Genomic DNA, 67,898 nt, shown 5'->3' with positions numbered 1-67,898 from the left:
TCTCATCAACTAAAGTACCGTAATTTAATTTAGTTCTTAGTTTCAAATTAAAATTATTACTTAGTCAATTTCCAAAATCCTTGCTAAATTAAATATTTTATAACGCAATAATAGTGTTTTGTTTATTTTCTAAAGTGTTTCTTACACCACTTAAACCAGACTTGTTATTTGTTCTTTTTCGGTGCTTGTTGGTCACCGTCCTATTTCGTCACACATAAGTGAATTCTTTGATTATCCTGACTACAAGTTATAAATGCAGGTGTTGGTGATTTTGCTTTTAATCTGTTTTGTTGCAAAGTCATTTTGTAATCTTTCGTGTCCTGCGTTATTGGTTTTGTATTCATCTGTTGGTCATACTTTGTTTGTGGCAATGTCTGCGGATTGTAAAAATTTTTATTCAAAAAACTCCTTCTCTTTAACTAACAATATTAATAGGAACCAGCTATCGATTTTACATGTAAACATGAGAAGCCTAGTTGGCAACTTTGAAAAATTAGAATCACTGCTTGTCGAAATGCAAGAAGCACCGGACCTTATTGCTGTGTCAGAAACCTGGCTGAATGAAAATCGATTGCATTTTGTTAGCTTGCAAGGCTATAATTTTGTCCACTTTAATAACAAACAAACTGATGCTAAAATACAAGCAGGTGGTGTCGGGCTATACGTAAGCAGTTCAATAAAGTATAATCAAATTAATAATTTAAGTCTAAACTTACAGGAATGTGAAGATCTCTGGGTGGATATTACTTTATCAAACAATAGACAGTGCACAGTTGGTGTAGTATACAGGCATCCCAAAAATAAGTTAATTGAGTTTCAAACCAAATTCTGTGAGCGCATTGATTCGTTAAATAATTTCAAAAAACAATATTACATTTGTGGTGATTTTAATATTGATATGTTAGCAAAGACAAAAAATTCTGCTGTAAAAAATTACTGTGATGCGTTTCTCTCTTTAGGCTGCAATCAATTAGTACAATCCCCAACCCGTGTAACTTCCACAACTTCAACTTTAATCGATCATGTATACAGCAACGACCAATCAAATAAAATTCAATGCCATGTTCTTATAATAAAAGTAATTTGCGTTCTTCTGGTGACTATTTACTAGGTTACCTCCTGATGTTAAAGATGATAACTAGCTTTTGTATTTCCGACGTTTCGTCAGTCAGCACGACTGACTTTATCAAGGTGGCTAAAACAGGTTAACACAACCTGTTCAGCAACGATGGCACAACACAAAAACGTACTGATAAAATGAATAAAGTAAGCAGCAAGAATCAGAATTAAAACACGCAACAAGACACCTAGAGGTTAAACTGAATGCAGTGAATGCCTAAAACCAGTAGGCTGCTTTCCAACAGCGTAAATTTATCTATCTATTGGGCCACCGTCAAGAAACATTGAAAAGTCATCAGACAAGACAGAAACCAAGGGAATTGGCAATAACAATGATAGAGAAGACGCACTGAGAATGGAAAAGGTGAAGTTAAAGTTAAAGTAATTTTTTGTACACAGAGGGAAAATTCTGACCATCTTTCTGGTTGAGAGCATGTTGTGCTTTCTGGTTTATGTACCACTTTTCTGTAAATAATCTTTTTGTGTAATCCTTTTCAGTTTTAAGAATGGTAGCGTTGGTCCAAGTAATTTTATGGTCTGAATTTATAGAATGTTTGCAAAGAGCGGAATGCTCCGGACGTTGAAATTTAATAGCTCTTTGGTGCTCGTTGATTCTAGATTTAAGGTCACGTTTTGTCTGTCCAATATATGGAAAATATGGAAAATATGGATATGGAAAATATGGAAAATATGAAAAATATGGAAAACCATAAATGACATCATCAAGTACAAACATAAGCACACAGCTCACATACCAGAAGAAATAATTAGCACTGACAATGAAAAAATATCTGACCCTGCACAAATAAGTAACTGTTTTAATGATTATTTCACAGAAATTGGTCCTTCTATGGCATCTAAAATCCCTCTACCGTCTCCTGGCTCATTATTGAAATTGCAAAGTGTCCCATTCTCCTTTTTCCTAAAACCTGTCAATCAAGAAGAAGTATTAAAACATCTTAATAATCTTTCTGTCTCTAAAAGTACGGGACATGATGGAATACCTATAAGATTTGTCAAACTATCCTCACCAATAATCGCCCCTTTCCTCACCAACTTATTCAATGAGTGTATCGATAAAGGTGTATATCCTGATGTACTAAAGGTCGCTCAAGTTACCCCAATCTTCAAAAGTGGCTCCAGGAAAAATTGTTCCAACTATAGGCCCATATCACTATTGTCCCCCTTCACCAAAATATTCGAAAAATGCCTGTATGAACAAATGTACAATTATCTAACAAAAAAAGACCTGATCACACCACATCAGTATGGATTTAGACCACAATATTCCACTTCGTTAGCTGTGTCAAACGTTTGTGATAACATCTTAACTAACCTAGATAATAAAGATACAACTTGCTCTGTATTTCTTGATTTAGCTAAAGCCTTCGACACAGTTGATCACACTATTCTCATACAGAAACTGCAAACATACGGTTTTCGGGGCCTTCCATTACAATTGTTAAAAAGCTATATCAGCAATCGTCTACAGCACACGGTCGTCAATGGAATCTCTTCAAACTCAAGACAGGTTACCTGCGGTGTGCCCCAAGGATCGACATTGGGACCCCTTCTTTTCTTACTCTATATAAATGACTTACCAAATTCAACAAACATGAATGTTAAACTATTTGCTGACGACACCAATCTTACGATGAGCGACAAATGTGAAATAAATTTGCAGAACAATGTGAATGCCGAAATGCAAAAAGTTTACAACTGGTTGAAGCTTAATAGATTATCATTAAATTTCTCAAAAACTGAATACATGCTAATAACAAATAAAAAACACATAAAAAATTTTAACATTAACATTGGTAACACAAGCATTCAACAAAAAGATCAAATAAAATACCTTGGCGTTTACATAGATAACAAATTAACATGGAAATATCACATAGATAAAATTTGCGGAAAAGTAGCAAAAGGTTCATGGGCGTTGCTTAAACTCAGAAATTATGTCAACACAGACACTTTAAAAGATGTGTATCACGCTTTGATTTACTGTCATTTGCAATACTGTATTTCAAGCTGGGGAAAGGCCTGTGACAGTGCACTGGATCCATTAATAAAATTACAAAAAAAGGTTATAAGAATAATTACGAAACAAAATTACTATGCTCACACTAATTTTTTATTTTTCAAAATGAACATCTTGAAACTAAAAGACATACATAACATTGAAATAAAAAAACATATGTACAAAGTTCATATGAATGAGTATCCGTCTACGTATTGTGATTTATTTACAAATGCTTCCTCTATTCATCAGCATAACACAAGATATCAAACAGGCAACAATTATTTTATAAACAGATCAAACACAGAATTTGGCAAGAAATCCATGCAGGTATTGGGACCAATGCTCTGGTCAGAGGTTCCAAGTAGGCTAAAAAACTTATCATTTCATTGTTTCAAAAAAGAGATCAAAACGTTAATTTTACAAAGCTACAGTGCATCGTAAGTGATATGTTATGGAAACCAACTTGTCAGTTGCTTCGGAAACTTTATTATTCTCTGCTTGCTTCATGGAATTTTGTGTTTTGGCCTACGTTATCATCAATATGTTTTTTTTTTTGTGCGTATGCTGTTGTTGAAGCGCGGGAACGTTTCAATTATTATTTTTCTCTTGTAAGCTTATTTTAAATGGCAAAATCGTAATTTCCGTAGGGTGGCAATTGACTAGTAGACCGTATGGTCGTCTCGTTGTCTCCCTGTCGGTATGGGAACTTGTGTAACTTTTGTACTGTGTATATTGCATATTTCAAACATGTACCTATGTTCCTGTTACTGACAAATAAAACATTGATTGATTGATTGAAAGCGGGAAAGAGAACCAAAATGATCTCCCTAAATAGGCCTACTATTGCCAATAACCTCGACACGACAATATGCAAAGCCATGGCCCTTTTCCATGCATTCACTAGATCAGACATTAGGCCTACTTCTTCCTTCAAGTTCAAGGGTAAGCGATCCTGCTGCGCGTTCATGCACGAAGTTTCATCTCTTATGGAGCAATTTGCAACTATTGCCGACATTCCATTCCAAACATCCACAAGGTTGAACGAAGCGGAAGTGGAAAAAAAACTTTGTCTGTAGACTGTACTCAAAAGAGGACAATGATGTTGAGCTCGTCCGATTAAAGTTGTTCTCACAGACAACTAGGGACCTAGAGAGAATTCCCCCAACTAGTCATGCTTTGGATCAACATCTTAAAAGAAGTGTCTTCGAAGCAAGCATCTGGGCAACAGCCCACATGTCCATGATGCCTGTCATCAACCCAATTGACCATGAATGGAAGGAAGAGACTGAAAGTACCGTATTACTTATCACCATTGTCATGTAGCCTACAGCGTCCAGGAGCATAGTTTGACTGTGGATGTGGCGCTACATAAATATTGTTATTATTAGGCTACACTGGTCAACAAAAAAATTTTTTTGTTTCTTGCATGGCTTTTGAGAACTGATTTAGGGTAACTTTGGGGTGCTGAATCCGAATCTGACCTCAGATTTATCCTATCACGTCAAGTTTGTGAGATATGATAACAGCAAATTGCTACTTTTGTCAAAAATGTGAAAGATTTGGCATTGCGTTTACCACCAACATATGCAGTGCTATAACGAAAGGTTAGTGTTAGACAGGCCAAAACAGCTTAAATAAGGTTACTGAACAAGCATTGCCATAGGCCTATTTAAATCTTTGTGGTTTCATGCAAAACGTTGACGGGAGTGGGGGTCAGTTATACTTTTAGCCTCCCTTTTAGCTTGTTACTACTGCATGGTTAATAATGTTGCTTAGAAAACAAATTTGTATCAAAATTATAGTTGGTGGGTGTATTTCAGCTACTTACGTACTACATGGCCTGGATATAGCACAATGTGTATGTGCAATAAACGCAACATCAAATCTTCCACTTTTGACAAAAGTAACAATTTGCTGTTATCATATGTCACAAACCTGACGTGATAGGATAAATCTGAGGTCAGATTCGGATTCAGCACCCCAAAATTACCCTAAATCCATTGAAAACCTCCATGCAAGAAAAGTTGTGTTGACCAGTGTTATTATTAAGAGGACGGCAAGCTGTGCTTCCCATTTGGACCACGCTGCCCCTCGCCAAGGATAAGTTCTATCTAGATGTGAAGTGCACTTGCACAATTACTTGCTTTCGGTGCAAATGCGTAAAGACCAAGTTAAAATGCACACGTCAGTGCAAGTGCTCATGCAAGAAAGAGCTAAACTACTAAACAATTTTCAATATTAACATATAGCCTATATGAAATATACAATATTATTACAATGTTAATTTGTCAGCCATTTTTTTATTGAATGTATTGTTTCGAAGAGTTTTTTCGAGCAATTTTGCAAGCCTTTTGTTATGATTGAGTGCTTTATGACCCTAAACCAGGGGTCGGAAACCTTTTGAACGCAGCCGGCCAGTTTTCGAATTATGGGGCTATGTGCTAATATTAAGTTATGACTTATTCGTGTGCCAAACATCTTTTTGTTGCGGACAGTTTTGCCCTAACTGTCCTAAACTATTCGAGCTGAATCTGTATTGATGTACAAATTTTGCATTCTTGCGTGCCTTCGACTAACTGTCTGGTCTGCTCTGCATTGCTTTGCTATTTCGCAGTCATTCGTACTTCTAACGCAGAACTAACAACAAGATTGTTGCACATTTATGTGGAAGTTAACTCAATATAAGAAAACATGTTGCTCCAATCGTGTTTATTTTATTTTAACTGAATTGCTCATACATACAAACCTAGATTTCGAGACCAAAGTCACCATTCTAGGATCAATAGTATAAAAGTTACGAGGCGTAATGTGAAAAAATCTGGAAATCAGCCGCCATCTTGGATTTTGGCGGCCATTTTTTTTTCATCTGACAGCTGGGCACTCGAACCAGAATTGTTCCAAAGCCCTTACCTTCAAATTGGTACTAAGAACAAAACTTTTGCATCAAGTTGAAATGAAATTGAAAAAATGCACATGCATGGAACCCCACTAGGCTATCACGTTTCGTCACGTTTGCGTGATGCCGTTAGCCTACATCAGGTGTACCTAAACAGACAACCCTGACTTACCGCAGTTGTCTCTCAATCTCAGTGGCTAAATCTTTTTTATTCATTGAAGTAGAATGCCTGCTATACTGAGCGCGCTTTATGTTCGGTGTGAATCTCGCCTTATCGTCTGTTATTCACACGATACTTTTTGAGTTAAAACTAGTCAGTTGTAAGTTTTTTGCAGTAGCCTACTTTTGCAGGTGGTATGGCGAATTGTCAATGTCTGATGTAAATTAAGCTCAGTTTATGTTTTGGCCACAAGCGAATTGTTTTCTGTCAACCCGCTGACAAGTGACGATCACAGTTGCAACTTTCTCCTAAACGTAGGCCACATAGCCCATGTCTTGACAGAAAACGATCCAAGATTTTTTTTCACTAACTTAGGTATAGAAAACTTAGGTCTTTTGTTTATGCTCATTCAAAGCTTGTTGCAATGCCACAGTGGCAAAGTAGGCTACCGGTAGCCTAAGTAAATTTGGGGTAGGCTTAGTAGGCTATTTCAAAACAATAAGCTACACACTTATATACACAGGTGCTAAGCAAAAAACACTTTTTCATCCAAAAATTTAAAAGCTCGGATTGCAGAACGCCAACAAAATTTCTTTCCAGAGTGAAAACCATGGGTGAGATGGATGTTTTGCCTCCGGCCTATTGTGGAATTTTTTTTACCCACTTTTAATATGACTGTTTTTGTAGCGGTCTAGCCGACACCTTGAACCAGCCCCGACACGACAGACTATTCTAAGCTTGCCTTCTTATTGCAGTTCCCTGCCGAGTCTCCCCCTGAAGAACAAATTTTATCGCATAATAATACAATTCTATCAGTAGCCTCTAGGCTCTAGCCTATCATACATAACCCTGCTGTTTCTCAAACTGTTCAGATGAAGTCATGTAAGATCTAGGCAGGGCATTTAAATGACTCAACTTTAGAAAAATTAAGGTAATCAACGAACCCAGGTGCAAATAAAATTATGTTGAATTTTCGAAATTGTTAATAACGACAACAGTGGTGCTGGTTCAAAACAAACAGAAAATCGTAATGTTCTATTCAAGAAACAACCTTTTTACGCTATTTATTCTACAATTTTTGGTATGTTATGGTATGCAGTGACAAGTAGCCTAGGCTGGGCCACACCATGATGCAATTAAGGTGGAAGATTGCTAGTGTGGTCTGGTTAGAGGTTAGCCTACTGGTCATAGAGTACATAGGCTACCTTTGCTTTGAGAAGAAATGGAAGCATTTCAACAAAAATAGGCGTATCAAAACTTTATTGCTTCTAACGATAGGCTATGTCATCCACAAAATTTAAAGTAGGGCTGCATAGTAGATTTAAGCATTGTGGTGTCGCTGATCAAAATCAGTAATCACACAATCATAATCCGAGGCCTACTTACGGTAGCCAGATCTTATTAATAATTCAGCATTTCCCTTCACAGGTAGTTTTTAAACTATTCCCTGGCTATAGGAATTTTAATTACCAAGTTAAAACCGCATAGCCTAGTTTCACTTTGAACGTGTCACACCATTCAGTGAACAAGCTAGGCCTAAATTACATTATATAAAAAAATAAAAACGCTGTTTACTTTATATGTATGGTTGATCTTACATCTTGAAATGTTGAATCAAGGTAATTTAACACAATTAGAGAGCTTGCTTCGTTAATTGAATAATTCGCTGTTGCTTGCAAATTTATCGATGAGCTTGTATTTGGATGGGTACATCTCTGCAATGTTTTTGGGCTTAGGTTTTTGTGTGGTACGAAACTCAATTTTTGGCAATTTAAAGGCACCTTCCGACATTATTTCGTTGTTTTTCTTCACGTGTGCTGGCAGTGAAAAGTAAGAAAAGCGATAAGTTTGCGTGAAATTCAAACTGAACGACTCGGCTGGCGTGGACCACCTTCGATCATACATAAAGTTCTGGAGCATTTTCAGCCTAGGATCAACGTCGAAAGATTCTGTGGTCGTCGTTGTTGTTTCGCTAGATTCCGATTCGGTATCTGGTTGAGGAGGGGGCGGAGGCTCCTTGAAGAAAAACATAGCCAGCGTTGCATGTTATTTTAATACAATAGCAGCCATTTAGATTTAAAACAATCAATGTATTTCGTGCTGAAAGCAACATTGCCCAATAACATGGCGGTGTTCCATAAGAGCCATTGCTTACTTCTAATTTTTCTTCTTTTTTGACAGGCTTCCTGATCAACAGGGGTGATAACTTAAACACAGGCAATGGCTTACGCAGTTGTTCTACAGCCACAGATATTCTTCTCCTAAGAGGGCCAATTTTGTCCGCAATATTTCTGCGCCAATCCTCCTAAACAACAAAAGTATTGCCATCAACGAACACATCCCGTCTACCTAATAATTTGAAAAAGCCATTTTTGACCAAACATCAAGGTAAAGCTTTACAACGATTTTGCTAGGTTTACTTTGAAAATAATAATTAATTAGTAGTGTATCAATAGCTAACATAAAACAGGCCTAGCCTATTTAAAAAAATACATATTTGGGATTAAGAGCAGCAAAGCAACAATACGAAAAAAAAATATTACCTCCAGCAATTTATTATTCGTAAATTAGCGGGGAGACACTTAAGTGGTAGGCCTAAATACTCGGGCTGTAGATTTGTGAACTAGCTGGCTTTTATTCCAGACTTGGCTACTTATTTTCGCAAACACATTTGCAAGCAGCATAAACAGCAGGGCTGTGAAGTCGGATTCGAGCGGATTTTGGCGTGTCCGGAGTCGTTAAAAAAAAGCCGACTCCGGATGATACAAAACGATAAACAATAAAAAAAATTGTTTGCAATCTTTTTTCAAAATATGTTTCTTGTTCTTTCTGTTGCGCTCTAAAACTTTACCAGAAAATGGAATTGTTTGTTTTTGTTAGTTTTGTAAAAGTCTCCGCTTCAATTTGGATTATAACTTTAGTGAAATTTAATAGAAAAAAAAATCTGGCAACACTGAAGCCGGAGGCCACTAGTTATACATTGAAGAATCGGAGTGCAGTTTTTTGTCCGACTCCACAACCCTGATAAATAGGCCACGATAGATAGCTTAGTTGTATTGTTTATACTGTGTTCACATAGTTATTGAAGCAAAACCTGATTTCGAACTTGCATGTGCAACCTGCGCTATGAATAAACCCGGATCACTAAATAAGCCGAACTTGAGTTTGCATAAAAACTCCTCCATTCCAACACCCTGGGGTGCTCACGAAGGAATGACCCACACAGCAAAATCCATTATTTATTTTATTGTCTGGGGAGACTGCGGAAGCATCCGTGTACATTACAACGTGATCTCAACCATAGCCAATTGCTTAACGAATAGCGGCAATAGCCTATAAAAAGTATGTAGCCTACTTCAGTATCTTCCTTATCTCTCGCAAGGCAGGAATCCAACTCATCAAGAGATGTCTCCTTCTCAGTGGAGCTTTGATCTCCATCGGCACCTAAACACACAAGTTTAACAAAACAAAAAACAAGCTAATTGCATTGTATAGCCCCAGTTGTAGCCTAGCAGTTCAGTTCACATGCGATACATGTATTTTTGAAACTGGGTTCCGTTCACTCTTGAGTAACTATTCATCATCGGCTGTGTAGCCAGAGATGAAAGCCCTTGTAAGATGCTCGAAAGGGCATGGGTTCGACACCGCTCAAAAGCACGCGGTGGTGTTTGTGGCAAGACAACTAATGACGTACTTAAAATTAAGATTGGCTTCTTCGCCTTCTGTCCACCACACAATCCAAACCTTTATCCTTCGGGCGTAAGCCAAAGGATTGATAGGCTACATAAAGCGACTCATGGCTTAAATTACATCATTATAATGAAAAATGTGGTTAATATAATGATCCTTTGTCCATCGGGAGTAAGTCTGAAAATGACGAAATAATGTGATCAAGAGCCTACTATGATGGGATACTCGAAAGGGCATGAGTTCAAGCACAAATTGCTCTCTTGTCTTGCGTCACGATACTACTTGCTCAGTATCTCGTTTATGAAAGGATTGACGACCACATACATTAGACGACTCATAGCTTACTACATTATTTAAAAATGTAGTAAAATATTGTAGCCTATGTTTGCAGTTCAAAAAGAAAACTCCCTATTTCCTGATCAGGCTACGAATCGCCACAAAAAGACAAATACTAAGTGTTGCCATTGCTGGTAGTGGTAGGTAAGTGTTCGTCCTACCAATACCTAAACAATCACAATAAAGCTTTTCAAACTGTTACTGTTTGCTCCTGTAATGCTTTCCCAGCCAAGAAAATTTTCAATATTAGCTGTCTGGGTTATCGCTTTTAAGAGTTGCTTTCCACCTGTCACGTAAAATGTTGGCATTTGTAGCAGGCTATCTCATGTACTTATGACGTGACCTTATGTCCCAAAACCTGACCTTTATCTGAACTGCTAGTGGTACTTATGTCGCTCGCTATGGAAACAGAGTCCGTTTCAAAGATATCCATAGGCGATTGCGTCACGGTAGCTTGAGAGGCATTACTGACGTTATACACGCTATTCTGAAAACATTAGTTAACGTTAAGTTTACTATAATGTTTAAAGACAGCCATTTAATCTTAATCATTCTAAAAACAAAAAGTGCTTTCATAAAAAATCTATATTGAAACATTTGCCCGATTTGCCCGTTTTTTCTTTTAGCAACAAGAAATCGTGTTTCCAGAAGAAATGTGTGTGATGAACTACACTTACTACAGTATTGTTACGACAAACGCTAGTAAAAAGTCTTTTTTTAAGACAAGATTAATCATCAAGTTACTTAAATTGAAATATTTAAACGGTAAGCTTAAAGTCATAGCCGAGTTTCGTTCAAGTTAAGACTCTGGAAAATGTAGGCTATACTTACTAGGCGCATTCCCAGTGACTCAGACTGACTGTCTTCCAACTCCGATGTGATTTTTTTATGAAAAACATCATAGTCAAATCCAGCAGAAAAAGGAGCATCGGCAGTTGCTTTATTTTCCTTTTGTAATTCCAATTTTCCTGCTAGAAAATACATCTATAAGACGATATCACATTAAAACAGCAATTATACATGCGTAGGCTGCATGATTATTGCAGTTAATACCTTATCGTCATAGATAGTCGTGGAAAAGACTACTTTATTCTCGTAATGAAGGTTTCAACGTCATTTACGTACCAATCAATCTTTTAAAGAAGGTTTTTTTATGTGTCGGTGGTTTCCCTGTTCTATTTTTCACTGCTGGGTTCAGGACTGCCTGGCCAGTTGTTGCTACAGCAGGAGGGCTGCCTTCTCCACGTTGTGCAGAAGACAAAGTTTGGACAGTTGTGTCAAAGTTGGCTCTGTGACTGGTATTGGTCACAGTATTCATAGCAGTCATAGTAGTGGTGTATTCGGTGGCTTCTGGTGTTCTGCAAGGTGTCAATGTGGGGACTGGCTTTCCTATTTTTCGCAGCACTTGAGTTGGTATCTATACAGAAAATAGTTTCAGATATCTGAATCTCAAGACGTTAACTCAACACATTCGCTCTCCCTTCCTCACCGGGCAGAATAATTTGATTGTGGTAGCTTGAGTGATGTTGGATTGCTTTGGTGGGAAATGAGCTTTGAACGCGTGTGTAGGAGGTCTTACAGGTAACCTTTGATCACTCATGTCTTTGATGTAAGCAATCGTAGGCGAGCGAGACCGGTCTTCACTTTTTCTGCTCAAAGAGTTGAATTAACTCAAGCCAGGTTATTTAAAATTTGGCTAATTTCAAGGAAACAGGCTCACTTTGCAGATTACACTACAAGCAGTGTTTTTCAACCTGTGTTGAGCCATGGAACACTTTATGCATTAAAATAATCTTGTGGAACATCAAACTAAATTTTCTAACGATTCAATAAAATAAACAACACAACAGCACTTTTAGATTTTCTCAGTGCGACATCTGGGCCTATTTGGATGAGGAGAAAGTTGATAAGGTATTGCAGGTATTGCAAAAAGACAAACGCGAAGCTCTTTGTGATTATAATTTTCGACAGGTGTTCCATAAAGCACTCGTCAAACTAACAAATTTCTTGTGGAACACCTGACGATCTTTAACGAGTTGAAAAAAACTGCACTACAGAAACAGATAATATGTTTCTTTACTCAAAATGAGGCGGGAGTTTATTATTATTTATATCACCATAAGGAATGGTAATCGTTGGGACTCTATAAAAGATACTCACAGATTCCTGCCATTGAAAGCGAATAATACAGTATGCTAGCAGCTATAATCACACAAACAGTGGACTGCTTTATGGCATGTTTTAAAACACAAAGTTATTCGGTACACGACAACTGGGCGAGACAAACTGGGCGATACCCACTTGGGCGAGACCAGGTGGGCAACGAGTCAAGTGGGCGACGAGTTAAGTGGGCGACGAGTCAAGTGGGCGACGAGCCAAGTGGGCAACGAGCCAAGTAGGCGACGGACCAAGTGGGCGACGGTAGCGAAAGTTTAGCCGTTCGGAACGGTGGTGACATATATACTGTAATTTATCTAGTTGCTTTGCGGCGTCACGGTTTATCGTGAAGCTTAAGAGAAACCCCTCAGAAAAGAGACAAACGAATGGCCAAGGAGTGGTTGAAGTCATCGAAGCTTGTCAGTCGTCATAAAGTCATATTTTCTGTTTTAGATCATAAAATATTACTTTTAATTTTTACTTTAACTGTTTGAAGGTTGGGGGGGGGCTGTCAATTCAACTTTTTTGCATCAACAGTTGTATCTCTAAAACCACTGAGGCTGCGACTATGAGATTTCTTGACTTTTCCTAACTTTTATTCACCTCTATTGAGCTGAAATTTTGAGCGAATAAAGGTTATAAATTGAGAGATATAAGGCATTTCTCAGCACATCCTCTGAAATATTTCATATTCTATTGTTCAAAATTTTCCCACCAGCTGGATGAAAGTAATTAATTTGGCCCATGTCTCGTTAATCCTAACTGCTTCACAGCGTGAAGGAAATTGACAGTATGCGTGGACCTTTTGTTCTCACCACGGCTTATAAGCGACGTCGATACAAGAATAGCTTCAACTTTGATACGATGAGTTACCGTCGCTGGCGGTTGAAATTGCGTAAAATTAAACATAAGACTTGGTGCCAATGCATCTAGAGCGAGAATAGTTTTTCGCAGACAATTATGTCCTTTCAATCAAACAAAGCATAGGCTACAACGTTATTGCCTACTATAGAAGCTGCTCTGTAACATATTATGATTTTGGTTTCAAATCTTTCCTTTTGTCCGACACACTATCAAAAGCAGAAAAGGCGTCGATGTTCCCAAAGCTTCTCACATATACTTGTAAACATTTATTTCTAAGTCGACATGTAAAGATTTGAAATGCAATACGCTTCTCATTTGTGTAGGATAAACCAGAACATCACGCTTTTGTGAAAAGGACGATCGTTCCACCACGTTTATACGTGATGCAGCTTAGTTGAATCAATATATTCGAGGCTTCTTGTACCAGGTTCACTGTCACTGATAAACTAAACCGCGATGCAGTACCTCGCAAAGCAATTGTAGCGTAACATTTCCATGTGCTATAACTCGTCATAAATTGTGAAAACTTGTGTATTTACTTGTCAAGTTGTCTCATGTGAAATATAAGTTTGCATAGCAATGTCACAATGAAATCTTATCTCCGTTTACCAAACTAAAGATATGAACTTATGCGACGTCTTGCAACGTTGAATCGACGGAAAGGCGGGTAACTGCCAAACTGAACTGAGAATGCATGAAAGAAATCGTTTATTATCGAATGGACGTGACGTCAGAAAACGATGAATCGACATAGGCTAGCGGCGAGAGATATTTTAGTTAGATAATGACACGCGGCAGCGCGTTTACATTGAATAAAAATACCTTTATTTTATCCATTTCTATTTCCATTCTTCCTAGTTTCGTCTCACAATAACAAACAAATGAAGTTACGCATATTTACTAAATTATTCAATAAACAATAATGCATCATCCAGCATTATGTCAGCGCTGATTGACTAGACATATTCACGAGTTGTGTGAGAATTGTATTCGATTAATCGCATTATTTATTGTAGGTAACACCTGCAAAAATTCAAGTAATTGCAGACTCTGCCTTCATAAGTGTAGTTTAGAAGTAGCCATCTCATATTGAGCCAATCCAATCAATGTAAAATAGAACGCTTTTACTTGATTTGATAGCGCGGGTGATATATAGGTTTTATCTAACAACTACTTTCAGTTACATTGAAAGTGAATGAGTAAGCATTATGCAGTCTGTGACAAGGACTGGAAATGTATAATCAGAAAATATAATATCATAAAGTATATTGCGTTATGTACATCTAGTAATTTTTATGAACATGGTATCATTTTGCAGGCAGGCGTGTTTATAGAGATACAAACTTATTCCATAGTTTGATTTATGGCACTTATCCAACTGTTTCATAATGCGAATAGCTGTTTTAGTTGAATTTAGAAAAAAATATAACTTATAACCGCAGACAGATGCAACTTTTTTCATGCTTTAGGCAATCGGCAGTACGGTGAACTATAGTGGTACATAACATAACCCATATGCGGGGTAATCGCAAGGGTCAACCCAAGTAATGGAAAGGTTCTTTTTGAATTATGGTGATGGAATTCTTGTAATGCTATTGAACTTCATCTTTTTATGAAAAACTTATATTGTTTGCATTTGCAAGAAATATCAAACTTTTGGATTTTTTTTATCACTGAACTGTCCGTTAGTAGAATGTTTCTTTATTACCTTAGTTAGGCCTATTGGTAAGTTAGGAAAGTATTTGTTGATGTGACATATGAGGATATTGTAAGAGACCGAGTTATTTTGTAAATAGTATTTGATTTTTGGACACCATCAAAATTTTCTCACAATACACAAATGCGCATCGAGATATAGTGCTCACAGTTTGGAAAAGTTAGATTGTGATAATTACAACTTGCCTGAGTAGGCCTACAGCAAGGGACAATCAAAATAGATGAAACCGCATTCATGGTAATATAGACGTTTTGCAAACTGCTCTTTTCGTTTTCAATATAATAACAAGAATGACAGCTTATTTTCACTAAACATATAAACAAATATCAAAAATTATGAATGAACAGCGCATCTATATTTTTCGGTTTAGGTTCAACAATGCATTCTAGCCGTCAAAATGATGGAATATTTGGTAATTTTGTTGAGACATACCATTGCCCAATCGTTGAATTTACATCAGAGATAATTTTATTAGATAGATTATCAGTTTCATGCACATGATTTCATTCAGCGTTATAATGTTGTTTTTCAAGCCACGTGGCGTTCATGGTCATAACGCAACATTGCAGAAACAGCCAATATTGATACCAGGTAGGCCTACTAATTATTACGCCGCTTTCGTCAAATCTACGTCGCTAAACGACGATATTGTGCAAACGCCTGTTGGATTTCCCTTCTACGTGTAGTTTATCATAAACGTGAAGCATTGCTCAAAAAGCTAATCTGAATCACCATAGATAACCATAGCATTCATATAGTTTCATCATCAGTAAATATGTAAAGTGCACTTCACAATTTTTAACAACGGTCTGACAATTTATTATATTGCAAAGTTTTGATTTATTCTCGATTTTTATAATTCTGTGTAACAGTTTTTTTCTAACTAGTTTCTATGGGACTAACAATTTGTTTCATTATACATTTTCTTTAGTATTTCAACGCCATTATTAAAAAAATTACGTCCTTTTCACTTTTAAATAAAACATGGCAAGGCAAGGATTCAGTGCTGAAGAAATATTGCAACATGTTTTACTGGATTCTGACGACGAAAGCCAGGCGGATGATTTGGAGGATTTATGGCACTCCGATTCAGATGAAGAAGCGGATTCTTCTCCGTCAACTTCTGCAACAGCGATTCCGATCGAGATTGACGACCAGTTACCTTCCATGGGCGATGTTCAACCGGAGTTTGCGCCATCAGGACGGATTATAACATCGAAAAGACTGGTGAACAGCATAGATTCCTATCTCGACATGAACAACTACGATGCTGTTGAGTTTTCCTGACACACTGAAGTCTTATACAACTTTTGTAGAAAAGCCAAAGAACAGACAAGAGGGCGGCGTCAGCATTACTTGGTCTAATGCGAGACCGGTGCACAATGGGAGAAGGGGCCGGGCTAACATTATATCTGGCCCGATTGGTGTTAGAGGAGAAGCCAAAAAAGCCAAGACCCCTCGGCAAGCATGGGAACTATTTTTTTCTTTAAACATTTTGAACATTATTGTTCAAGAAACAAATAGAAAAATTGCCACACTCATTTCTCAATTGCCAGAGAGAATTTTAGATGACAGCAGGTACTGCTATTTTGGCCCAACCAACAACGAGGAGATGCTGGCCTTTGTTGAATTGGAGTATTTTCGGGGGCTTTTAGGACAGGCTGGTCATTCCACGGATGTATTGTTCAATCAACTGCAAGGACATCCCGTGTTTAGTGCAACAATGAGCAAGAACCGCTTTAAATTTTTATTTTCGAACATTTCGTTCGACGACCAAAATACTAGGCCGCAACGTTGGAAGAATGACCGGTTGGCCGCATTTCGAGTCGTTTTCGAAATGTTTAACGAAAACTGCGGCAAACATGTCATTCCAGGTGACTACTTGTCGTTGGACAAAACGCTATACCCCATGAGGACACAAATTGCCTTCAAGCAATATAATCCAAACAAGCCTGCGAAATATGGCCTTCTGTTCAAGTCGGTAAACGCCAGCAGATTCCCATACACATTTGCGGCATCGGTCTATTCAGGTAAACCGAAGGAAGAGCCATTTAATTTTTACGTTCGTGGAACAGAAGAACTGGTAAAAGGAATGGTGATGAGCCTGGAACAACACGGTGACCTTCAAGGTCGGAATATTTTGTATGACCGCTTTTACACCTCCATACCACTCGCGCAGTGGTTGCTTGACAGGGGTATAACGTCAGCTGGAACCCTCAACGCTATACGTAGAGGAATACCCCTGGAAGTGAAGCAAGTGAGTGGTAGGGAGAAATCTTCGTACGAAATTTATTGGCAGACGAGTGAGGCTGATCTCAGCCTACATTCTTATGTAGTAAAAACGAAGAATTCTGGCATGCGGAATGTGTTGATGTTGACGACCATGCAACCTCTATTGGGGATTACCAAGGATGACGGCAAAAAGAAGCCAGGCTTGTATAAGCTTTACGACTTCACAAAGGGTGGCACCGATATCATCGACCAAAGGATGGGTTGGTTCATTCACGTGCAAAGCGAAGTCCCCACGGTGGACAACTACTGCGTTTGCTTATTGAGAAGGTGCCAAAGCCACAAAAAATAAACTACTAAAAAACCGTGGCCAATGTCAATGCTGTGAAAAGCCTTTATGCCCTGCACATTCCATACGAGTATGTCAAGTTTGCTTTTGCGCAGAATAAACTATTTGAATGATTGCGGTTATATAAACTTTGGCTTCAACCACAGCCTAAATAAAACGCGGAGCTCAATGAGAGATTTTCCTTTTTTCAATTTATTAGACAGATAGCTATTTTTACGTTGATTCAACATATCAAGACGTTGAATACTTGTAAACATGTGCGGTTTTGCAATTAGATTGCTTATTAAAATCATCTATCCTTTTTTGTATAAAAAGTGGGTCATAAAACTAATCGTAATACTCGATGTAAAATTCAGCATTTTTATATGCTGAAACAGTATTGTATTCATATTTTATAAATCCATTTTCTATTTAGAAAATATCAATATAATGCGGTTTGAGCATAGCTGAATTTTAGCACGGATACAACGACTGATTTTATGACTTTTATACAAACAAGGACAGAAGAGAAGTAATCTAATTGCAAACCCGCGCATGTTTACATCGTCTTGCAATGTTGAATCCACGTCGAAATGATTGTATTAGCGTTGTATTCAATTTCTCGTATTATCGAACTGTAAATGTGCAGCCACTTGTAATTTCAATGTGCCTCATTGCATATTCTTAAATATTTCTGAATTTGTGTGTACATAACCTGACAGAACACAGGTTGCTTTACCATTGAATCAAGTTGAAAAACGTTGCTGCAAGAGCCTTGTGCCAATTGCTGCAGTCCGGTATTGCTGTAACCAAATCAAAATACTTATCAATATTTTGCTGCCAAACTGACATTTTTATCGCATAAACGCCCATTAGGCAAAAAAAAAAAGGCAGCTAATTCTTTGTAAAGTATTTCTCCAGGTTCACAATGATTTGACGCATAATAAATACTACTTTGAATAAATCTAAATATTGTTTGGATTTTAGTGTGTGGCATATGAATCTTAGAGAGCTTATTGAATCCACAAGAAAATGACCCGAGGCATTACAGATTTTCCTTTTGATGAAAAGCGTTGTGACGTTCTGTTAATTAATGAACCGTAACTGTTTTATTTTGAATTTCTTTCTGACTTCTGTTTATGTAAAGCATCATCGACTTTATCGGGTAATGTTACTCCTAGTACTAGCCTTGTATGTAGCCGAGTTCACATTGAACTTACATTGAGAGACGCTGTTGCAACTACAATACATTGCATTTAAACCCCTTTTTTTGTTGCATGATCTTCCATTCGTTTCGTGGATTACATAATAGTATTTGATAAACGCCACCCTGCTTCTTCAGCTGGTCTACATTTGTTAATAAAGCGTAGGAGTTGCTGTTCTTGGAACCGAGGTCACAAGATCATAATCCAAATTGGTGTGACACGCGTTCAGAAATCTCATTACTGCATGTAATTGATGAAGCATTGTTCTTTTAGTCAAGAAGCGAGCTTTATTTTGAGCGTGGGAAAAGTTATTATTTTGCATGAAAATATAGATTCAAATTGAGATTATGTAAAAAAAATTTAATCACAACATGGCAATGCATGTTCTTCATTACTCTACCAAAAAATAATGTGTAAACTCACGCTACAACTGCTTTAATCGCAAAATAATCCAAAAGTCATAAGTCACCTCAACATTTCAACGTCTATGAGCAGTTCTAAAATTCACATAGGTTTAATTTTCGGATATGCTCAGCGTGAATAATTTTACAAAATGAATCCCAAAGTTTGAAGCCGTACCTTAAAAAATAACAGAGATATCACTCCTAAAGCATAAGAAGAATCGACAGCCCCCCCCCAAACTGAGCAAGACTCCAGGGAGCCCAACCTCGTAAGGGTTAAAATACAATGATTGATTTGTGGAATGGAGGCAATGAGAGTTCTCACGCTGAGTTTCACGAAGCATTGGAAGCAACATTTTTTGTAGTCTAGCAATAGCGCTTGCCGTTTGATGTTAATTTGCATTGTAACATCATCTTGACACATTATTTTGCAACACACAATCCAGTCTGAATATTATAAACACTTGCGGTGGGTCACCATATTTCGTACCGAAGTATTTTTCTGACTTGTTTGTTAGAGTACCGGTAGCTGAGTATCGTTCGAAACTCAAAAGACTCTTTCGATTGTGATGCAGGGTTGCCAACCTGTCTTCACCAAAAAAAGTCAGACCTAGTCACAAAAAAAGCTTAAAAAAAGCCAGAAGAAAATAGCTGAAAAAAACAGTATAAAATAGCTGAAACAGCTAAGAAAAGACCAATTAGTATTCATTAAACATACACATATAAAAAGTGCACAACCAAATAGTGTCCCACCGAACTTTGACTTCAGCGACAACGCAGAAACATAGTTAATAAAAAGACAAGCAACTAGAAAATTTTCTAGTTTCGGCTTCAAAACGACATTCGGTCGGACACTACAACCAATTTATCTGAGAAAAATCACAACGCAGAAACATAGTTAATGAAAAGACAAGCAACTAGAAAATTTTCTAGTTTCGGCTTCAAAACGACATTCGGTCGGACACTACAACCAAATATAAGTTAGAAATTACTGCTCCGACTGACGCTGACTGAATTTTTTTTTTTTAAAAAAGGGAAAGGTAAAATTAAGCAAAAAAAAGCCAAAATTATGTTGGCTTTTTATTAAGTTGACAAAAAATCGATGAAACATGAAAAAAAGCCAGAAAAAGCCTAATTTTTCTGGCTTTTTTTATTTAAAAAAAATAAGCCAAGGGAGTTGAAAAACAGCCAGATTCTCAAAATCTGGCTTCAAAAAAGCCAAATTGGCCACCCTGTTGTGATGACAACTACGACTTGCCTTGCATGTTTTATACCAAGTATTCAGGTCATTTCAATTTGTGAGCACGCTTCTCCAGAATGTCGTGACCTACATATATATAGGTCACCAATCGAATGATTGTCCGCAATGGGGGAAATGAAGTAAAGGTGGGACAGACGCATGCGACCAAAACAAAGACAAGCGTCTGTAATCCCAGACCATAATCTTATGTGCTAAACGTTGTACGGTACTGCAAACAAAGACGTTGAATCTATGTAAAATATTGCAATAATAAATCTAATAAAACTTTTGAAAAATCATTTGGTGATCTGCTTTGTTAAGTCAACATGTCAAGCAAATCTGTAAAAACGAAAAAATCTGGCTTTAGCTGAAAGAGTAATTGTAATCAAAGAGTTAGAGAGGAAAACGCCGCAGAAAGTTGTTGCAGCAAAATTTGATGTGACACAGGCGCAAATTTCACGGATATGGAAGGCACGGGAAAAGCTCTTGAACAACCATCGTAACAACCACATCGACAAAACTCACCTAAAGCAAGTAAAAGTTGTGTTTTATTAATGCTGATGAAAACGCTACAGCCACCAACATAGCACGTGCCATCTGTTTTTTTTTTGCTGAGACTTTTCGGTCATTTGTCCGAAATGACTTGTAAAAATTCGGTTATTTTTTATTTATTTCGGTCATTTTTTTTTTTGATGAAAATATTTCCTTTCAAGTAGTTGATACAAACCAAAATTTGCACTTCCTGACTAGCCACAACATTAAGTTTCGCTGAGAAACGTTGTCGTGTTTTATCTGAGAAAAGTTAGAACAGACAAACGTTTCTTCAACGTTCATCAGCGAAACTCAACCTTGCAACACTCGGCCGAATTGACTATATATTTTTTCGGAAATTTTGACCGAATTGACTATAATTTTTTCGGACATTTTGCTAAAAAATCGGTCAATGACCGAAAAAAAAACAGCGCACAATTAGTGTTCTAGATGCTATCGTATGTGCGCGGAAAATCCAATGTCTCATAAAGACTTGACATTAATTTACATTTACAATGTTGTATGTGAACGTACCAATAAAACTTCAATGGACAGGATCCACCACAGACTATGTAGGACTTCTCAAAAGACATAAGTCATAATTTTAACTTGGGCACTTGAAGTCAACTGATATTTTTAAATCCGAATGCTCTAGTCTAGACGTTGCGTAGCCGCATCAGCAGTTTACAGAACGCATTGTGACTGACTGTCATGACTACGGCCATTTTGTTTATGACCTAAAAATTGAAAAATATGACTTTATTTTTAGAGCATTAAATTTATGCTAATCTCCGTAGTTAATGATTCGTATGTAAGTTTTTACATGTATTTTGAACATTAACACACTCGAACAACTAACAAAAAACTTCTGTTTCGCTTGAAAATCACTACAAAAATTCAAATGTCTAATGCATGTACCTACCAAACCAGCTACAGTACTTAGTAGTTAAGATCTCAGCACTGGCTGATCTAGTGACCCACCGCAAGTGTTTATAATATTCAGAAACTGGATTGTGTGTTGCAAAATAATGTTTCAAGATGATGTCACAATGCAAATTAACACCAAACAGCAAGCGCTATTACTAGACCACAAAAAATAATGAAAATGTTGCTTCCAATGCTTCGTGAAACTCAGCGTGAAAACTCTCATTGCCTCCATTCCACAAATCAATCATTGTATTTTAAAGTAAAAATTAAAAGTAATATTTTATGATCTAAAACAGAAAATATGACTTTATAACGACTGACAAGCTTCGATGACTTCAACCACTCTTTGGCCATTCGTTTGTCTCTTTTCTGAGGGGTTTCTCTGAAGCTTCACGATAAACCGTGACGCCGCAAAGCAACTAGATAAATTACAGTATATATGTCACCACCGTTCCGAACGGCTAAATTTTCGCTACCGTCACCCACTTGGTCCGTCGCCCACTTGGTCCGTCGCCCACCTGGTCTCGCCCAAGTGGGTATCGCCCAGTTTGTCTCGCCCACTTGTCGTGTACCGAAGTTATTTTACGGTGGAGAATTAAATATGAAACGTCAAAGAATAATCACGTGTTATATATGCGGTTGCATTCCATAGCCTTTGAATCCATCATACTGTGTCTTCGACAACGTTCGTTGATCAAAAGAATTTTATCCATGAGCAGTTTCTGTCTATCCAAGTCGCCACTGGATTGCGTTGTTTCTTCGATCCCTGCATACCTAAATGCCTATTGGCAGATAGCCTACGTTAAAAGTGGAATGATCTCAGATGAAAAACAAGATATCAAAAATCTAGAAAAACGTTTCTGACGTTGATGAAAGTAAGCAGAGATAGGCAGAGCCGTTGGGAGGATAATTTGGGCCTGATACCAATGAAATTTTCGGGCCTTAAATCAAGACTTTTCAAAGAAAAACTATATGCAAAGAATACGAGATGGTTTCTCTAAGTTCCCCGGCCCGAGTCCAAAAGTACCCCCTGTCAACACTACTGGAAATAGGGTCATGTAGAAGAAATATAGAATATGTACGGTATGGAAAGGGTTTTATTACAACGGTATCAAACTATTAAATTACAATAAATGAAAGAATATGACGTAATTTAACATTAGTAAGTTGATGTTGATTATCATACAGCAGTGAAATTACTCCTCTTCTGAAATTATACACTTATACACAAAATGTTCTACTTAAAACAGAGAAAAAAGAATAGGCCACATTAGCAGTGGCGTAACCGGATCAATTTTACAAGGAGGGCAAGGCTTTTTCCAAGAGGGGCAACATTTTCAGTGACGTCATAAACGAGGGCGATATAAATTGCTTTCAAATTGAGGTTAACATTAAGTTTTAATTTACGATGAAAGCTTAACTTTGGAAGGCGTTTCTTTGCCAATGCGCAGGGTAGCCAGCACAAAATCCCGGAGGAGCAAATAAGTACTCACAAGGGGTTCTGGAGGACTGCCTCCAAAATTGACAAAACTGCCTTAAAATTGCGCATTCTAGGTAATTTCAGGCTAAATCAATACAAAACCCCGTCAAATAATTCTGTAACCAATGGCGAAAAGTTTATCTTATTTGCATAAAACCAAAACAGCAGCAAGAATTAATAGACTGGACTAGTTCTATAAATGGTTAGTTTAATGGTAGGCTTCAGCATGTCAATATAAAGCCTACCTTTCGTACAAAATACAACACAGTAGCCTACTTATCTAATGTTTATATTAGATCTAATGTTTATATTAGATCTGAGGTAGGTGTCCTGCGTGGAAACAAACGCTCGACATTACATTTGGCTACTATTAAGTAAGTAAAACGTCAAACAACAAAATTTCATATCACTGACTCTGACTACTAATAGCAGCGAAAGTGTTACATGACTAAATGTCGCGTAAATTTCATCAAAGAAATAGGCTACAAGTTTTCTGACAACCTTTTCTACAGCTTTTCAATAGCTTACAAGTTTGTTGGTCGATTGCACATACAAAAATATTTCAGGGGGACAATACCAATTCCCCCCATGACTACGCCCTTGGTTATACGGATTGCACTTGCTGATTCTGGTTTGGTTATAACTGAAAGAAAAACGACAGAAATAAAAGTTTCTCAAAAACGAACATGCTGGATCAAAATAACACATCATCAATTGTGACATATCGGCTACTGTTTTCAGCTGGTTCAAGGAAAACGGATTTGTTGAACCGAATCTGAGTAAATTAGGCGAGCTAATGTACTGCACTGAGATACGGAATTCCAATCAAAAACCGTTTTTTTCTGATTAACGTTTTATTAGCTTTATTTTACAGGGGGCAAGAAATTTTGCAGGGGGAGCAATTGCCCTCTCTTGGTTACGCCACTGCACATTAAGCTATTAGTGTTGGCTAACCTCACTGTCTCCAATATCGTTGCGACGAAAAAAGTGTCGGTAAATATGAGTCAGATCCCTGCGCCCAGCTACTCCGTCACCGTAACTCGATTGAAAAGCAGCTTGGGCTCTTTGAAGCAGTTTTGAAACATCTTGACGCCGCTTTTTGTTATTCTCATCGACACGAACTCCAAAAGATTGGAAAAAGTCATTTTCAGCATTTGCTTGGTCGGTGAATTGGTCTTTGGTCGTCATCACATTTTTGTAAGATTGTATCGGTGGGCCACCTAAGAAAGGTGGACGTTATAACAAGTTTAAAAACAGACTAAACGTGATATATTTTAAGGCTCTGATACGCAAGAACCTGCATTAAATATCCCATCTTCATCGTGTTTTCCGTATGGGTAAAGAAGACCATTTGGACCAACTTCCCCTCCAGCAACGACAATAATTTGACGATTGGATAGTTTGCCTAAAAATAATATGACACATGTTTGAAATAGAGAAACAAGTAAACGAATGAACCATTAAATTCTGCTTTGTTTCAAAACCAATAGAAATGATAGATTATATTTAGTTTCTAGCCATGTGGCATTACAAAAAAAAGGAAAATCCTTCAAAAATGTAGAAGGCTAAGTTATGAAACTCCATTAAAAGATGACCGTGCGTCACAAGCAAGATGAAAATAACTGCCACAAGTTGGCAACAATATTGCACCTGAGTTTTGATACTTTGATTCGGCTTTGAAAATAGATTCAAGCACACGCATCTTCCTTTCCGAGTCCACGGCTTTTCTCAATAGAGGAAACATGTCTTCAAATGCTCGTGAAGTGTGCTTTTTACTACTGTGAAGAATGTCCACCAACATTGTGGCTTCTGTGACCGATAGATGCACGATCGATCCTTGAATATACTCAGGATTCTATCAAATATGGCAGACCTTAATTGCGTATTTTTTTTTAAATGATTTTTCAAGCGTTTCTAATTATTACTTAAAAGTAAGCTAATATCTCTAATACCCTTTGCCAATACGGTGTATAAACCAAATGTAGAAACTAAAGCAATAATTCAGTGGGGTTGTACCAATGGCTCGAGGACCCATAAGCACGATATTCGCTGGAGAGATAGTTTTGATTGAAGATATAAAAGAATAGGTTAATAATTCTGGTCTGCTAAGCAGAAGTGCTACAGTAAGTATAATTTGGACCATTAAGGTTAGCTGCGAGTGTTAGCCTACTTTAAATTACTGGATGAGTAAGCTTCTACGCGACTGCCGCAGATTGCACCCAAATTACGATTTTATTTCACAGTAGGATGCAGCAACATCGCACACCAGCTGTGATATTCAGCGCCATCTGGAAGATAACCTATAGTCCTAGATTATGGCATACGAGAGTAGGCCATGCCTAGACACATTGAAAACCAACGACCTTCTCAATATCCAGATTGCAGTCTGATGGATTACAGCGTGTGGGACGCGCTCAGAGAAAATTTACTCTGGAAAGAATACTGTATTTAAAGAATAACTAAAGAGGAAAAGCAAACAAAAGAGAGGAATATCTTGAGGAGGAAGTTTGAAAGACGACTTCGTCTTGGAAAAACGTGTGCGAGCTGTTAGCAAAGAATTCGGCTGCCACATCGATTACCTTTTCAAGTAAATGCTTCATTGAAGAAATAAGTTACTTTCAGCACTTCTTTTTGTCTGTTAATTAAAATATGATGGTGTTCGTTGTTTCTTGGCATAAAACATTGAAAAGTTGCAGGAAGCAAGCTTGGGTAATGAAATGCTTGTATATTCCTATTTAAATACCAAACACGAAGTAACCAATGTTGGGTTAATGTAATCGCAAAACAGACGCGAAGGTTGGATCAAAATTACTGATTGCATGATAATTGACAATAGTTGTTACTCCACCTAGGTTAGGCTGAAACAAGATAACAAAGTTAAAAGTTAATCACCATTGACAGTGACGCCGTGTTTAATTTTGATTTCTACCTGGGGACAAACTGAACGAACTCTTCCTGTTTCTTTCCATGTGTTCAAACAGACTGGACAGTGAAACAAACCATAAACTCGAGAACTTGATTTACTGTTGAATCCATGCTCGGTGCAAACAAAGGTTATCTGTCAATCAAAATCATCATTTGGATGTACTGTATTTTAGAGATTTAGACTTTACAGGGGTCTAAAACAGATAAAATTAGAAGAGCATGGGGTAAATTCGCTGTCGCATATGTAACTTTTCTGCTACTGTGTAAATATGTAGCTTAGTTTAAGCTGTCAATGACTATCTATATCACTCTCAACTGTTTGCTACTGTTTTTGCAAAAATGACTCAAATGGCTTTAAAAAGAATTTTTTCATACAATTAAAAGCAAGATTTTTGCATTTTGTTACCAAACTACAACCATGATTAAGCCTACTGCAAGTAGCTCAAGTCACAATTTCATAACCACAACTACACTTTTAGTATCGCAAATATCACAACCGTCGAAATTACTTCATTTGCTATAGCCTTGTTTCCGTCGCCGAAAACTTTTAGAAATCGCCCTTTTAGAAACGCGAGTGGATACCAACAAACGGGGTCTGCTACTATTCGGTGAGTCCGATTCGGTGAGTCTGATTCGGTGAGTCTGATTCGGTGAGTTCCTAACCTCTAACCCCTAACCCTAAAACGGCAATGATAATTAGGCTACGGTACCCGATAATTTTAAAAAAAATTGAAAAAATCCCCCGTTAAGGGATCGGACTCACCGAATCGGACTCACCGAAACGGGCCATTCCGAACAAACGAGTGTCCATTACAACGGTGGAAAGTGAATCAAACTTACTTTCCAATGGTGGCTAAATTGGCACAGATTCTGTTGGCTATACATACCACTACCACCACAGACGAGCGTTTGTGGTCTGCTGTGGTGCTAAATGGAGCAACCTTGAACACATCAAGGGTATGTGTCCTGCTCTTTCTCAAAGCAACGATCAGGAACTCCATTGGGCACGTGCCTTCTTCGCACACTTTTATAACCTCCGTTGACTGTGCCCATTATTTTTCTTGTTTGTAGGCTAGGCTACTGCATCGTTTTTGTATTGAGTAGAAGTTTTGTTTAATTTTGTTTAATTTAAAAAAAACTTCCCAAAATCTGACACCTGCTTCCCGGACATCATTAACACATTAACGAAGTCGTTTCAAACATTCCGGGCTTTTATCAAATTTGGTTATTTCCGCATCTGCAATCCAGTGCTTTGGTCTGCTTGGTGGAGAAATGATGTTGGCTATTGACCTCTTTTCTTAATGCTACACTTTTGTTTGCAAAAAAAGATGTTTCAAATTTTCTGTTGACTTTTAAAGCAATGGCTTGCTACCTGCAAAATATTTCGTTTTGTTTCGAAATACGTATTTCGTTTCGACCTAAAATTATTTATCTTGATTTCGTTTCGAAGTAAATATGTTTAAGAAGAATTTCGTTTCGACTTGAAGAAGTTCGTTTCGAACAGCCTTATTTTAAAGATGATTTTATGCAATCCACACCAAACACGTTTCGGTACCAGCATAGCCTACCACCAAAGGAATCCCAGATACATGATGGGCACGTAATAAAGATGCCAAATCACAATCTGCATTTAGATAGTCATCATCAGAAGTTGTTTCTAATGGTAGATCATCCAATCTCATCAAATCACGCTCTCTGCAACATGAGTGGGAAAGGCCGAAGTTATCCTTGCACATGTGTCAAAAGATTTTAATGTTATAGTCAACTCGTCTACATTATCATAGACTTAAATACGGTAAACGGTTGGCCTTATTGAGTTTGGGAAATCACACAGAAAAGTGGATTTGAAACCAGTAAGAAACATACAAGAAAGATTTAAAGAAAAGTCCTGGCACAAACAAATTCTTAAGTTTGCTTAGGCTATACCGCCACCGCCATCGTTGTTTATCATCACCTTTGTCTTTCGCACCGTCATCTTATTGTAGAATCTTGGAAGTTTCAAACATCATATGACGTCTTCGAAGGAATAAAACATGAAATCTGAATGGCATGAGCACAGCTTTGCAAAAGCAGCAGCAAACTTACCCATATAATTCTTTAACAGCCTTATCACGCTGGGAACAGTCTTTTGTAGTGTCTGGAATCAATCTCCGTCGCTTTGTATAAAAAGCAAATTCGTCATATGTACGCTACAGGGATATCTAGAACAACGGGATTGCTGACTCTGTTTTGAAGTGGACAATAGGAGGGTTACTGCATCATTACTGCACAAACTAAAATGTGGATTTCTCAACATACAACCCATTTCTTGTTTTTAAAATGATGCTTGAAGATGAAATAATTTAAAAAATGCAAAAAAAAAATTGAAAATGTGGCCGTTTTTCCCCAAACCGCCACCAAGTGGTGAAAAATACACAAATTTTAAACACAAATATTTTTAATACCACTTACTGGATTTGAATCAAATTTTAACAGAATGTTTATAAGTATCAAGACTGAAGCTCTATTGAAAGAAATGAAGATATTTTGAGAAAATAAAAAGTTATTCGAATTGTTGCATTTTTTCAAAAATTTTTGATCCTCGGACATGAAACAAATGGGTGCCGACAGCATCATGGACAAAATTTCCAAAATTCTTTGACCAGAGGCTTTGCATGTTTACTCTGTCTGATAGTGTTAAAAATTTGAAAGCGATTAGCAAATAAATGAAAGAGATGTTTGGGATTAAAATTTGGTACTTGGTCAAAAATCACATTTTACGAAAAACAACAATAAACATTTTCAACACCTTAAAGCCTCTTTTATCATAAGTAGACCCTTTTTTTGCCTCTGCTTGGGTTTGTAATTTTTTCTTAAGTGCTTTTAATGTTTTTCTCCTGGCCTTGGATGTGTCAAAGCTTCTTTTTCTTGATTTGTCAAGTCAACACTTGTCGAGTATTTGGCAGATTTCTGAATATGCAGAGATTTTGCCACTGTCTTGTTTTCCTAATTTTTTTTGCTGAAGTAGAAGGTTGGCAAAAAGGGCTTTGATCTTCTGTTGTTGGATGGCTTTCTGGTGTTACAGGAAAAGTTACACTTGTGTTACAGTAACAGTTCATCAAGTCTACCACCATTGTTAGACTTACAACCAACCTTATCCAACTTTCTTTGTTTAGCAATACCACGAAATCGAATTTTCTTACTTCTTTTCATGTTTTTTTTTATTTCCTATTATTGATGACTAAAACTTGCCCAAAAGTGATGTAATAATCAATTAAATATGAAAACTAAATCTGTGTTCAATACTCAATAGTCTTGGATGACTAACAGCAAAAGTTTGCTTTAAAATGATGATCTTAAGTTATAGACAAGGCCAGCCATTAGTTGTTGCTATGGGCGTTGCTAGGGAAGATGCCTAGGAGTGCCCACTTTCAAGACCTTATTTTAGCTTCACAGCAGGGAAATCTAGAAAAGGCGACTTCTCAACAGCGTAATTGACACGCGCTTTTGCCTTTTTCATTTTCAGGCGTTAACAGCGCTGACCCTTCTAGTGTCCATCGCTTTATCGAAATTTGCAAAGTCAGCAATCCGGTTGTTCTAGATATCCCTGGTACGCTATAGTATAATTAGTATACGAGGTGATATCCTGAAGCATCTACGTCAGGGGTTCCCAACCTTTTTACGATCGCGTACCACTTGGACGTTCTGTACTGCCAAGCGTACCACTTCTTGCGGAACAATTAATTTGATTGAATCATATTTTATTCAGAAGAATAATATTGGCCTACTAAAATAACACTAAAGCACCACAACTAAATTTAATGAGATTTTTGTTTACTGTCCACCAATTGGTCGATGCGCGGTATAAATTTGCTAACAGCGCATCGAAAGTCATTTCCGGGCGCACCGAGTCGGTTTCAGTTTTTGAATTAATGTTCATCATGACTAAAAATCCTTGCTCGCATTCCCACGTGGAAGGAAAATCAGTACTGTAGCTGCGGAACAGCATGGGAAGCTGGCGTTGAATATGAAGAGGCCATTCTGAGCCAGAAGTTTATTGGAGAACATTCCTTGTAACTGTTATTGAACATTTTATTCTGATCTATTTTTAGCCGACACCTAGCATTATTCAACGCTATTTGTGGCTTAAGCTATAAAACAGTAGATGGTATCTATCAAGAGCTGCAATCATTTGACATAATTAACACCCACTGTCCCACAGCGTTATACGGCTTTTCAAAGTAACTGTGCTCCTTGTTGACAATTGACATGACCTGCATTTTGAAGATCGTAATGATACGAAACAACAAGAATAGTTATGTAACAATAAGAATAAGCTTCGCCAATTTTTTATTGTAAAGAAAACCATATAAACAAAATATAAAGTTGTGAATTCAGGTTTTTGTGAAAAAAACAGAAGCTACATGCGTACCACCTGAAAAACCTTCGCGTACCACTAGTGGTATGCGTACCACAGGTTGGGAACCCCTGATCTACGTAATATGCAACTTTATTTAACATTGAATAAAGCAAAATGTCAAGAAATGCATGTAGGCCTAACTGACTAAACAATAGGTATTTATCAATTCAACACTCTATGTAATAAGCAACTTCATTTAACATACATAAACATAATTACTGTACACTACAGTGTACATCAACTAATCCAACTAACTACAGAACATAACTACACAAACTATTTCTAAACAATAAATACTACAAATACTACAAAAAGTGCTCAATGCCAAATAAAAAAAGCTAAGCAGAGCAAATTACATGAAATTCAGTTATTATTCTCCAAAAAACCTCTAAAGCCTGTTTCACCCTTACTTGGGATCATCAGAAGGTTCTGAAAAATATGCAAAATAACAAATTGGTAATCCTTGAAAATATATTAAACATTATAACTATACCGTAATGTCAATCAAACAACATTACCAGACAACATTAAGGTTATCATACAATGTTGAATACCTTTTCAAGTAATAACTACGGTATTTATTATTTTTGCATATTTTTCAGGACTTTCTGAATTTGATGTAAACTATTCGTAAGATTGGAGATAAAGGGTTTTTAAATTTCATACAGTTTAAATCAGGGGTTCCCAACCTGGGGGCCATGGCCCCTAGTGGGCCATGACCCTTTTTCAAGGGGGCCATGGAAAAATTTGAAAAACAATAATTTTTAAATTTGTCATCTCTAAGTCCACTCCAACACTATATAACAAAAGAAATAAATTAAAATTTAATAAAAATATTGGTACATTTTGCCCAAATCTTCATGAAATGGTCTTTAATTCCCGGTTGTTTCAAAAATAATACATTAATCAAAAATGGGGGGCAATTGATTTTTCAAAGGGGGCCACGATGTAAAAAAGGTTGGGAACCACTGGTTTAAATGCATCCAAATTTAAAAAGCAAATATAATACAGCATAACAAAGATTTAAATGGTAACCTGTTTGATTCCAACAACCATTGACATAAAATTCAGCAGTGAAGATATATTTCTTTAAATTTTAGCTGATTATGACACTTTTACACAAGCTTTGTAGAAATTTTGGTAGTTGGCATCAAAACTAATGGTTACTAAAAAGAATACATCAAACTGTGTGTTAAATTTTTTGGGAAGTCAAAAAATATTGAATAACATTGATCAAACATAATTTTGCAGTACCGTATTGATTAAATGCTCTCAAATAGGTCTAACAGGTTCTGGTTCACCCTTTAGTCAAAATAGGATTAAATGTGAACATGAAGATTGGCTTCTGTGCCTTTCCCCTACTTAATCTCAATCTTTAAATACCAGGCTGCATAAAAATGGGGATGTGACATAAAATTAACAAACTCAAGGCTAACTAGACTATAACTTGACAAGCTATATTGCATGCAACATCAGATAGCCTATTCAGCAACTGGTACCTTAGACACAGAATGTCGCCTTTGATGCTGAAAAGCTTCAAGGTACAAACTACCCATCTTGAACAATCAGAAAATTCGACTGATTTCTGTGTATCAATAAATGATAAAAAGTTACTAGCTAAATTGGCTATTTATTTAGCTCAACCACTTTTGTATTGATATATTATCACCTATTGCACTTCTCGCAATAACTGCAATGTTCATATGAAGAATAAGAAAATAGAACCAGAAATATATGAGTTGTTACATTGCCTTAATAACTTTTACACACAATGGTGAGGCTCATCAACATAGCAAATGACATACAAGAAAAACATACATACATACAATATATTCAATAACCTATACCAGGGGTCGGCAACCTTTCGTATGCAGTGTGCCAGTTTATGAATAATATCAAAATATCAACAACTCGCGTGCCAAACATTTTTGTATATTTGGTTTTGTACTGGCAACTATCTGATGTTAAAATTAAACAGTAAAGTTGACTGAGTTAACAGACAAGAAACAAATTTGTTTTATTAACTTTATTGGAAAACATCGAATGCAGTCATAAGAGTCACTTTTTAATGAGATCCTTGTCCTTGCTTTTTCTTGCTTAGCTCTATAGTAGCCTATTAGGATTATATTTGGACACTTTAAGTAGAACACATGCTTCCGAATGATCTTCCGTAAGTCGGCTGCGATGTGGACTGAGAATAAAATTCATGTGCGAAAATATTTGTTCACACAAATAAGTGGAGCCAAATGCAGATAGCAAAGCTATTGACATCTTCTTGAGAATTTCTCCGGCATCTTCTTGAGAATTTCTTTGCCGGAGAAAACAGCTAAATTTCTCCGGCAAAGATTCCCAGCACGTCAAAATGCTTGTTTGTTTGTTTTCAATCGTTTCCAGCGATTTCCGCAATTCGACGAATTTTGATGTCCACAATAAGGATGCTCTGAAATCGATCAGCTGCATCTGGAAGTCTTCGATGTCCAACCACTCAAATGCAGATAAGTTCAAGTCTTCGCTGCTCTCGGGCTTGATGAGAATTGAAAATACTGAACCAAAATGTTGAAAATCTTGAAATCTATTGCAAAATTGAGACGTTAGATCCCCCATGTACACATTAATTTCAACTATGTTGACTTGGTGATCCAATGAGAATTTGGCGTGCCATGAAAATTCATCTCGCGTGTCACAAGTGGCACGTGTGCCAGGGGTTGCCGACCCCTGGCCTATACTATCACAACCACATGCTTTCACTTATTTAAAGTTAAAAATAATGTAGCCTCCATAAAGATATCTTTTTTTAATTTTTCAGTATAACAAATTTACATGTAAAGATCATTGACAAGTGAAATTAATTTGATCACACTGGCCTATTTAACCAACTTCAGCTGTTAAAAATAATAAATACAAAGCAACAATCTGACCTTTATCTTGATCTGTTGAAAACTGATACTCTTGTTTTCCAAATGGAACAGCTCTTTGAGTTGTCTAACCACAAATCATTTCCAGGAAAATAACAAATGTTGAAGACATTTACTCAAATCCGACGATATCAAGATAATCCAAACTAAGCTAATGGCTGATGACGTTATACAATACCACCTGTATTGGGGCACGTAAGCTTACTGTTGTAGAGAAAAATTAAACATCAATTAAAAAACCATCTTTAATTTGTGTAATTTTCTTTATGCTAGCATATTTGACTTAAATAACAGCTTTCAAGTGTGTGAATGCAAAAAAGTTTACAAGCCACAGCTATGCAAAAAAGTAACTTACGACAGTTGTGAATTTTTACCATTGAATTGAATTGAATTGAATACCAGCTGACTGAGCTGACCATCAGTAAGCAAGCAGACGCCAGTGCTGCCAGGTCCCTAACAATTTCCACGTATAATCAGGTAAAAATACTGCTAATATACTGTAAGTCTATTATGCAGTATACTGTAGTAATTTCCAGTGGAAAAATTTTAGATACTTGCGAAATCGGAAACCACATTATTTCTTGCGCACCTCCCACCGAAAATATTTTTATGGATCTGCTACTGATTCTGATGCATTCTTTGTAAACCTATAATTGTTTTTCATGGAGAGAGTTGTAGGAAGCGGGGACGTAGACACGAGGGAGGAAGGAAGATTGGAGGAGAAATCGGCCTTCAAAATTTTATCTTGCTCTCCAAAAAGGGTTTTTAATGCTGTTACAATATCATAATTACATCGAATATGTTCAATGACGTTTCACAAATGTTTGATATCTTTATTTTTAAACAAACTCTTTAAATCAAGTTTTACAATATTTGCTCCCTCCCTAATATTGTTTTTGCTTCCCTAAATTTTTTTTTCTTTCTATATAACTGATAGGAAGTCTAGTTTTTCAAGTTTGTTACTTGCACAGCTACAGGCGACCACGTTAGTAAAAACTCTGGTAAAAGTAGGCCTGCTTGCTTTCGTCATCTTTTGTGTTAAGTTATCGTATCTGCCAATTGCTTTTTTGTTCTTTTTAAACTTAAAATTTATTCTGCGATCAGATGGTTATCTTGGATAGCTTTGTTAAGGCTTGCTGTGGCTGAGCTGTGGCGTCGATACTTTTCTCATCATGTTTTAATGACCAGTAGCGTTGACAGGGGTGCAGGGAGTACTTTTGCACCTGGACCAAAAGGCCTAGCCCTAAGAAGTTACAGAAAATGTTGCATTTTCTCTTGCCGTTGCGCTTTTCAACGGTGTCTTTTTTTAGGGCCGGGAATGCTGCTGATGTCATGACAAAATTAACCTCTCAAAGGCTAAGTAGGCCTAAATGATTACTATGCGAGTAGGCTAATATAGTTTCAAAGATATTGTTTCTAGAATTTACAAAACAAGCTTACCTGGGCTTTATGGTACCGTGGTCTTAGTTCCTAATGGTCTTGACCAAGACGTATGAGCACCATCTCTGCGCCCCGAAATTTTTTGGACCCTACTTTTTTTGGAAATCTTCCTCAAACCATTGGCCTGTTCAAAAATGAACCCAGAAAGCAGTCGGTTGAACCCTTTAAACTTTCAATGTAGAAGAAATAAAAACTTTGCCTCCATCATTTTAGCAGTAAAAATTGTTTTAAATCCTCCAGAAAAGAAAGTAACTCCACATACAATATGCAAACAATGCAGTTATTTGAGTTAAAGTTTGCCAACCAAAACCTGTTTTGTGTTAGTAGGCTAGGCCACGCTATTTAGCCTAGGCCTACATGCTTTATTTTTTTAGCTGATTTTATGCACTTATGCTGTGCTTAACACAAGGCATAGCATCTTTTCACATATAAACTAGGTGGGCAATTACCCATCTAGTCCCTTTGCTTGCCCCCCTTGCCCTTTCTTTGCCCCCCTAGTTTGAAACTAGGTGGGCAATTTTTAAGACTTAATTTTTGTTTAAGTTAGATCCAAGTTAAAGAATGAACAGCTAAATGGAAAGCTTCAGGATACATTTAGAACTTATGAGCCTACCTTTGACCTAACGGTACTTATAATATCCTTAATGTTCCATTCAAGCAGATTAATTAGCAATTTGTGTTGTGAGTACATCAAACTTTGTGTGAGATTCTAAATGTCTGAATTAAGTTTGTTTCCTGATTTTCATCAAAATAAAACACCAGCTCTTTAGAATCATCTAATTCTGCAAAGATTCAACTCATTACAATATCTTAGCAGTTAATGTGTTTCATAGATTATCGTAGTTATTTCTTTTTACTTTAGTACAAGAGACCTCTGCAAGTAAACGTTGCTAGATTAAATTTTATTACATTATTATTTATAAAATATTGTGGGCGGGATGAATATAGGAATCAATTATGGGTCTCAAAAGTTTAGTCTAGGTGTAATAGGCCTATGCCTTTTTACCCACAGTTTGCCTGAGAAATCTACATTTTTAAGCTTACATGTTTTACGCTCGGGAAAAAATGCCCTTTTTCCCATCATTTACGCGCGAAAAGTGCCCTTTTTAACATAACTCTCGCGCTAAAAGTGCCCTTTTTTGAAAATTTGCCCACCTAGTCCCAATTTGTGAAAACATGCTATGACACAAGGGATGTGAATTCTGATCAAAAACATCCGACTGACTTTATGATCTTTTAGGGGCGCATACTGTTTTTGACTACATAACAATGCAAAAAACTATATAAAGCTAAACTAAATAAAGTCGGTCTGATCGATGGATAATTTCAACCATAATAATAACAAAAAATTATTCCTTCCTTCCATAGGATGTTAAGTCCGCCGTGGGACTAATATCAGTTGTTTAGAAGCATATCAAACCATTTGTTGCGGAAACATACAATTTCAACAATTCCTCATAAAATTTCGGGGTGGCGGCCCTCCTGGACCCCTCCCATGAATCCGCGCCTGCATGGACGTGTAATCTATTAAACTTCGAGTTTTTGCAGCAGTATTTGTATTTTCATCTTTTTAATTAGGAAAAAACATAAAACAGACTAAAGTAAGTGGAATTCTAACTTTGTCTCCAGGACTTTTTTGAAAATTTAAACGAGCAATAAATCTTCGTATAAATATCGTGACTTTTGTTTGTAGCGAGAGCATAATAATCTAAACTGTCGAATCACTAATATGTGTGTTTCCTGGATCTGTGTGATTGTTTAATCAGTGATTGCATAATTTGAAACGTTGTGACAATCAAAGCGTTTATGACAGCGGTTCCCAACCTGTTTGGTGCCGTGACCCTTTTATAACATTTGCAAGTTGCGGTGACCCCAAGGATACAATTACTTGGGTTAATCCTCCTTCACTGCACTTTTGAAGCTAACTAGTAGGCTAATAGGCTATATATTAAATTTGACTTCTAAATAACACAACAAATCAACACAACAATTTGTTCAGTGAGAAGGCTGTGCTTGCTTCTTTTTAGCCAGATCTAAAATCCTTGGAGCAGTCTTTGCAAGAGCACAACGCAGATCATCTTCTGCATCAAGTCTGCTCCTATATTTAGATTTGATAACCAACAAGCTTGAAAAGCCTGTTTCACAAAGGTATGTTGTTGGAAAAGGAAGAATCAGGCCCAATGCGATCTCAGACAGAACGAGATATGACTGCAAACTTTTGATCCAAAATTTGGTAACTAACATTGAAGAAAAATCAGTTTTTGCTGCATCGCTGGTAATGAGTTCAATGAACTCCTCTTGTGCATTCTCAGGAACATTTTCAACTCTGAGTCTCTGATGGTGAATGGGCTTCTAGCAAGGGCAAATCTTGTGTCAGGTAAATTAGGAAAATACCTTGAAATTTCTTCCTCAAGAATTTTGAAGGGTTCTTTGACAGAAAGTATTGTTCTGTTCATTGTTTCCTGTTCAATATCATTTTTGTCAAAGAAAGCAGATAAGTTCGGCAACATGTAAATTCTATTTTCATCCAATTTTTTTTTGCCAAAGTTGAACTTTCAACCGGAATGCTCGGATCTTTTCTGACAAATCTAGGCATGTTGCATTTGGTCCTTGGAGAGACAAATTTAACTCATTTAAGATTGCAAAGATGTCAACCAAGTAAGCAATTTTGTAAAGTTGGTTTTTGTCGCCGAAAAGTGTTTCAAACTGTGGTTTAGATTTTTGATTAAAATATGTTTTTAATTCATCACGAAGATCAAAACCACGTTTCAAAACTTTGCCTCTGGACAACCATCTCACACTAGTGTGAAATAACAGAACATTATTGGATGCATCCAACTCACTGCAAACTTTTGAAAATAGGCGGCTGTTTAAAGCACTAGCTTTTACAAAATTCACGACACTTACAACGCTTTTCATTGTATCTTGGAATTTGTATCTAGTTACTAGTAACTATAGACATTAGACAAACCATGGTAAAATCGCGATTTTTTACTAGACTCTAGTAAAATCGCGATGCACTCTGTGGTGAGCAGCCCATTGTTAAGAGTTAACTTTCTAAATTTCTAAACTAATGAAATTCTAAGGGATTGTCAGGCGACCCCAGTTGGGGTCGCAACCCACAGGTTGGGAACCGCTGGTTTATGATAAACACTTGGCTTGAAGATATAGGCCTACTGTAGATTACGGTAGTAGTCTATTCTAAAGATTGTTGTTGTGTGGTCTTTTCACGGATTTTTGTTTAAAGATCTAGGTTATCCACGTCAATCCCTATGGATTGATGTTTTTATAATTTTTTAAGTGCTGCTCAATGAGCTATTGAGCTTATTGGCACGAGAAGCTGATAATTTCGTTCCTAATTGGCGGAATGTCAAATATCAAATATTTCTTAAACCCGGATGTGGAAATCGACAAGCCTAGTTCAACATTCATTCAGGTTGAAAGGCCGCAATTTATTTACGTTTACATTGATAGCAATTTTAGATGGACACAATAGCCTTATGAAATGTTATAGAAAAATCAATAAAATACTTGAGCATATTATGTTATCCCTTCACAGTCTCGACGTCGTTATTCGTAAATTAAGTTAATTGTTCGCTATAACCTGTGAAGAGCTTTTTAAATCATTCAGTTGTTGTGAAAAGCTCTGAAGTTCGTATGGCTAAACGATCTTGACATAATTGTTATTTCCTCTCAAAGTAGGTAGCTTACATTGTCGGACGTGTTTTTGGAACTGTCAGAATAGATCGATTAAAAATTACAGAAGTAGCAAAAAATATAAACGATTATTTCGAAGTGTTCAGCAACTGCAAGTATACTGTCATAAAGGAAATACAACTGAGTGGTGAATCATTGTTAGCTTGTAGTCAAAAATCAACGAACAGATAATGTCTGATCACAGAAGTAGCTCAAGCGAAAGCAATGACGATAGTACATTGGCCACAGAGAGAAAAACTCCAAAAAAGAACAACATTTCTGATGATGTGATATCCAAATCACGTACATTTCGCATTCCTACCCATACAGACGCCATATTACAGGTCAGTGTAAAATGTAAATGGTAAATGCCAAGTTAGTTTTTGTATGGTCCAAATACAAACACCAACCTATGAATGCAACCTAATAGAAAACAAAAGAGTAGGCTAATATTAAAAATAAATAGTAATATTATTTTCATACTTTTATCAAATAATAACAATATTTTTATTAATCAGACTTTTTGATTCGCTGTTGAGACAGACAGTAACTTAGATCACACTTAAGTAGCCTACTGCGCATTGAAAATGCAAAGATTGTCATGAAAGCGACGGCAGGAATATCGTTGTGGCAACATAGCCTACATGGACATGTTGAAATATCCTACCAAAAAAGGGTGTTGATACGTGGTGGTTGGGTACTCCAAACTCTCTTGTTCAAAGCTACTTCTGCTTTTTTCATTTGAAACACTCGTCTACCAATCACGTTTTTACACATGCTATAAGAATCCTACCTCTATGTATGCGAATATTAGAATTTACTTGAGCTTCGATAATCTTTTTTTATTTGAATTTGTTTATATTGTAGTTGTCATAATATACTCATCAATGCAATATTTGTCTCGATGCAGATGCTCAATAAGCAAAGAAACGAAGGGGAGTTTTGCGACATAACTGTTCTGGTTGAACACCAGCGATTTTCCGCTCACAAATGTGTATTAGCGGCCAACAGCCCGTATTTTAAAAGTTTGCTTTCCACTGACAATGATGGTGTCTTTTTACGTCATGTAACTGCAGAGAGCTTTAAAGAAATTTTGGATTTTATGTACACGTCACGTTTATATTTGGAATCAACTTCTGTCCAAGATGTTCTTTCGGCTGCCAAATTTTTACAAGTTAAAGGAGTTGTTTCAATCTGCTGTCGGTAAGTAGCCATCAGCTATAGCAGTAGGCATGGCTAGCTAAAGATACGGCCTGATTTGTCACATTTTGCAGAAATTTTTAGATTTTGCTAACTTTTGGCGAATGTTTAAATAAATTTTTCTAAAAAGTGTATGTTTACGCTTTCTTTACTGTTTTCCCCAGATGACACAATAGGTTTTAACATCCTCAGATGTTGAAAAACAAAGAAAATTTGATTTCAAAGATTTTAGTCAGACTGTTAATTTGTCAATAACAGTCTGATTCAGCGTTTTTCGACTTACTTTTTCTCATTTGCTACTGCTTCCCCAAGGCAACAAAAAGCTTTTATATCATTAGAAGACAGCAAAAAGTAAGAAAATCTCAGAAAACGTCAGTCAAACACTAGCAGTAGCTGTAATCAAAATCTGCAAAATGTGACAAATCCGGCCGCATCTCCAGGTGGCCATGCAGTAGGCCTTTTAACAACTAACTTATGTGTAGCACTTTTCCACCATCCTGGGTTAAACAATCTTGGAGGTAGCTTAAGAGATAATCAACTTGTTGGCAAGAGTGGGGTGCTTCAAATTTTATAACAAAAATCCTAGTTTAACTTGAATGTATTCAGAAGTAGTCCGAAGCTACCCTTTTAAAACTGGCTCAAAAATTCCGTATACAAAAAATATTAAAGTGAATTCTGATACAAACTTATCAATGCAAATTTATCGACCCGGTCGGATTTTTTAGTTAGCTTTAATTCTTGCCGTTACGCCATGTCGGCAAGTTGCTGGACAAGGAGAGCCTTCAAATGACGTGGTTAGGATAAAAACTACAAATCTTCGTTACGAAGTAGCCTTCTGTCATGTCAATGCAAATATGCAATTATGTTAGGTTACTTATAAGCCTGTAGCTTCGAAATGGAAAACAATGTACATGTTCATGATTTTTTGGATTAGCACTTGACAATTGATATATCTCCTAACTTAGAGGTGGTTCCCATGCTTGATTCAAGCATCGGGATAAGAAGATGAAGTTGTCATTACAGGCTACCTTACCAAGCCTTTTGCATTAACGAGAGTAGGGTGGCGAGTTCCTTTCTAGTAGCCCTTTTTGAAAATGCTGCATTAAACTACATTAAACATATCTCCAATTATCCTTCTATTTTTCAGGTATCTTGAATCGCAAATTCGAACACTAGCTAAGGATTTGGATGAACATAAAACCAAAAACAATAAGCCAACAATGATATCTGTTGACGCGGATATCTTTAAAAGTCAAGAAATGCAAACATTTCCTCCTTTGCAACAGCAGCCACAGATTTCGTACAACCCTGAAAGTGGTGTATTTGAACAAGACTATAATATGGCTCCAGCTTTAGGAGTTCCTATCCAAAGAAACGAACATACACAGCAATTATTTCCTTTTCAGTCTACAAAATTGCCTATCGTGCCATTGCAACAACATCCAATGCAAAGCCAATCTACAGGACCGCCTTTAAATGTTAACCAAAACGCATTTTCAAACTCCGTACCCCATTCACTAACATTGAGAACTCGTAATTTCATCCCAAATAATAGAAATGACCTCTTAGCACAAACAAACGCTAAACCTGGCTTTCGAAGCAGAGGCATGCCTTTGATAGCACCTCCAGCTAATCACACTCAAGCAATTTTACATCAACCTATTAATCCTAACATGTCTTGGAACAACAATTCAAATTACTCACGTTTTTTGCCCTTTGAAAATAAAGGAAACTCTATTCCTGCAAATAATCATAGCCCATACAGTTTTGCTGTTTCACAAAACCTATTGCCTCTTCCTCCTCAAGCCAGACCAAACCCAGGGAATCACTTGTATTCTTCGCAATCCACTGGTGGCAAAGGAAGAAAAATGCATCCCCAAGCGCGTCGAAAAAGTCTGCACGGAGCAGTAAGTAAAATTGGACGGTTTATAGACTACGTACAGCCTAATTAATAAGTTGCATAATTATATCTTCAATATCTTAAATAAACAACTTCCTATGATACTCGCCTAACAATGAACTGCCAATCGCAAGAGACAGGTTTATCAACTCAATCAAAAATGTCATTTTGTTGGTACTAAGGAAATCCATACTGGGATCAGTGTATCAACTAGGTTATTTTTTGCTGGAACGCCCATAGACAGTGCAAAATGTAATAGTGCTGGCCTTTTTAGTATGTAGCGTATAAGGTTAGTCTATAAATAGGTAGCTTTGGTTTTCCAGGTGATCAAATTTTCAATCGAAAAATTAAAATTGTATTTTGGTTAGTGAACAGCCTATTTTATTTGCAAATATCCCAAAAAGAAAATCAAAAGTTTTTACATTGATTCAGCGTCTGCAGACGTTAATTTGCGCATATTTTGTGTAGATACCTCTTTACGAGCCGAGTGGGTGGAAGATCTATCTCCCGATGGCAAATAATTTGCCTCGGGGGATACTTTTAAGTAAGCTATTAGAGCTGAGTGCTCTGAAGCGCTATATTCTCTGAGAGCAATAAACATGGTGTGCACTGTGCATGAACACCGACCAGGGCCGTTGAGATGATAACTCTCAGGCCCCAAATCAAGATACTTTTAAGAAAAATGCACCATATTAAAAAATGCGAGATTGTTTCTTCATGTTCCTGGGCGACTAAAGTCATCCTAGGCCCTGGTCAGAAAGCACCCCTGAACTTCTTGTTAACGCTCCTGTCATCGATTCTTTCATCGCGCTTTTCATGCATTTGTTGTAAGTAAGGTACAATTTTAATAAACAAGTTTTACAGGGTTCGATGGGCTGCGGCGGAAACCGCTGTAGACATCGTTGAGGAAAACGCTTTAAGCAAGGTGATGGAGAATGATGGACATGCAACTCACTCATCACAGACTCTGTTGGTTGCGCTTTGCGTAGGGATGTTATAGTAGGAAATGGTTTATCAAACTGAAGAGAACCACAGTGTGACAGTGTTGTGACGTAAACCATTATAATTGTGTAATCAAAGACTGCTTACAACGTTCAATTTGTTAACTTCATGCAATGAAACCTGCCAAACCTAACGACTAGCAACCGACCGCAATGTTGTGAAAATGTCATCTCACCATACAGAGAAACAGAAAAGTTGTTAAGTAGAGAAAATTTAACAACTCTTTTTTGTTTTCGGAGTTGTAGCGTTCCTCGAAGTAATGAAGTTATAGAAGTTCTAAGAAATATTTTGAATAACTTTGGTTTGACGCAAAATCGTCTCCGCTTCCTTTTTTACCAGCAATTTAGTAGCTTTTTACACTAGTTCAATGTTTGATGAACGCAATTTAGTAGTTTTTTACACTAGTTCAATGTTTGATGAACGCAATTTAGTAGTTTTTTTTTTACATGAATTCAACATCTGCAAATGTTAAATTAATGTAAAAAAGGCAACTGATATACCCACTAGGTTGTTATAAATTTAGTTTCTAGATCAGGGGTGGGCACACTTTTTGAATTAGGGGCCAAAATTATTTTGTTCTTAGACTGGCGGGCCAAGTGATCGAGCCGCCACTTACATATAGTTTGTAACACGAATAACAAAGGGACAAAAAAAACGGAAGATTAAATTAACAAATAACTGAAAAATACAACCAAAAAACAAAATCGAATTTAAATACGACGTCTGACAGGATTGTCAAGCTTTATTTTTTGCCAAAGCATCGAAATTTGGCATCATTTTGGTTGTGGCGATAGTCAGGATAGATTTGAGGTGCGCATCACTCAGCTGAGACCTGTGGCTAGATTTGTTAAAATTCATCAAGCTGAACGTCTGTTCACAAATATATGTGGAACCAAACAATACCAGCATTTTTTGTGCCACCTTTCGAATTTCTGGAAATCTGGTGTTGCTTAGCGATGCGTAAAACTCATTTAGCTTCAGGGCTTCGAATTTCTCCTTTAAAACGTAGTCACTCTGAAGATCGATCAATTCCAACTGCAGTTCTTGTGGTGCTGTTGCAGCGACTTGTGAAAGTGGAGCCGAAATAATCTGAAATGGTTTTTGGAGTTTTTCGAAATCAAGAAATCTACGGCAAAATTCGTGGTGCAAATCATTTAGTGATTTGCTGTATTTATTTGCATGTTTAGGGGCTTCTTTCATCGTCAGTAATGTGGGGAAATGAACAAAAGAATTGTTGGACATTTGTGCTGAGAATAAAGCCAATTTTGATTTGAAAGCCGTAACGCTTGTGTACATATCGTGAGCGAAGAGTTCTTTCCCTTGCAGCTTTGCATTCAGCTCATTCATATGTGTTAATATATCGACAGAAAAAGCAAAATCACAGAGCCAATCTCTGTCCTCCAGCTCAGGAAATTCATCAGCTTTCCCGATTGACTTCAAAAATGAGGTAATTGCCTCTTTAAGGTTCCAGACTCGTTTACATGCTTTACCCAAGCTTAACCAGCGCACATGAGAATGATAAAGCAAGTCCTGGTGATCAGAATCAATTTCCTCAAGAAACTTGATAAATTGGCGATGGTGAAGTCCTCTCCCTTTTATGTAGTTGATCAGTTTTACTACTGCCTTCACTACATGATTGAGCTGCAGTACAGATTTACACAGGGCTTCCTGATGGATAATGCAGTGCAAAAAAGTTATATCCACCCCAGCATTTTCCTCATTCATCTTATCTTGAAGTCTTTTTAGCAGTCCAACATTTTTTCCTGTCAAATTTGGTGATCCATCAGTGGTGACATTCGTAAGTTTGTTCCATGGTAATTTAAACCTGTCGATCACACTAGTGACTTTAAGAAAAAGGTCCTCTCCTCGAGTAGTCCCTTTTAACGACTCCATTGCTAAAAGTTCTTCTATTATCTCAAACTTGTCATTAATTCCTCTGACGAAAATCAAAAGCTGTGCCGTGTCTCTTACGTCATTACTTTCGTCCAGCGCTAACGAATAAAATACAAAAGAATCTGCTTTTCCTTTCAACTCGTTAGCTAAGTGCTCATCAATTTGTTCTATACGGCGAGTTACAGTTCTGCGTGATAAACTGATTTGTTCATATTTGCTTTTTGCATCTGGACACAAGAGACTTGCTGTCTCTACCATGCACTGCTTGATAAATTCTCCATCGGAAAATGGTTTGCTTGCTTGTGCTATTTTGAAAGCCAGTAAAAAACTTGCCTTGGTGATTGACTCAGAAACTGCACTCTGCTGAAAAAGAGTGCTTTGCTGAATCCGAAAATTTGCCACTAATCTCTGAGAAACGTCCTTTCTTTGCTGAGTTGACAGGCTGCTATGATGGTTTGCATGATTGGTGTCAAAATGGCGGCGGATGTTGTATTCTTTCAAAACAGCAACGTTTTTTTGGCAAATAAGGCATACCGCAGTTGATCCCACTTCGGTAAAAAAGTATTTCGTCGTCCACTCCTTTTTGAACACTCTGCGCTCACTATCGACTTTACGCTTCTTCGCTGCACTCATTTTAACAATATAATTTATTAACAACTTAGCAATGTCTATTTCGCTTAGCATTCCACACTGACGAAACTGTTGATAAAAACACTAAACTAAGAAATATGGTACATTACTGGTTAAATTGACTAATAAAACTTTCTGTTTTTAGTGAACCTCCCAGCAAACTGTCCACTTGAAGCGGTTGACTGTCTCTTATCTATAGTCTCGTTCTGTTGCTCAACACAACAAACAGTTTACCAGCAGGGTTGCCAGATTGATAAAACAAAAAAGGCCAAATGCATCCCCAAAAAAGGCCAAATTATAGAAAAAAAGGCCAAACCTGAGGTTTTGTTCTCTTTGTTGAAATCAGTGGTGTTTTTGCACTTACTTTCAACAACAAATTAGATAATATTTACCCAGTTTCTATTGTTGTACATGTTATCTGTTAAAGAAGAATCGCTTAGTAAAATTCCTGAAAAAATACAATCCATAAAATACAAACAGATAGGTATGGAAACAATTACAATACAACTGAAATATGCATACAACATTAGGCTAAGCGTCATCCTGTAGACTAAAAAGCCATTAACGTCCACCAGTGAGACCCAGGTGACTAGTGAGAAGGAGTTAATATTGGCATATCACTTAATGCAATATGAAATAGTATATATCTACAATATTTATACCCAATATAATTACTTGTAGGCTACATTAAACACCCAACACTGCAAAATCAGAGAAATCAATTGCATTTATGTCCAACATCTTTCCACAATGAACAGTTGAACACTCCTTATTATAGGAAAGCTAGCGCCTCTGCCATTTCGTTACTGCTAGTTTCACCATAAACAATATCAGATGTAAAACGTCTTATCATTATGGCACTGCCATCAAAGTTTGTGCAACATTTTCCATTCAGCAGCCTGTCCGTTTGTATTCGCAAAATCGTTTCCAAAAGCTCAGTCTGCATTTTGTTTCGTGTTTATTTTCACTGCAGTAAGCAATGAAAAAATCCTCTCTACTACTGCATTACTGACAGGGATGCAGAGACATGTTAAAGCATAGCTAGCAAGGTCTTTGAAATGGCCATGATGTAAAACGCTTCACCAAAACTTTTCACTGTTGCTAGGGATAACCAAAAGAACTATGAAAACCAAAAGAAAGAAAGGCCAAACAAATGCCAATCGTGAAACTAAAAAAGGCCAAAAAAAGGCCAAGCGGCCAAACAAAAATTGTCCAGCCAAACACTTTTTAAAAAGGCCAAATTTCTGACATTTGGCCGTAAAAAGGCCAATCTGGCAACCCTGTTTACCAGCCTCATTTTTTTAAAAAAATGAGGCTGGTAAACTGTTTGTTGTGTTGAGCAACAGAACGAGACATTACTGGTTAAAAGCAGAAAGCACTGTTGCGTCAAGCGACGCACAAATGTACCTGTGACATCATAATGCTCTACATTCTACATTGTATCGCTATTTAGAGACAAGAGGTATCTAATCCTCCTATTGAAACTTCACAATAATAAAACTTGCAACATGTCGATAACATCCGGCGGGCCAGAATACAAGAGCCGGCGGGCCGGAATTGGCCCGCGGGCCGTAGTTTGCCCATGTCTGTTCTAGATGAACTTTGTTTATTTAAAAAAAAAAATTTTCACATACCGTTACTGTAGTTTCAATAAAATAAAAGAGTCGTTTCAAGTAAGCGTTACTTTATGGACTGTTGTAGGAAAAAACAAAGATAAAGTTATGATTTTACTAGCAAAGCACCCAAGAGCTGACAGATTTTGTTAAAGCTCAACTGACACACGCTTCATACGTAATTTTTAAACACTTTCGCCAGTTTTGTGGCCTTTTCCATGTAAGTTTCCAGAAATTTGAGACCAAGTACACCCTGCATCGGAATTAAAAGGAAATAGCTGTAATCTCGGTATTCTGGTATTGCTGTGTGTCGAAATGTAATTGGATAAATTATAGCTGTTTACTGCTTTCTGATGAAATCCATCCAGTTCAGGGGTGACGAACCTTTTTGCGGTCGCGGGCCACTTTGTCAATTACACATGAGTTATTGGGCCACATAACATTTTAATCGTAACCTACTATGAAATCTTTTAGAAGCGACTCAAGATATTATTAATGAAAAGTAACAAACGGCAGATGAAAGTAATAAAACCAACACAGTTGAAATTATCTTACGCAGAAACGAAACATACAACAGTAAAAAATAAAAACAAATCAACTTGAGCAAAAAGGATAGAGCAACAGTACTTGCACTGATAATGAAGACAGTTTAATTTTCGAAGCGTTTGCTTTCATATGAGTATGATTTCTTCTTTTTTTGGCTCTATCATTTTTGCTCAAGTTGACTAAATGTTGCAACCATTAGGCTATGGCTCCGAAACAACAAATCAATTAAGTTGGTGAATAGTGTTTTCACAACTTTACCTTATAGCTTTCTTATTTTCTAACTTTAAACCCTGAAAGTTAGTGTTTTAGGGCGAGAAAATAGCAAAGAAAAGGTGTACCAGTGAAGGCATAAAACAGCTTTGAGATGTCTTTTGTCTTTAATGCATGAGCGATTGTCAAATTGTTTTGCGGGCCGCAGGTTTGTCACCTCTGATCTACAGTAGTTGAATGGCAAAACATCAAAAATACAGCTTAGTTTTCGTTTTAAACATACAAAATTTTATGATTAAACACCTGATAAGCAATCTCAATCTATATTTGCTTCCACTACGTATTTTTGTTGTTTTATTGTTGTTAATGTTGAAGAACCAGTTGTGTTTTTACTCATATGTTGTTACAAACACTTCTTAAGTTATACCAAAACACATAAACTTTGTTATAGCGCTATATGATCACTCCACTTGTCTCCTTACGAGTTAAGTGAACACTGTTGAACTTTTAAACTTAAACTTACATTAAATTCCAAAATACTGTAAGTTCACTTATAGTGACAACCAAGCCAGTATTGAACTTTTAGACTTAAACTTACATTAAATTCCAAAATACTGTAAGTTCACTTATAGTGACAACCAAGCCAGTAAACCAATCTTTTATTTTTTTGATTCAACATCGGCAGACGCTGGATTGATTTGCTGGCCAAGATGCTATTTATTTTCACATTTCAATCTATTTCATACAGCTGGTCAAAGAGAAAAATATTGAGACTCTTAGTCCATTCAACAAATGGGCACATATTGAATATTTTGTTAACTCCTAAATTTATTGAACCATAGGACAAACTCTCTTCCGAAGTTCTATCCTAAATTTATGGTAGAGACTCATAGATAGAGCTTCATTTTCATGTTGGTGCTGTGCTGTAGTTTTTCTTCTTTACAATGCTTAATTTTTCCCCATAGCTTGTTAAAGTTGAATTTTAGAGTCGAAGTGAATTTTTAAACGGTGAAAGATTATAAAAATAAAACCAAACTCTTCTTAAGTTTATCACGTTGCTTGCTAATCTCACGCACGCAACAGCACAAGCTTAACCTTTTTTATACAGATGATAGGTTATGTTTGGCTCCATGACATTTGCTCAAATTACAATTAAAGAATACGACTATACAAACAAATTATTTTTCGTAACTTAAAAAAGTCTCATAATGAATCGACGCGATAAGAGAGCATATTAAATCAAGTCAATACCCTATATGGGGGACACGCAAGCTGGTAAATTTTTATAGCAAAATATCGAAAAATGAAAGCAAATTTTTTTACACTAAATCCTATTTCCTCATAAACAGCAAAAACCACATCGGCTACAAATACAGTATCATACAAACACTACAGCAGTCTATGATCATTACTTTTTTTTTTTTTCTTTATTAAATTGCAGATCATAGTTTGTTTAGCCTACATTCAAATACTCAAATTAGTTGATAGTCAAGCAACAGATGTTTCTTGATATTCAAAACTATTTAAACTGAAACCACTACCAGGTAACAAGGGGGACCACTTTTTCAAGACCTATCAGTTATGCCTCTCAACACAGTCAGTATAACAAAGAACCTGTGACTACAACTTACCGCATCAGAACCAGCGTGGATATTATGAGAATCCAGGTTTCTAAAGACAAGATATCGAGCGGCGTGATCAACTGATCATCTTTGTGTCGGATAGTTTCAGTCAATGAAGTTTGGTGTTTTCAAAACTTTATCAAAAATAATTTCAAATAACTGCTCCTGTCAAACAAGAATTTCGGGTAAATTACAAAAGATTACGAAAATTGTCTCATTTTGTTTGCACGGAGAGCCAACAATAAAGCTGAAATATTAAGCTTTGGTTTAAACCTATAAAGGTTTTTGCGTTTTCATTGTCTAGACAAGAACTTTCGAATATTTGTAACGTTCATTATAATAAACTGTCAGCATTTTGTCATAGGCTAACCACAGTAACCAGGTTACGCTCGTTGGTTCAATATTTAAATTAAGTAGACGAGAAAGCAAGGTAGAAAATCTTCTTGTCCACCTTTAGGCACTCATAGTTGGTTGGTTTTGAATCTTTATCCTCGGACTGACAAAGCCTTGATTGGTTATTCCTGGTAGTTTCGCATACTTGTAGAGGCTTTTGACGCAGGGCTGGTTACCGAGATTGACAGAGTGAAGTTTTTCCGATTGTTGAAGTGTTCTTTCCGGAGAATTATTCCATTCACTAGGTGCTGCTGAATGGAGAGCAGTCCTGAAATGCGTTGCTCAAGCGCACACCCCGAGAGTCGAACCAGCGTTGCGTGATCTTGAGCCCGGCGCGTAACCACTGAGCTAACGGGGCGGACGACGGATGGTGTCCTGCCAAAGAGACAGCCGCATCCTCTTGAGTGGTGTCGAGCCAGCGCCCTTTCGAGTGTTGTAGCCTGCTAGATTTCTCACCGCTCGGCTGTGCAGCCGATGGTTGATAAATATCTTTATTCATAATTTCAAAAAATCTTCTAATATTGCTGTGGCTGTGGGAAGAAAGTAAAAATTTGAGAGCCTCCTTCTTCACACTGAAATTTTTGGTTGCAAAAGGACTATGGTCTCTTTCATGATACAGCATGATCACAAAAGTGTCGTGGAGTTTGTTGATAAAGAATCGAATCTTTTATTAAACACTTAAGATTTAATCGAGCTGACACCCACGCTTGATTTCAATAGCCTATTTACTTGAGCAGTCTTCCCATGGAATATCGAATCATTTGAGAGTAGCATGTTGGTACGAAATTGCTGCTCTACTATGCAGACTTTTCTCACGATGTGCAACTTGATAAAAATATTTCTGAGGTTAATGACATTGTGAATACCGGTAGGCAATTTATGGGATAAAACCGCAAGAATCGTTTTTTTAATTGTGACAGTAAAATAGCCTAACTCTAAATTGTTCTCGCCATTTCCTAAAAAAAAAGTCCACAAACATCTCAAATTCTCAATCGTCTTAATCTAAACGCGATTGTGTTAAACTCAAAATGTCTTACGCTGTCTATAGCTTGCAACCTGCTTTACTGATTTTGTAGAGAAATATCAAGCGTATAGGCCGCAATACTTTGAATTAGTTCACTATAGGCCTACCATGTGTTTTATAATAACTTCAAAAAGTATTGTTTACCCAAGAAGCATAAAATGTCCTACAAATAATCATAAAAACGGCGCTTTTGTAGCACACTTGTTAGGAAGAAAAACATGTTTGGCATGATACTGGATTGCTACACATTCACGCAACATTTTTGCAAAAGGAGCGATTGTACAAAAGAATGTTGAAGACCCATCAATATAATTTTAACGACTTTAAAATGAGTCTGTCAGAAATCAAACCTGTCTTTGTCGATGGTTACGATTTCAATTACTCAGCAATTTCTTCGGCGCAAAAACTGTCTGTTCAACATTAAGCGTCCTTTTATTTATGCACATTTACTTTGTGACTAATTCAGTGTGGCTACAGCTCATCTCCGTCATCATGTCCTTTGGATGCAGCGAGAGACTTTTTTCAAAAGTTATCCATTGTAACGTGCAGTACTGACCAACTGAGCGTAGCCAGCTGATGACATAGCGTAGGCTAACGCTTGTTCATGTTCAACAAATTATGTCTGCTTTGTATTTACAGTAGGCTAGTCTTACAGCAGATAGAACTGCATTCTAAACTCCATGCCTTTCTTTTTTGCAAACGAGGGTTGTTCAAAACGATTTTTTTTCCGGACTAAATGGAATGGTAGTTTTCTTTATGAAAAGCGGTTCGATACAAAATGAAGCAATTTTTGACAAAGGATAAGTCAAAATAAAGACATTCTTGAGAAACGTAGGCCACATTAGCAAAATTTTATTTATTGAAAACAAGAACCAAGTAAAATATACACACCGCTACTTGTGTAGTCTACTATAATATGTGAACTAACCTTTTTTGCTGTTAATAAATAATCACCTCCTAGGAAAATTTGTGATTTCCGCACACATGTTTAGCTAAAATCTTCTTTTCTAAAGCGGAAACTCCATGAGACTGAACGATTTGTGGACTATGCTGCCATCGCACTTCGCTAAATGAAACTCCAAACACAAAAAACAAGTGGCGTATATTTATACGTTTGTTTCGGAAGAAAGCTTTTCTAATTAGGTTCCATGGCTATATTTCGATGTAACTACCACGTCGTAAGGACTTTTTAACAGGAAATGCAGTTTATCTCCGGTGACTTCCGACCAGTCACAACCGTGGTCTTGGTGGTGACCATAACACATTGATGAAATCACTTCCAAGTAGGCTAGGTAAAAAAAGAACACCAATTTTATGAGACAAAGATTTTAAAAGTCAAGTTTGAACTGTGGACAGATGGCTGATAGCGTATATTTCGAAAATTATAAAATAACTTCTACAGCAAAAACGATAATCTCGCTCAAGATCAAATTTTTCGTATGACGTGCCTCAATGCAACTGATTTGCACATGCCTACACTAAGAGAACATGCTAGTTATGTGCAGGATAACGGGCTGTTTTGTATTTCCAAGATCAGAATTATAGAAAAACAAAGCAAAACTATAACACACAATAACATTGAGGCCCATTGAGTATGCAAATACTAAGTTGAACACGGCCCGGTTCATTACAATTAGATTTGTGAGCAAGTCTTATTACAAATCTACGTTGATCTACGTAATAACTATCTATATTATAGCATATCTTGATGGGAGACACAACCAACAGGAACAGCGGCTATCAAATTTTAGCACCAAAATCATCAAAATGCAACACAAAATTACATAAACTAAATAGCACATGATTAAATTGCACGAACAAAGTTTTATATTGACTACAGATACAGTAATACGAACATTGCAAAAGTCTATGATCACAATTAGATTTCTTATTAAATTCACCGTTTGTTAAGACTTAGATACACAACCAGTTAACATTCACGCAACGGGTGCTCCTTGATCTACAGAAATTTTTCTCGGAGAAACTTTAAGAAAAAGAGTTTCCTTTGGTTGCAAGCTTCCTTTAAAGCCGACTTCAAGTGGAGGTGGCTGTAAATGAAATCAGATAGCTACTTTTCAATGCACTTCATTAGATTGTGCTCATAAAAATGTTCTTTCAGGAATTGCTTTAATTTGTCGTAGACGTATAAGGCTAAGTCATAGTCCAAGCTTGTAAAAAAGCTCAAAACAAACAAACTATTTTAAAAACACTTTTGTTCTTAGCGCAGGGGTCACCAACTGGCGGCCCGCCACGCTGATTATGTGCGGCCCGCGGAAGGTATCAGCGCACAAGTATAACCAAAAATACTTTTCTTGAGGAGTTAAAGAGCATGAAGGCAAAAAATACTTTCAGGGAAGCATATTTTCGCTTTGCATACGATTCTACCAACTGACCAATCGATTGTAGTTCTAGGTAGGGGTCGTTTAAAGTAATTCCAATGCGATGTCCCGCCACACTGTCCCAGTGGTTGATTAAAACGCGTACACAGTGGAATTATTTTGCTTCTGGGCAGTTGATAAATAGCTTAGTAGTGCAAAAATGTTGTTAATCAACAATTCTTGCCATGCTGATAAGCACCGCAAGTGACATTGGTCTAATCAAAGAAAGACGGTTTTGTAGACTCTCACAAAAAGGATGAAAAACCAATTCATTGCTTTTTTAGAGGGAACGCTATTCATGAGTTACGATAGAAACGTTTTTTAGGTGATTTCCTCGAGCGTTTGTTCCATGGTGCCTGGTTTCTTTCTCCATGTTATTAGAGCCTATTTTCGCTGATATGTTTGCAGGTCACTATTGTTGCCTATATTGCGATGTGTCAAACATTTCCTTGTTTACTGAAACTGTTAATTGCAACATATCTTTTGTGAAGCGAAGTGACAAAACCACTCTTGCTTGGCGATGAATATTCTGATGAAACCGCTCGCCTCGCTATAAGTGCGCAAAACAAGTGGCCTCGGTAATTAGGCATTGTTAAAGAAGTCAAAAGTGTTGTTAAAGGAGCTTGGCCTGGCAGTAGCGCTGTTCGACTAATTTTGTTGCTGCGGTATTCTAAGATAAATATTAACAATATGTAACGCTGCATACTGGGTACGAAATGCTTCTTTTCTAGCATAAGAGTCAACCTACCTAAAAATTTATTAGTGCGGCCCGCCACAGCTCTCTTTAGCACCAAAGTGGCCCGCATGCAAAAAAGGTTGGTGACCCCTGTCTTAGCGTTTGCTGATGGCATGATGAAAAACCATCAAAAATCAAATAAAAGTGGATGAGTTAAGAAATAAATATAATCTAGAAATGAAAAATCTGGATAAATATTATAAAAAAATCCGGCAACAGACAAAGTGGGTTCATTTGAAATGGAAAAAGTTTAAAATCTTAAAATTTTCAGTCGCTATTTTTACATATTCTAACCTTGCTGCAGGATGCAGCAGACGCTGTAAAAGTAGTTGTATATTTTTCATATTCTTTGATACGCTTTACATTTAAAAATAAGCTAACCGATAAAATGTATCAAATTATACAACATCGTTTAGATTCTGGAACTTACCGGCGTGTTGTCGCAAACTCCAAGATCAAAGTTTTGAATCAGTTTGCAAATTGTCATTTTCACTTCAGTGATAGCAAACCTCATTCCAATGCAATTGCGAGGACCAGCTCCGAATGGTTGAAAAACCATTGGATCAATTTTGCTCATGTCTTCAAATCTACAGTACAGAAATATAGTTTTAAGCTTTGGAGTTTTCACCTACTAAATGGGCAGAAGAAAACGTGAAAAATATTGACCATTTTTCTATCTGCTAAGCAAGTTTACAATCATAAATAAAACCACATGAGGCAATTCATTACCAAAAAAGCATTTTTTGTACCAAAGACAGGCAAGACACAACAATGAGCATTGCTTAGCCTTGTTGTATTGTTGTGTCTTGTTTGTCTTCGGTACAAGAAAGCAAACTCTCTCCCAAAACTATAAAAAAGCATTTATCCAAGTAGTAAAAACATGTTTCATGTAGCCTACCGTTCAGGTTTGTATTCCCAAGGTTCATCCCAGTATTCCTCATCGTGACTCATTCCATACAAAGGAAAGTCAACGTGAGTTCCAGCTGGGATCTGAATTCCATTCACTGTGATGTCTTTTTCTGTATACCTCGAGTTTCTAAATAACCATTAGCGTAAAAATAGAATGTATATAAAAAACATTCTAAGCAAAAAAGTAGTAGCTTTTGTGGCCTGTTTTTCAATCGTGATGTTTATCATCACATGTTCATATATCTTCCCTAAATTACATAACTACTTAACTTGACAACGTATGCTTTGCAGCTTTATTTTACACAAGACATCCTTATAAGTTTTTAAAATTCGTATAAAAATTTTGAAATAATTGCAATTTGAAAAACTTGATATCTACCAAGGTTACTGTACTGTATAGTATCGAAAAAATTATGGCAATATATCGTTACTGCAGCAGCCTTTAAATAAGCAAACGTGCAACATGTCCAACACTAAAGCACACGTTTCCCAATGAACATCAAATTACCTAACGGCTATTGAATAAAGTCTTTGAGATTCTTTCATGCACATGTCTAAGAACTTCATGTCGTTTATTCCTTCGTAGGTAAGTCCATTCTACAAAGCAATTTATTCTCAAATTGGAATTTTTTTAACACATAAAAAAGAGTGGAGTGCTTTCTTACTGAAAAGTAATGAGAGCTCATTTAAGCAAAACTTGTTAAATTTTGCAGTGAAAAACAAAACGCTCGTGTTCAACAGAAAAAGTCAAGAAATGTGATTTGTCACACAAGCAATAAATAATGGTATTTTTACAGAATAATAGCAACGAAACACCATGACTTACCATTTATAACCAGATTATTTTTCTAAGTCCATTAAATAAAACGGAAATAGTAAATTATGACATTATTTAAAAATTACAATGAATACAACTTAAACGTATCTTTTAATAAATTAATGTGTTTTCTACTTTATCAAATTATTTGATTTTGTAAAATCTTGTTTTACTTTTTCCATGCAATGTCATTAGAAAAATTCGTTTTCACACAAAAACAATGTGAATTGCATATACCATACAGGTAACTCCGATGTAATGGCAAGAATTCATAGCGGTGCCCATCGCTGTGGATTCTTGCTGCACTCAGCTTCCGAGAAACACTTTGTTGACTGAATGGTTTGATTAGTTAGCGCAGAGCCTACATCGCTTGGTTAGTAAAACTGTGTTTGCTGCTGTAGCCTATATACCGAGTACATCGGCTTGTGGTGGGAGCCGGGATAAACTCCGTTTATACATAACGTCAAAATTGTTGAAGTGTCGGCTTACGTTCTTTTCAATGGAATTCTCGATTTCCTCTCTCAGTTTTTCTTGGTTTTCTTTGGAAGTTGCAAGACAATACGCAAAGAAAATAATCGTATTAGCTGTTGTGTCATAGCCAGCCAGCATCATGAGCATCGAATTTCCAACAATTTCAGTTCGTGTTATTCCTGAAAGTTATGTAAAAAAGTTTAAAATTGATAGATGGCTAATGCAATAAATTCAATTCTTAAACAATTAAAAAACTTTTGCTTTAAAATTTAAAGTTTAAAAGTATAAAAGTTTAAATGATCCAACTTAATCAAGTAGGCCTACTGAATATTGGTAAGGAAAAAATTTTATTAATTTCAAGTAATGCTGTTTTCCAATGAAATAGAACTCTTTTCAAATATTTTCAAACCGTTTCTAACGTTTTCTAAAGTCGGAAAAACGTTTTACGTTTGCTACGAATAACTCTCACCTTTGACAGCTCCGTTTTTCACATCTTTTTCGCTGACCTCATTTTCCAACATGTGTTGCATTATGTCGACTCTCTAATTTATGAACAAATATGGTATACAGTAATCATTTAGTTGAATAAACTTAAAACATATTTATAGAGTGATTATAAACATGAAAAAGTCTGTAAACTTTATATCTTGTGTTAAAGTTTCATGATAAAAAAAAAAGAGTTTCCACTTTTAATTACTGTAATTATTTTCATGAGAAAACGCATATCGTTCGACCCTGTTGCACAAGCGCTAAATGCACAATTCTATCAACGTTACCAGCATAGATAAAGCAATAATACTTCTACTTATAGTTGAGCAGCTGTAGAACGGAGATGCAGTTGAGCAGATTACTTCAAAACAGCTCTCCACAGTCAGGGGCACTTAGTGGAAACAATAGTTCAAACTTCAAAGGCAACAACTAACATTTCAATTTTGTCTGAAACGTCAAACTGTCAATCTGTCTCGAAGTCAGTAATTCAAAACAGTGTTGCCAAATGTGGAATTTTGTCTCCTACTCGCCCCGATAGCTCAGGTGGTTACTGGTTAGTGCACGACTTCGTGAACGTGGAAGCTTCACGATTAAGCAGCGCTGGATCGACTTTTGGGGCGCTTGAGCAAAGTATTCTAAGGACTGCTCTGCATTCAGCGGAACCAAGTGAATGGAATAGCTTACAACCAACAACACTTCAACAACGAGCGGAAACTTCTCTCTGTCAATCTCGGTGACCGGGTTTGCGTCCGGGGTTTAAAACCTCTACAAGTAGACTACGCGAAACTGCAAAGAGATAATAAATTCATCAAATTTCAAAGTTATTGGTGACAAAATTTGTCATTGGAGAAATGTTATGGCTCTGAGAAAAACGGAACGGATTGGGAGACCTATCATTGCAGTAGATGAAGACTGTTTTAGAGATCACTTTAAGACGGCAGGAACAACCGCTTTAAAACCAGGTGAATCCTTTATTTAAAAACACGCTTAGCTTGGCAAAACCGAGAGTTGGTGAAAATTGTTGGGGACAAGTTGCTTTTGAAAAATTTGTGGGACGGCATAGATAAATTTATCTGTATGCGTCTAACAATACTGGTTCAAAGCCTTTGCAAGTGGGCCTACGTGAAGTTACGAGGGCTTTCCACAACAGCCTCAAACCCAAACTGTCGATATGGAAAAGTTGATGATAAAACACTCCCGCCTGAAACCAATTCAAAATATTTTGGCCTTGTATTGTACTGGACACTGACATACCAAAAAAATGTTACGAAAGTAGTTAGAAAGCTTCAAACAAGAACCAACCTCATCTAAAAACTGGCAGGAACCAAATGGGTGCCAATCAAGTATCAACAAGTACTAATTTACGCATTTCCGACCTGGCTTTATGCTACTCTGTTGCAGAGTATTATGCACTCGTTTGAGCACAGTCAGTCCACATAAACAAAGTTGTTGTACAATTGCCAACGACAATACGTCTGATTGCTGGAACACTAAAATATATCCCCACACAATGGTTACCGATACAATGTACAATATTTCTCCACAACACATTCGAAGACTGGCATAGCAACAAATTTGCAACTCAACGGAAAATCTCCCAGTACTAACAAATAAATCAAGCACCAAAAACCTCGCGACTTAAATCAAGACACCTTACTACAAAACCGACTCAACCCCAATTAATATTACAACTCATCCCCAATTAATATTACAACGAAGTGGCACAACTTCTAAAAAAAAAATCCCTCCTTGTGCAAGATTAATCAGGGACCTAACAAAACTTTTACAGGCTTTGACAGGGCTACCGGTACCACAAAATTAAAGTCCACTATAAACCGCATTGGAGTAAACAGACTAAAACAAAAAACAACTTTTACCGATGGGTGATGAAAACGAAATTATCCAAAATGCAACGCCCCAAATCAGTTCACAGACCATTTTATCTTGGAATACTCAGTAACCCATCTTCAAGGAGGATATCACACTGCCCACTAATGCAACAACGTCCTCATGAATTGGTTGAATGCTTAAACTTGTAATAAAATAGCATCATACGAAACAACAACGAAGGTGTTAAGCCTTAAATGGTTTTATCAGTCAGGGTTTGAATATTCACTATACAACAATTATTTAGTAGCCTATTAGTAATTAGTTTGTCTTTAGTTTTTAACCAATCGTATACTGTACTTTCAGAAACTTACCTGATTTGGAGTAGATTTACTTTTATTTTGGATAATTGTTTCAGTTAGCATCCAGAAGTAGTTCATAAACGCTTTCGGGAAAATGGAATAGTTAAGTTTTTCTGCCACTCTCTCTGTCCAAGGCAATAACACTGGAAATTAAAACAAAATAATCTACATGAAACACGACAAAATGTCACAAACACTAGGCTATCTTAAACAGGTTAGTTAATGAGCTATGCTAGTTAAATAGGGAAGCTGAAGTCTAGCTACTGTAGCCTGTAAGACTTATAGAAATTCGTTTAATTTTTTATACATGTCTTTCACAAACGCTACAGAAAAGTTTCGCTTACTGAAAAGCATAACCAATGGATTTTGGAAAAACGAGTTATCGAACAATTTCTTTGCTCTTTTGATCAATTCCGTTTCTTCTCCATCCTGTAAAATGAGATTGCTTCTATGAAACAAATGCACGTTGTTGCAATTTCACAACGTATTATAATTTCTAATAAGAGCCTAAATGAAAACAAATACATGAGTTTGCTGTCCTACCGTTTGTTTTAACACCTTATCCTGTGCTGTAATCTAATCGGATATTCGGTAAGAAACGCAAAAAGATAGGGAGCAGTATTTCTGCCTAGGAAATATGGCAACAATCAAAAGTAGCACAAGGGCAACCCTTTAAGAAGCAAAAGGTGGATCAAAATAACCACGGAGTGGCCTTAAGAGATTCAAAAAACATTAAAGAAAGACCGAGAGGAGAAAGGAGATGATGACATGATGTCGAAGGAAGAATCGGTATCTTTATGTTGACTGTGTGACCGATTGGTAATATCTGGGCGATGCTCAACAAAGATGTCGGTTTGACACTGGTTCAGAGCACCCGGTTGCATAGGCGTAGCCAGGGGGGGAGCGAAAGGGGCCATGCCCCCCCCCAAATTTTCAAAGTTTGAATTCCGAAGTTGAACCCTTTGTTGAAAATATAATATAATTTGTATAAATTTATATCGTTTTCCAAGACATCTAGCTATTAACACCCACCAGGACTTGTTTTAGACACACAGAAAGATACCAATAAATTTTGCAAAAAATTTAATCGTAAATCGCACAAAGTTTACGCGACTTACGTTTCTTTTAACTAATCTGTGGAAGCAATTTCAGAATCGGTTACTTTGTTGGGTTTTTGTGTAGCTGAGTTTTTTGTGTTCTCTAATTTTAGCCGCAGTTTTTGCCCGTTCGTGTGTAACAGCTACCTTGAATAAGTTAATAGCTGTTTATCTGCTAATAAATTTCATACAAATATTACCCTCAAAGTGTTTTCAGAAAGCGCTATAATCCATTATTTGAGTGTAATTTTGCAAAAATTTTCCGGGGGCGCATGCCCCCGGACCCCCCTAGAATACGCGTGCCTTCGGCACGCTCTAACCCCCCACCAGCCTTATTGCTTACTTTGCTTGATCCACCAGGATACGCCACTGCACATCAGGTGGCGATGTCTTAAATCAAACACTTTGTCGTTCTCTTCAATTCATCAAATATTTGGCCCCCCCAAATTCTTTTCCTGGCTACGCCACTGCCCGGTTGTGTCTCGGTAAGATACTCAATGGCAGGTCAAGACAATGGGAGCAGCTGACTGCACTGAACTGCACGTCTCTTCCCTGCTTTCTGTTGTGTTACATCTGTGATCGCAGTGTATACTGATTGCTGTCGCGATGGCAGCGAAATGAAAACATTATGATTGTCTGCTGGTTGAGACCACAGAAAGATAGACTGACGTGGTAGCCATCGGCCATCAATGACATGACCAGATCGTAATTTTTTTTTTTCGGAGCAAAAAGCGTAAAAATGAACCAACTGGTATCAGAAAACCTGTCAATTGTTTTGGCTTGTGGCAATGCTTTATCACATCTCGAAAAATACCTGAATTCAATCTAGCTTCAAACTCCACTCAACGGCACCTAGTGGATGGAATGGAATAATTCAAAGAGAGAACGTCGACAATCGGAAATCTTACTCTACCAATCTCGTCAGTGGTTCAAAGCTTCTACAAGTAGCCTATATGCAACTGCCAGGAACAACCTTTCTAGGCTTTTTCACTCCTAGGATAAAGATTCAAAACCAATCAACCAAAGTTAAGGCAGTGCTAAGTGCTAACGATAAGCTGCAGGACTATGGAATCGGGCAAAAATTATACGACTCCGACTCCTCGATATATAACTGCCCAACTCCGACTCCAGTGGTGCTAGGTTTTTGAGTGTTACCAGATTCTTTTAGGTTTTTGTCGTTTTTTGTTTGTTTTTTGAATTTAATTTTACTTAAATTACGATTGAAATTGCAGTTGCTTTGTCTGATAAAAAAAATATGCTGAAAGAGTTTGTAATACAATAGTTATAATAGCTCGGCTTACCTGAGCATGTACATTTGTACTGAAAGCTGCAGAACAAATTACGTCCATAGCCAATCTTCCAAAAATGCTAATAAGAGAACAGTAAAAGTTATCTTTGTAACAATTCGTAACAATCTTTGTAACAATCTTTGTAACAATCTTTGTCCCATTCTTCTTCAGTCGTTCTAGCAAGCGGACGTATTTTTCTTCTCTGATCAAGCGACCGCATGGTTTGCTAGCTTCTCTAACAGCACGACAGGGAAAACAACTAGAAAGCTACAAGCATTGTGCCATGTCGCAGAAAAGCAGGAAAACTAACACAGAGCAAGGCTCATTTGAAAGTATTGTTAAAATGCTGGAGAATTTTGAGAACAAGTTCACCAAAAAACTTGAAGAAATCGAAAGTAGACTTTCGGAACAGGTTAGGATTCAAATGGAGTCTATAGAGAAACTGAACAGAACTACTACTGCCCTAGAAGTTAGAATTTCCGGCCAAGATTCACAAATTAAAGCGTTAGAAAACTCAAATCAAGCTCTAGAACTCGAACTCAATCAATTTAAAGAAAAAAGTCGAAAAGAAACTTTAGCTAAGGAGCATTACGAAAAACGGCTGAACATCTTAATCCACGGAATCGAAGGAGATAAAGACGAAAAGAAACACCAAACAACAGAAATCGTCAAACAACTTTTAGAAAACACCCTTGATTGTAATAATATTGAACTGCTGGACTGCCACAGACTGGGCTCTAAACAAACTTCAAGTAAGTCTAACCAACGACCAATCATATTCAAAATTTCTAGTGTGTTGGTAAAAGATAAAATCTTTAAGTCACTGAAAGTTCTCAAGAGTTATAATCAACGACATAACTGTAAAATATTCTTCACTGACCATCTTCCGAAACAAATATACATAAAAAAAAAAAAATTGCTCCCACGATTAAAGGAAGCTAAAGAAAATAATGAAAGCTTCAAGTGGGTTACCTCCCCCGGTGATATAAATCTTTATATCAACGGTAAGCTTGTTGATGTTTAGTGTACCTAAGATATGTGTTAAGTGTATATGCAACATTCACTCAATTGCATCCCATAGCAAAATCAGTTTGTGAAACTAAGCAGGTGTGTTTCGCTTTGGTTTTAGAACCCTTCCGGCGCTTGCAAGCACTGATTGTTTCCTTCGGTGCCGTAGGCATTGTTGGATTCCTTCGGTGCTCCGGGCACTAGTTTTCGTTCGGTGTTTGTGGGCACTGGTTGATTCTGTTTTGCTTTAAGTGTAGAAGCAATGAAAATCATTGACATTATGTTTTTAAAATAGTTTCCCTTGAATACTCCGGACATTCATTCAACGGCCTAGTTTTGTAGACACGAATGTGTACTATACTTCTTTATGTTCCATTACCCTGGCATGAATAGCCTATGCATACTTGCCTGCGAACTGTGATTAACTTCTGCTCTCTCTGTGTTGATTTTTGTTAATAGTAACATTTAATTTTTTACAAAACCTTATCATTTGTTTGCTTGTTATTTGTCTAATGTCTTTCACTCATGCATCTGCGTGGATTATTAGTGATGATTCAATGTTTTTTTAGTGCTGAATTGATGTCTGGCTACATCACATTTGGCCTTCCGCGATGCCACGTGATGCTATTCTTTTGCGTGCTCTACATATCTTGAATAAACCCTGCGTGCTGATTACCGCGTCAAACTGTGCTGATCCACATATCTCGTAATTAACTGTACCAATAATGACATTTCAGAGACCCATGTGTCCTCGAGTCAGGCTGCTGCTCTTGATTCAGACGCAGAAAATGCGTTCTACCTATGCGATTCTCTTAATCGGTCACTAACTCGCAACTTCAATAACTGCGAATACCACAACATCAACTCTCCTACTTTTGAGACAATTCGTAGTGCATCATTATTTGTTATTCATGTAAATATCAGGTCATTACAAAAAAATTTTGACTCTTTGTACGATTTTCTTGCTAACTTCGACAAACTTCCTGATGTTATTTGCATAACTGAAACTCGTATTAAAGTCACTCCTCTGTCAAATATTACTCTACCTGGGTACGAGTATAAATACGTTAACTCCATTACTTCTGCAGGTGGAGTTTTGATTTACGCATTAGAAAAATATAATATCACACCCCTGAAACCTTTTGAAGTGCCTTGTGTTGACTGTGAAAGCTTATTTGTTAATATAAGTAACACCACAACAAGCGCTAACATGAAAATTGGCGTAGTATACCGTCACCCAAACACCAATATCCAACGTTTTGTTGATGCTCTGGACAGTGTGCTAAGTAACTTAAACAAAATGAATCAAACCTACTATATATTAGGTGATTTCAATATCAATATTTTAAATGACATTCTCCCTTCGCCGGTCACAAATTATCTAAATATGCTAAACAGCAATGGTACTTGCCCTATAATTACTCAGCCAACAAGAGTTACTGATAAATCGTCAACACTAATTGATCACATTTTATCGAACGATGTCTCTCATTCCGTATTACCGGGAATAATTAAGTCTGACATCTCTGATCATTACCCTACCTTTTGTATAATTTCCCACGTTGACAACCCGCATCAACACAAACCTCGTTTCTACAGAGACAAGCGTAACCTTGATTCGGGTTCTTTCATTGAGGACTTGAACTCCCAACTAGGCACGTTTCTATTGGGTATTAAATCATTACAACCTCAGGAACTGAATTATAAATATAGCGAACTATTACAGATTTTAAAAAACGCAATTGACAAATACGCTCCACTGAAAAAAATGTCAAGGAAAATGTGCAAGTTAAAAAGGAAGCCGTGGATTACCAGTGGGTTGTTTACTTCAATTAAAAATAAGCAAAAAATGTACCAATCGCACTACCTGAAAGGGAATCAAACAGACAGGCTAGAGTACAAAAAATACGCAAATAAGCTCACCAAATTGAAATACATTTCCAAGCAAAATTATATACATTCGGAAATTGAACTGAACAAATCTTCTCCACGTAAAGTTTGGGAAGTCATTAACTCACTGCTGCCAAATAAACAAAAATCAAAGCAAACAATCAATTCCATTAATATTGATGGAGTGTCATCAAACAAACCCATCGAAATGGCGAACCAATTCAATAAATTCTTCTGCAACGTTGGAAAAGAGATCTCTGACAGCGTTCCGCTTGCCAAAGATAACAACTTCACATCCTACCTTACAAACCACGTTCCTTCTTCTATTTTTCTTGAACCAACGACTGGCGATGAGGTACTCAAAGAAATCCGAGCCCTAAAACCCAACAAAGCAACTGGCTACGATGACATTTCAGCATATTTCATACAGATCGCCTCCGTGATTATTGCCCTGCCCTTCTCAAATCTTATTAACTATTCCTTTCAGTTCGGTATTTTCCCAGATACATTTAAACTTGCCAAAGTTGTACCCGTCTTCAAATCTGGAGACAAACTTGAGGTAAATAATTATAGACCTATCTCCCTTTTATCGTCTTTCGAAAAAATCTTGGAAAAGCTCTTATATAAAAGGGTCTCTTCCTTTCTAGACAAACATTCTGTCCTTGCTCCTACGCAATTTGGATTTCGGTCTGGCTCCTCTACTTCATATGCCGCTATTGATATTATTAGTGCCACCTATGAACACGTAAAAAGCAACCTGTACACAGGTTTGGTTCTCTTGGATCTTAAAAAAGCCTTTGACACGGTATACCATCCCATTCTACTATACAAACTCAACCACTATGGAATCCGAGGTACAGCAAACGAATTATTCTCCTCCTACCTAAAAGACAGAATGCAGTATGTCGCGATTAATGAACAGGAATCTGAACAGAGATGCATAACACACGGTGTACCTCAGGGTTCAACGCTGGGTCCATTGCTGTTTTTATTGTACGTAAACGACTTACCAAACTGCACGTCTTCTGTTCCAAGACTTTTCGCAGACGATACCTGCCTGGTAATTAATGCTCCGAATCCAACCTACTTAGAAAAAGAAATATCGTCTGAATTACTTAACATCAAGAACTGGATTAATGCCAATAAATTAGTTATCAATCCTTCCAAATCAAATGTCATTGTGATCCCTCCTAAAAAATGCAGCTACCCAGAAGATATCAATGTACTTTATAATTGTGCTCAGATCGAACAAGTTAAGTTTGCCAAATACCTTGGCATTATTTTTGACAATGGTCTAAATTTTGAACCTCACATTAATATGCTCCACAAGAAACTTTCTATATCTGTAGGGATATTGTCGAAACTCAAATACATTCTTCCAAACAAAACATTATTACAATTATACTACGCACTGGTACATTCTCATATCGTATATGGGATAACGATTTGGGGTTCATGCTGCAAGACACAAATGAACAAGCTTAGCACCTTACAAAATAAGGCTGTCAGAATAGTAGCAGGTGGCAGGTGGTCTGATCATGTCACACCTTTCTATAAGAAACTTAACATACTCAAGCTTAAAGATTTGTACGAACACGAAATTGCTAAATTCATGTTTAAATTTGATACGGATGTATTGCCTCTGCCTTTCGCACACTACTTTGAAAAAACCAAACTCATGTATAATGCACGTCTTACTAGACACTCTTCCAACGATTGTTACTTTGTCCCACGTTACGCCTCATCCCGACTCCAGCGCAGCATTAAATATGCCGGAGTGAAAGTCTGGAACTCCTTACCAACGAGCTTGCGTAAACTGTCATTTTATTCTTTTAAAAAACAACACAAAAATTCACTCATCGCCAAATACTAGCACGTTTAATTTTGTATTACCTTTATGCTACCGATAGACTACTAAATATACTTCTCTGTGACCATCTTCTAACCCTTGTTCCAATTTTCGTTTTTGAATTATTCTTATCGCAATTTTAGAACTTCTTTTGAATCTGGGGTATCTGCTTGACTCGAAGACCCATGGTCTCTTCGCAGATTCCCGTTGCTGGAAAATTCCTTTTTATTGCTGTATTTATTGTATTATATTTACCTACAACGAAATAAAATCAATCAATCAATCAAAACAACCTTGTAGGATGCATCAGATTATTTGAATCTTAAATTGAAAAAAAAATCATTTTTCGCAAACTTTTGAATAGTTTTGCAATAAACATTAAAAATAAAGCAAGCTAGCCTACTAATTAGGCTACGTTACACAAACTACTAATTACATTGTTAATGCTAAAATTAGAGTAAATTGGTTTAATGTTTTAGGTCACATAAAGCTTGCGTTAGGTTTCACCAGTGATAGGTTTGCTGATTTGCACCAAAACGTACCACACATTGCATGAGAGTTGGTGGCTAGTGAATCGTCTTATCTAATTTTTCAGCAAAGTTTGCTAAAACTTACTCTTTAACATTAAATTCTCCTTTATCAGTTTTCGAAATTTTGTGCAAACATGTCACCATCTTGTCAGTGCATTGGTCGATAAATCCAACCATCCTTTTTAGTTTTGTAGTAGAAAATGAAGGAGAAAGCGTATTTCTGTAAAGGAAAAGTGGTTTCGTCAATAAATGACATTTTATGGGCAAAAAGATAATTCTCTCAAACTATTCAGTAACAGAATACAACTTTTATCTTCTTCGTTTTGCTGGCTACTTTGCTTATCCAATAGATTATGTCAGTAAATTCTTTCTTTAAACCCTTGGAGACAATTAGACAAATGTTGCCAAAGTTAATCTGTAGCCTAAGTCACATTTTTTATGTAAAATGCTCCCTCGTAGCCTATGTTTTAGCCGAAATGCACACAACCCACGGTAGCTTTGCCTCATACCGCAAACAGCTCGGCTTTTGTTGCAACCAGGTTGTGATAGGCCTACCTAATTCTTTTCCATTGGTCTCCACTTGCCGCAGTCAAGCCAGTGTTCATTTCCTTTCCTTGCGTCTTACTGAAGGTTTTCTAGAAATTCGAATGATAGCCTATTATTTAATCCCATTTAGGCTACGTTCAGTTCAATTCTATTTTATTTTTCATTGCTTGCGCGAAAATGAAAAGAACGATGAAGTAAAAACACCAATTTGGTACCAACAAAAGAAAAAATGGCAAAACCAAAAGATTTAAAACATGTATCGCTAAAACAGTGTTTGGAAATTAACATTTTTAATGTGTTTGGAAATTAATATTAATATTTTTAATTTCCACAGCAACCAAACCTACTTATTAAGAGTTAAAATGCAGTGGACAAAAACAGTTGCTCCCATAAAAAAAACAACAATAAAAGACAACTTAATTATGATGTTAAAATTAAGAGTGGGCGGCCGTTATAACTGCACAGAGACAGGCCCGGATTTAGGGGGGACAGAAGGTGCAGGTGCCCCGGGCCCCCCTTTTGAAGGGCCCCCCGACGTGGAAAAAATGTGATTTTGTGATTTTTTTTTCTTTCAACCTTTGAAGTTTCTGCAAAATGCTGTGCAGTGCTGGATTAATGCTGCTGTAGACGTAGAGATGGTTTTTGCACGGGGCCCCCGATCTAAAAGTGCCCCGGCCTCCCATCAGCTAAATCCGGCCCTGCACAGAGAAAAACAATACAAGCAACAAGAATAGAAAAACATACTGAACAAAGAAAAAACAAACTTGGAGGCAGACCTACACCGGTGATCGCTTTGAGCAAGCTTACTAAATAAAAAGAAATTCAAACAAAATTAGACTGATGGAAGCTTGTACGATAGCCTATTTGTTGCTATTGATCATCATCTGTTGATGATACAGCGAAACAATTTTTCAAATTTATATCTTTCTGAATGCATGTTTTGAAATGTTTAATTTTTTTCATGAGTTCAGCTGATAAGATTTCTGGAG

The 67,898-nt window shown here is 36.9% G+C and overlaps 3 protein-coding genes and 1 pseudogene across 7 annotated transcripts in view; 1 reads left to right on the top strand and 3 right to left on the bottom strand.

The window, feature by feature from the left end:
• Positions 1-7,231: 7,231 nt before the first annotated feature.
• On the bottom strand, positions 7,232-33,742 carry LOC145772165 (uncharacterized). 5 transcript variants are annotated; one of them, XM_082584010.1, is made up of 16 exons: positions 33,546-33,742; positions 32,127-32,212; positions 28,314-28,384; positions 27,797-27,923; positions 26,233-26,361; positions 24,954-25,158; positions 24,601-24,708; positions 24,258-24,523; positions 22,448-22,605; positions 11,714-11,873; positions 11,350-11,641; positions 11,056-11,192; positions 10,588-10,711; positions 9,554-9,642; positions 8,354-8,503; positions 7,232-8,214 (listed from the first exon to the last, which is right to left on the bottom strand). In XM_082584010.1, exons 2-16 carry the CDS (start codon positions 32,181-32,183, stop codon positions 7,849-7,851), a joined length of 2,439 nt encoding a protein of 812 aa, XP_082440136.1. In that variant the 5' UTR covers positions 32,184-32,212; positions 33,546-33,742; the 3' UTR covers positions 7,232-7,848. The 5 variants fall into 5 exon arrangements, with proteins under 5 accessions (XP_082440136.1, XP_082440135.1, XP_082440137.1 ...); XM_082584009.1 differs by having other exon boundaries at positions 7,235-8,214; positions 11,056-11,195; XM_082584011.1 differs by lacking the exons at positions 27,797-27,923; positions 28,314-28,384 and having other exon boundaries at positions 7,237-8,214; positions 11,056-11,195.
• Positions 33,743-38,869: 5,127 nt separating this feature from the next.
• LOC145772531 (uncharacterized) lies at positions 38,870-42,773 on the top strand. Its single transcript, XM_082584397.1, has 4 exons — positions 38,870-39,022; positions 39,589-39,881; positions 41,026-41,785; positions 42,643-42,773. Exons 1-4 carry the CDS (start codon positions 38,870-38,872, stop codon positions 42,682-42,684), a joined length of 1,248 nt encoding a protein of 415 aa, XP_082440523.1. The 3' UTR covers positions 42,685-42,773.
• A 742-nt stretch (positions 42,774-43,515) lies between these two features.
• Positions 43,516-45,306, bottom strand: LOC145772530 (general transcription factor II-I repeat domain-containing protein 2 pseudogene; annotated as a pseudogene).
• A 6,497-nt stretch (positions 45,307-51,803) lies between these two features.
• Positions 51,804-67,898, bottom strand: part of LOC145771555 (cytochrome P450 3A6-like) — a 22,997-nt gene continuing 6,902 nt past the window's right edge. The window contains exons 5-15 of the mRNA XM_082583257.1: positions 66,919-66,998; positions 66,449-66,583; positions 61,099-61,165; positions 59,045-59,129; positions 58,713-58,843; positions 56,492-56,564; positions 56,041-56,201; positions 55,243-55,331; positions 54,724-54,861; positions 54,256-54,412; positions 51,804-52,759 (exon numbers count right to left, since the gene is read on the bottom strand). Coding sequence (XP_082439383.1) covers positions 52,649-52,759; positions 54,256-54,412; positions 54,724-54,861; positions 55,243-55,331; positions 56,041-56,201; positions 56,492-56,564; positions 58,713-58,843; positions 59,045-59,129; positions 61,099-61,165; positions 66,449-66,583; positions 66,919-66,998 — 1,227 coding nt within the window. The 3' untranslated portion in view covers positions 51,804-52,648. The remainder of the gene's footprint in view (positions 52,760-54,255; positions 54,413-54,723; positions 54,862-55,242; positions 55,332-56,040; positions 56,202-56,491; positions 56,565-58,712; positions 58,844-59,044; positions 59,130-61,098; positions 61,166-66,448; positions 66,584-66,918; positions 66,999-67,898) is intronic.

Source organism: Aplidium turbinatum, chromosome 6 (genome assembly GCF_918807975.1).
Source record: "Aplidium turbinatum chromosome 6, kaAplTurb1.1, whole genome shotgun sequence".
Classification (NCBI taxonomy): domain Eukaryota; kingdom Metazoa; phylum Chordata; class Ascidiacea; order Aplousobranchia; family Polyclinidae; genus Aplidium; species Aplidium turbinatum.
The sequence above is the reverse complement of the archived record's forward strand: the minus strand, read 5'-3'. Positions and strand labels throughout refer to the sequence as shown.

Excerpts from the sequence above, each read along its gene's own strand:
- LOC145772165 (XM_082584009.1), bottom strand. The coding sequence starts at position 32,183 with ATGGGTAGTTTGTACCTTGAAGCTTTTCAGCATCAAAGGCGACATTCT. Across the intron at positions 27,924-28,313 it reads GCTGTTAAAGAATTATATGG|AGAGCGTGATTTGATGAGAT; the intron begins GTAAGTTTGCTG and ends CTCATGTTGCAG. Across the intron at positions 11,196-11,349 it reads CTTCTTTAAAAGATTGATTG|CAGGAAAATTGGAATTACAA; the intron begins GTACGTAAATGA and ends TGTATTTTCTAG.
- LOC145772531 (XM_082584397.1), top strand. The coding sequence starts at position 38,870 with ATGTCTGATCACAGAAGTAGCTCAAGCGAAAGCAATGACGATAGTACA. Across the intron at positions 39,023-39,588 it reads ATACAGACGCCATATTACAG|ATGCTCAATAAGCAAAGAAA; the intron begins GTCAGTGTAAAA and ends GTCTCGATGCAG. Across the intron at positions 39,882-41,025 it reads GTTGTTTCAATCTGCTGTCG|GTATCTTGAATCGCAAATTC; the intron begins GTAAGTAGCCAT and ends TCTATTTTTCAG.